We start from the raw sequence: 72,089 nt of genomic DNA, 5'->3' as shown, positions 1-72,089 counted from the left end.
CCAGTAGTAAAAATTGTGGGTGCACATAACCCCCATATATTCTTTGAATTCCCAGTCAGACAATGGCACTATATACCAGTAGTAAAAATTGTGGGTGCACATAACCCCAATATATTCTTTGAATTCCCAGTCAGACAATGGCACTGTATACCAGTATTAAAAATTGTGGGTGCACATAACCCCCATATATTCTTTGAATTCCCAGTCAGACAATGGCACTGTATACCAGTATTAAAAATTGTGGGTGCACATAACCCCCATATATTCTTTGAATTCCCAGTCAGACAATGGCACTGTATACCAGTATTAAAAATTGTGGGTGCACATAACCCCCATATATTCTTTGAATTCCCAGTGAGACAAAGGAACTGTATAGCAGTATTAAAAATTGTGGGTGCACGTAACCCCCATATATTCTTTGAATTCCCAGTCAGACAATGGCACTGTATACCAGTAGTAAAAATTGTGGGTGCACATAACCCCCATATATTCTTTGAATTCCCAGTCAGACAATGGCACTATATACCAGTAGTAAAAATTGTGGGTGCACATAACCCCAATATATTCTTTGAATTCCCAGTCAGACAATGGCACTGTATACCAGTAGTAAAAATTGTGGGTGCACATAAGCCCCATATATTCTTTGAATTCCCAGTGAGACAAAGGAACTGTATAGCAGTATTAAAAATTGTGGGTGCACGTAACCCCCATATATTCTTTGAATTCCCAGTCAGACAATGGCACTGTATACCAGTAGTAAAAATTGTGGGTGCACATAACCCCAATATATTCTTTGAATTCCCAGTCAGACAATGGCACTGTATACCAGTAGTAAAAATTGTGGGTGCACATAACCCCAATATATTCTTTGAATTCCCAGTCAGACAATGGCACTGTATACCAGTATTAAAAATTGTGGGTGCACATAACCCCCATATATTCTTTGAATTCCCAGTCAGACAATGGCACTATATACCAGTAGTAAAAATTGTGGGTGCACATAACCCCAATATATTCTTTGAATTCCCAGTCAGACAATGGCACTGTATACCAGTATTAAAAATTGTGGGTGCACATAACCCCCATATATTCTTTGAATTCCCAGTCAGACAATGGCACTATATACCAGTAGTAAAAATTGTGGGTGCACATAACCCCAATATATTCTTTGAATTCCCAGTCAGACAATGGCACTGTATACCAGTATTAAAAATTGTGGGTGCACATAACCCCCATATATTCTTTGAATTCCCAGTCAGACAATGGCACTGTATACCAGTATTAAAAATTGTGGGTGCACATAACCCCCATATATTCTTTGAATTCCCAGTCAGACAATGGCACTGTATACCAGTATTAAAAATTGTGGGTGCACATAACCCCCATATATTCTTTGAATTCCCAGTGAGACAAAGGAACTGTATAGCAGTATTAAAAATTGTGGGTGCACGTAACCCCCATATATTCTTTGAATTCCCAGTCAGACAATGGCACTGTATACCAGTAGTAAAAATTGTGGGTGCACATAACCCCCATATATTCTTTGAATTCCCAGTCAGACAATGGCACTATATACCAGTAGTAAAAATTGTGGGTGCACATAACCCCAATATATTCTTTGAATTCCCAGTCAGACAATGGCACTGTATACCAGTATTAAAAATTGTGGGTGCACATAACCCCCATATATTCTTTGAATTCCCAGTCAGACAATGGCACTGTATACCAGTATTAAAAATTGTGGGTGCACATAACCCCCATATATTCTTTGAATTCCCAGTCAGACAATGGCACTATATACCAGTAGTAAAAATTGTGGGTGCACATAACCCCAATATATTCTTTGAATTCCCAGTCAGACAATGGCACTGTATACCAGTAGTAAAAATTGTGGGTGCACATAACCCCCATATATTCTTTGAATTCCCAGTGAGACAAAGGAACTGTATAGCAGTATTAAAAATTGTGGGTGCACGTAACCCCCATATATTCTTTGAATTCCCAGTCAGACAATGGCACTGTATACCAGTATTAAAAATTGTGGGTGCACATAACCCCCATATATTCTTTGAATTCCCAGTCAGACAATGGCACTATATACCAGTAGTAAAAATTGTGGGTGCACATAACCCCAATATATTCTTTGAATTCCCAGTCAGACAATGGCACTGTATACCAGTATTAAAAATTGTGGGTGCACATAACCCCCATATATTCTTTGAATTCCCAGTCAGACAATGGCACTATATACCAGTAGTAAAAATTGTGGGTGCACATAACCCCAATATATTCTTTGAATTCCCAGTCAGACAATGGCACTATATACCAGTAGTAAAAATTGTGGGTGCACATAACCCCAATATATTCTTTGAATTCCCAGTCAGACAATGGCACTGTATACCAGTAGTAAAAATTGTGGGTGCACATAACCCCAATATATTCTTTGAATTCCCAGTCAGACAATGGCACTGTATACCAGTAGTAAAAATTGTGGGTGCACATAACCCCCATATATTCTTTGAATTCCCAGTGAGACAAAGGAACTGTATAGCAGTATTAAAAATTGTGGGTGCACGTAACCCCCATATATTCTTTGAATTCCCAGTCAGACAATGGCACTGTATACCAGTATTAAAAATTGTGGGTGCACATAACCCCCATATATTCTTTGAATTCCCAGTCAGACAATGGCACTATATACCAGTAGTAAAAATTGTGGGTGCACATAACCCCAATATATTCTTTGAATTCCCAGTCAGACAATGGCACTGTATACCAGTATTAAAAATTGTGGGTGCACATAACCCCCATATATTCTTTGAATTCCCAGTCAGACAATGGCACTATATACCAGTAGTAAAAATTGTGGGTGCACATAACCCCAATATATTCTTTGAATTCCCAGTCAGACAATGGCACTGTATACCAGTATTAAAAATTGTGGGTGCACATAACCCCCATATATTCTTTGAATTCCCAGTCAGACAATGGCACTGTATACCAGTATTAAAAATTGTGGGTGCACATAACCCCCATATATTCTTTGAATTCCCAGTCAGACAATGGCACTGTATACCAGTATTAAAAATTGTGGGTGCACATAACCCCCATATATTCTTTGAATTCCCAGTGAGACAAAGGAACTGTATAGCAGTATTAAAAATTGTGGGTGCACGTAACCCCCATATATTCTTTGAATTCCCAGTCAGACAATGGCACTGTATACCAGTAGTAAAAATTGTGGGTGCACATAACCCCCATATATTCTTTGAATTCCCAGTCAGACAATGGCACTATATACCAGTAGTAAAAATTGTGGGTGCACATAACCCCAATATATTCTTTGAATTCCCAGTCAGACAATGGCACTGTATACCAGTAGTAAAAATTGTGGGTGCACATAAGCCCCATATATTCTTTGAATTCCCAGTGAGACAAAGGAACTGTATAGCAGTATTAAAAATTGTGGGTGCACGTAACCCCCATATATTCTTTGAATTCCCAGTCAGACAATGGCACTGTATACCAGTAGTAAAAATTGTGGGTGCACATAACCCCAATATATTCTTTGAATTCCCAGTCAGACAATGGCACTGTATACCAGTAGTAAAAATTGTGGGTGCACATAACCCCAATATATTCTTTGAATTCCCAGTCAGACAATGGCACTGTATACCAGTATTAAAAATTGTGGGTGCACATAACCCCCATATATTCTTTGAATTCCCAGTCAGACAATGGCACTATATACCAGTAGTAAAAATTGTGGGTGCACATAACCCCAATATATTCTTTGAATTCCCAGTCAGACAATGGCACTGTATACCAGTATTAAAAATTGTGGGTGCACATAACCCCCATATATTCTTTGAATTCCCAGTCAGACAATGGCACTATATACCAGTAGTAAAAATTGTGGGTGCACATAACCCCAATATATTCTTTGAATTCCCAGTCAGACAATGGCACTGTATACCAGTATTAAAAATTGTGGGTGCACATAACCCCCATATATTCTTTGAATTCCCAGTCAGACAATGGCACTGTATACCAGTATTAAAAATTGTGGGTGCACATAACCCCCATATATTCTTTGAATTCCCAGTCAGACAATGGCACTGTATACCAGTATTAAAAATTGTGGGTGCACATAACCCCCATATATTCTTTGAATTCCCAGTGAGACAAAGGAACTGTATAGCAGTATTAAAAATTGTGGGTGCACGTAACCCCCATATATTCTTTGAATTCCCAGTCAGACAATGGCACTGTATACCAGTAGTAAAAATTGTGGGTGCACATAACCCCCATATATTCTTTGAATTCCCAGTCAGACAATGGCACTATATACCAGTAGTAAAAATTGTGGGTGCACATAACCCCAATATATTCTTTGAATTCCCAGTCAGACAATGGCACTGTATACCAGTATTAAAAATTGTGGGTGCACATAACCCCCATATATTCTTTGAATTCCCAGTCAGACAATGGCACTGTATACCAGTATTAAAAATTGTGGGTGCACATAACCCCCATATATTCTTTGAATTCCCAGTCAGACAATGGCACTATATACCAGTAGTAAAAATTGTGGGTGCACATAACCCCAATATATTCTTTGAATTCCCAGTCAGACAATGGCACTGTATACCAGTAGTAAAAATTGTGGGTGCACATAACCCCCATATATTCTTTGAATTCCCAGTGAGACAAAGGAACTGTATAGCAGTATTAAAAATTGTGGGTGCACGTAACCCCCATATATTCTTTGAATTCCCAGTCAGACAATGGCACTGTATACCAGTATTAAAAATTGTGGGTGCACATAACCCCCATATATTCTTTGAATTCCCAGTCAGACAATGGCACTATATACCAGTAGTAAAAATTGTGGGTGCACATAACCCCAATATATTCTTTGAATTCCCAGTCAGACAATGGCACTGTATACCAGTATTAAAAATTGTGGGTGCACATAACCCCCATATATTCTTTGAATTCCCAGTCAGACAATGGCACTATATACCAGTAGTAAAAATTGTGGGTGCACATAACCCCAATATATTCTTTGAATTCCCAGTCAGACAATGGCACTATATACCAGTAGTAAAAATTGTGGGTGCACATAACCCCAATATATTCTTTGAATTCCCAGTCAGACAATGGCACTGTATACCAGTAGTAAAAATTGTGGGTGCACATAACCCCAATATATTCTTTGAATTCCCAGTCAGACAATGGCACTGTATACCAGTAGTAAAAATTGTGGGTGCACATAACCCCCATATATTCTTTGAATTCCCAGTGAGACAAAGGAACTGTATAGCAGTATTAAAAATTGTGGGTGCACGTAACCCCCATATATTCTTTGAATTCCCAGTCAGACAATGGCACTGTATACCAGTATTAAAAATTGTGGGTGCACATAACCCCCATATATTCTTTGAATTCCCAGTCAGACAATGGCACTATATACCAGTAGTAAAAATTGTGGGTGCACATAACCCCAATATATTCTTTGAATTCCCAGTCAGACAATGGCACTGTATACCAGTATTAAAAATTGTGGGTGCACATAACCCCCATATATTCTTTGAATTCCCAGTCAGACAATGGCACTATATACCAGTAGTAAAAATTGTGGGTGCACATAACCCCAATATATTCTTTGAATTCCCAGTCAGACAATGGCACTGTATACCAGTATTAAAAATTGTGGGTGCACATAACCCCCATATATTCTTTGAATTCCCAGTCAGACAATGGCACTGTATACCAGTATTAAAAATTGTGGGTGCACATAACCCCCATATATTCTTTGAATTCCCAGTCAGACAATGGCACTGTATACCAGTATTAAAAATTGTGGGTGCACATAACCCCCATATATTCTTTGAATTCCCAGTGAGACAAAGGAACTGTATAGCAGTATTAAAAATTGTGGGTGCACGTAACCCCCATATATTCTTTGAATTCCCAGTCAGACAATGGCACTGTATACCAGTATTAAAAATTGTGGGTGCACGTAACCCCCATATATTCTTTGAATTCCCAGTGAGACAATGGAACTGTATAGCAGTAGCAAAAATTGTGGGTGCACGTAACCCCCATATATTCTTTGAATTCCCAGTCAGACAATGGCACTATATACCAGTATTAAAAATTGTGGGTGCACATAACCCCAATATATTCTTTGAATTCCCAGTCAGACAATGGCACTGTATACCAGTATTAAAAATTGTGGGTGCACGTCACCCCAATATATTCTTTGAATTCCCAGTCAGACAATGGCACTGTATACCAGTAGTAAAAATTGTGGGTGCACATAACCCCCATATATTCTTTGAATTCCCAGTCAGACAATGGCACTGTATACCAGTATTAAAAATTGTGGGTGCACATAACCCCCATATATTCTTTGAATTCCCAGTCAGACAATGGCACTGTATACCAGTAGTAAAAATTGTGGGTGCACATAACCCCCATATATTCTTTGAATTCCCAGTCAGACAATGGCACTGTATACCAGTATTAAAAATTGTGGGTGCACATAACCCCCATATATTCTTTGAATTCCCAGTGAGACAAAGGAACTGTATAGCAGTATTAAAAATTGTGGGTGCACGTAACCCCCATATATTCTTTGAATTCCCAGTCAGACAATGGCACTGTATAGCAGTATTAAAAATTGTGGGTGCACGTAACCCCCATATATTCTTTGAATTCCCAGTCAGACAATGGCACTGTATACCAGTATTAAAAATTGTGGGTGCACATAACCCCCATATATTCTTTGAATTCCCAGTGAGACAATGGCACTGTATACCAGTATTAAAAATTGTGGGTGCACGTCACCCCAATATATTCTTTGAATTCCCAGTCAGACAATGGCACTGTATACCAGTATTAAAAATTGTGGGTGCACATAACCCCCATATATTCTTTGAATTCCCAGTGAGACAAAGGAACTGTATAGCAGTATTAAAAATTGTGGGTGCACGTAACCCCCATATATTCTTTGAATTCCCAGTCAGACAATGGCACTGTATACCAGTATTAAAAATTGTGGGTGCACGTCACCCCAATATATTCTTTGAATTCCCAGTCAGACAATGGCACTGTATACCAGTAGTAAAAATTGTGGGTGCACATAACCCCCATATATTCTTTGAATTCCCAGTCAGACAATGGCACTGTATACCAGTATTAAAAATTGTGGGTGCACATAACCCCAATATATTCTTTGAATTCCCAGTCAGACAATGGCACTGTATACCAGTAGTAAAAATTGTGGGTGCACATAACCCCCATATATTCTTTGAATTCCCAGTCAGACAATGGCACTGTATACCAGTAGTAAAAATTGTGGGTGCACATAACCCCCATATATTCTTTGAATTCCCAGTGAGACAAAGGAACTGTATAGCAGTATTAAAAATTGTGGGTGCACGTAACCCCCATATATTCTTTGAATTCCCAGTCAGACAATGGCACTGTATAGCAGTATTAAAAATTGTGGGTGCACGTAACCCCCATATATTCTTTGAATTCCCAGTCAGACAATGGCACTGTATACCAGTATTAAAAATTGTGGGTGCACATAACCCCCATATATTCTTTGAATTCCCAGTGAGACAATGGCACTGTATACCAGTATTAAAAATTGTGGGTGCACGTCACCCCAATATATTCTTTGAATTCCCAGTCAGACAATGGCACTATATACCAGTAGCAAAAATTGTGGGTGTATATAGCCCCAATTCTATTGCTAGGGGACTTGCAGGGTATTTCTGAGGTGAAGGTGGGGGGGCACACCGTTGGAACGGGGATTTGGGGTGTATATATGGGGTATACGGGAATACACTGTCAGTGTGTTCCATTCAGGATCCTGGGAAAGCTGGGTTGCGGCGATTGAGCCCGTCAGTGCCACGTTACACTGACAAGCTTCTCCCTGGAATTGAAGTTATATGTAAGCCCAATATATTCTTTGAATTCCCAGTGAGACAATGGCACTATATGGCAGTAGCAAAAATAGTGGGTGTATATAGCCCCAATCCTATTGCTAGGGGACTTGCAGGGTATTTCTGGGGTGAAGGTGGGGGGCACACCGTTGGAACGGGTATCGGGGGTATATATCGGGTATACGGGAATACACTGACAGTGTATTCCATTCAGGATCCTGGGAAAGCTGGGTTGCGGCGATTGAGCCCGTCAGTGCCACGTTACACTGACAAGCTTCTCCCTGGAATTTAGCTCTTATAAGAGCTGTTGGTTGTCTTCTCCTTCCTATCCTAGCCTGTCCCTGCCTACCCAGAATCTAACCCCTAGCTAACTGGACGGAAACCTCCGTCCTCGGTGAATTGCAAGCTCAGAATGACGCGAAGCTGGGCGGCGCTGTTCTTTTAAATTAGAGGTCACATGTTTTCGGCAGCCAATGGGTTTTGCCTACTTTTTTCAACGTCACCGGTGTCGTAGTTCCTGTCCCACCTACCCTGTGCTGTTATTGGAGCAAAAAAGGCGCCAGGGAAGGTGGGAGGGGAATCGAGTAATGGCGCACTTTACCACGCGGTGTTCGATTCGATTCGAACATGCCGAACAGCCTAATATCCGATCGAACATGAGTTCGATAGAACACTGTTCGCTCATCTCTAATTATCACCCGTCTGTGACCTACTGTCCTTCTTGCTTCAGCTGGCTGGAATTCAGCGAATAATAAGAATGTTTCCATACTCAGACAACAAGATGGTGAGATATTGCAAGAAATAGTATATTTTACTTTTGCAAATATTTCCATAGGACCTGTCTACACAGAATTTAGACATATTATGTTTTCTGCAGTGGAAAACCTGCAGTAATAAAAATCACACCGAATGGTTTTGGTGTGGAATTAATTTGCCACAATGTCCTATACATTGCAAAGGGAAAAAGACATAGTGAAAGCCTGCAGCATAAATTGGCATTGTGTGGTTAACTGAAGCTACATTCACACAACACTCATTAATGGTCATGTGATGTCTGTTTTTTTTTCATGGACGTCACGTGGCAGCATTACATTCAATGACACATTACTGTTATATTGAGGGTCCGTGGTAACAGACCATCAAAATATAGGTCCTGTCCTATTTTTGCCTGTTTACATGGATTTCTCCATACACTGCAATGTATGGGGCACCCATGAAAACCGCTGCCCCTTGGGAGCTAAATGGCCATGAAAAATGAAATCTTTTCACTCCCGTTTTGCACTTCTGTTTGTTAATCTAGCCCTAGGCCGGGGGCCCACATTGTGACTATGCTGTGGCAAAAAACACTGCATAGAACAGTAAAAAGTAGACAAGACATTAAGGCAAAGTATGAATCTAAACTCATCCCATCCACCCGTAACAAGAACCAGATTACATAATCCAATGGCGTATATGTAAGCGGACAAAGATGAATAGGTGCAAGCATTGCAGTCTGTTAACAGCAAATGATATCTCTGAGTACTCCACCAACAGGACAACCAAACACAGAGGGGCTACCTGGTAGTGGCATAGGGTCTCTAATGGGATTGGTAAACATTTTCCATTCAGGGGATAAGACTCTAGGTGTGAAGTAATGCTACAAGGCCTTGGGGGACACTATCTAATGACAGCTGCAAAGGGAAGCCTCAGAAATCTAGCCAAGCCCCCCGCCCCCAAATTGCCTCATATTTATGTAATACTTTTCTCTTCATATACAATAGATACCACATTCTAGCTAAATTATGTTATTCCTTTTGACTGGATGATAAGTCTGACATATCTTTAGACTGCTTTATCAGAGTAAATGTCACCTATCAGTTGGCTTTCTTTGAGTCAGAACCTTATTCCAGAATTTTGTTGAAGTTAGGGTGCACACTATTGCATCTTAAACCACACCCCTTTTCAAGCTTGTATTAAAGGGATCCTATCATACAAACTTTTTTTTTCTGAGTGACATGTCGGAATAGCCTTAAGAAAGGCTATTCTTCTCCTACCTTTCGTTGTCTTCTTCGCGCCGCCATTCCATAGAAATCCCGGTCTTTAACGGTATGCAAATGAGTTCTCTCGCAGCATTGGGGATGGGCCCCAGAGCTCAAACAGCCCTGGGGGCATTCCCAATGCTGTATGAGAACTCTCTCCAGTGCTGCCTCCATCTTCGTCAGCAACGTCCTCTTTATCCTCTTCTTCCGGTGCAGGTTTCAAACTTCTAGGTCTTGGGCAGAACAGACTGCGCATGCCCACAGGCCACGAGAAAATGGCCGCTTACACAGTATTGTAAGCAGCCATTTTCTCGTGGCCTGTGGGCATGCGCAGTCTGTTCTGCCCAAGACCTAGAAGTTTGAAACCTGCATCGGAAGAAGAGGATGAAGAAGATGTTGCTGACGAAGATGGAGGCGGCGCTGGAGAAGAATAGCCTTTCTTAAGGCTATTCCGACGTATTACTCAGAAAAAAATTTGTTTGAAAGATAGGATCCCTTTAAAAATGGGCTTAAAGCAAAATGTAGTACATTGCATCTATTTCAGACAAAAAATCAAGAGAATGGTAAATTCCCTCAGTGTGTTTCCCAGAAAAAAAAGCCTTTACAAAGCCTTTGTTTCTATTGAAGTTCTATCAGTATCTTTTGGTGTCATTGTTGGGCTACACAACCAGTCTGTGGGATACGCACAAAAGAAACTTCAATTTTCAAATAATATTTTTAGAATTTTAGAATTTCCATCCCATTTCAGATATTCTATAGGGTCAAAGATTATGGAGCCTAATTGGGATAAAGATTTTGAGTTCCAAGTATGTTATCTACAATGTAGGCTCTTGAAGCATGGATATCCTTTTTTCATAGAGTCATTGATACATAAGTGGGTTGTGAAGAACAAGAAAAAAATAATTTTCCTCATGTAAAATTAAGGATAAATGATAATGACGTTTAATTTTACATTGGAGTATTCCTTGTGACCAACATCCTGAAGAGGGTGATTAACAGTAATGGCCTCATCTGATTTCCTTCAAAAAGGAAAAATTGGGTTCAAGTCTCTTATTACCTTCAAGACATGGAAATCAGTAACCAATCTTATTAATGAGCGTGCTTTTATGTGACCTTTCTTACATTCATCTTTGAACATTTGTTCTCATTATTTGCAAAGGTCCCATATATACTATAGGTTATCTCTGTGTTTTACTTATGAGGTATATAAATATTACAATAGGGAATTATATATAACCTTAAATCCCAATATTTGGACTGATCCTTTTACCTCTACTATCATGCTTTGCCCTTTACAGCAGTAGAGAAAGGGACTTGAGCAAAGATGAAACTGGGCCTCCTTTTTTGGTGTAAATTTTTTGCCACCAAGGACAGAAGGATGTAATGGTTGTTTGTCACTCTCTATTCTTTTCATGACCCTTGGAGAAATTATCCTATTGCCTTGCTGGCTTGGAGAGTGGAGTCATGCACAGGTAAATAGCAAAGGCAATCTATCTAACATGGGCCAAGTCAGCTCTTTTTCAGTGCCCCATAGAGCAGCCTTTGTGGTACATACACCTCTATTTTTCAATATGATGAATAGAGATCCTAAAATAGCTTGAAAACTTTTTGTACTAAGCTATGTGTAAGGGAATTGCAATAGGAGCTGCACACGCCTCCTGCGCCACAGTATGCGAGCAGAGGGTGCCGCAGTGACCCAAACAGGCAGAGACGTTACACTATGGCTAAAATAAAATTTTGCTTTCCAGGCTTCAGAAATGTCTGGGAGCTTTTTTTTGGATATTCCCACTTCTGTGCTATATGCTATAGTGCGACACCTTGTATACTAATTCTAATAGGCTCAGTTATATACAAGTAAGGCAAACTTGTCAGAAATGGAGAGAGCATTGTCTGAGCAGGTTAACCAGGTGACCAAGTCTCCATTACTTCTGAACTAGCTGACTATGGTTGCAACTTCCTGTTACCAGTTGCAGTGAAAAGAGAAGGGTTTCTTTAACAAATCCTATTAATATTATAATGGTGAAAGTTTGTGAGTTTGGATGTTTGTGGGTTCGTGTGTTTGGATGTTTGTTCCTCAATCACAGCCAAACGGCTGAATGGATTTTGGGGAAATTTCACACACACCTACATATTTCTCAGGAAAAGGTAATAGGCTACTTTAATTGTGGGTCACTCACCCCAAATCGCCACCGTGACCCTCCAAAGATTCCTCCGGCATGGGCTGTAGAAGCTGGCATTCTGCCAGCGCTGGTCTGTCCATGCACCTCCTATTGGTGCATGGTAGGCAGTGGGCGTGCTCTGGAGCCAGGGCTGCAGCTCCATAGGTTGGGGGCTGAATGTGGGTGTGCCGATTCAGCAGGGAAAGACAGAGGAAGATGGCCACATGCTCTCGGCACTGCAGCTACACCAGGCCCCCTACACAGCTCGCGTACGGAGGAGGCTGCTGCACCCAACACACCGCAGGTCAGTGCAGCGGGTACAGTGGGTTGGGGAGGGGGTGTTCCGGAGGGGGGACGGTCACCACATGCCCCAGCTTCATGCCCCAGCTTCGTTGGACTCACCTTGCCGCGCTCCCCCGATGCTCTCTCCCCATGCTCGCTGCACGTAGGTGTCGGGCGGCTGGCTGCGTATGGCAGGTACACTGCAGTACAGGTGCCGGGATTCGCCAATGGTGGGGGGGGAATGAAGCTGGGAGCAGAGATGGGGGACAAGAAACTGGGGGCAGAGATGGGGGTCCATGAATCTGGGGGCAGAGATGGGGGTCCATGAATCTGGGGGCAGAGATGGGGGACATGAATCTGGGGGCAGATGAATGGGGGAACAAAAACCTGGTGGCAGATGAAGGCGGGGACAAGCACCTAGAGGCAGAGATGTGGGGGGGACAACAAACTGGGGGCAGAGATACAGGGAGACAAGAAACTGGGGCCAGAAATGGTGAGAAAAAAAACTGCATGCAGGAATGGGGGGACAAGAAACTGGGGGCCGATAAAAGGGGGGACAAGAAACTGGGGGCAGAGACAGGGGGACAAGAAACGGGGCAGATGCAGGGAGGGACAAGAAACTGGGGGCAGATGCAGGGAGGGACAAGAAACTGGGGGAAGAGATGGGGGCACAAGAAACGGGGCAGAGATAGGGGGACAAGAAACTGGGGGCAGAGATGGGGGGACAAGAAACTGGAGGCAGAGATGGGGGGCCAAGAAACTAAAGGCAGACATGGGAGGACAAGAAATATAAGCGGTTCAGCGCCACCGCCAACCCGCAGACGAAGTCGCGGGTAACTGCTAGTTAAAACTAAGGCACATAATCATTTCTTTTATTTTTGACACATACCCCCCCCCTCTAATGCATTCATTTTGTAAAAGGGTTTTCCAACAATCAACCTTTGTCACCAACTCACAAGGTCCTTGGTGCTCCAACCTCCAAATTTGCTTCCAATCATTAACAGGGAGGTCAACAAGTTTCCCAGTTCATCTTTACCAGTGCAACAAAAGGTTTTTGTATGCAAGCGATGGTCAAGTTATAAAAATAGTGTTTTATTTTATGGACAAATGATAATAGTTTAGTTCTACAGTAACAGAAGAGTGAATGTTTGTGATGAGTTTGTAATTTTTATTTTTTATTTGCCTTATTGTTAATGTATTTCCGAAGAATGAAGAAGAAATAAACTATTTTTACTTACCAGAGAAGTGGTGTCTACAGAATTTCTCAAAATAGGCTTGTAATAACTGAATTCTATTCTCAGCTAAAGTGGTTTTCCCATGAACATAACCATATTTGCCTATGTAGACAATGAAAAGTGAAACATTTTTGCGAATATAAACAGTTAAAAAATTGGCAGAGTTTTAAAGATTTTCTGTAACCATCTTAATGGTGACAGTCTGTTGTCTTGATCAGTTAACACTGGATATGACCATGAATACAGGAACATTCTGTGTTCTGGAGATCCAGCCATGATTTCCTTATTGTGGACAGTTTATTGGCAGGGACACTACATGCATGAGAAGATAATACAGCGACAATAATGAAATCATGGCTGTCACCACTAAGATGGTTAATAAAATCTTTAAAACTGTACAAATTTGTCAAATATTTATATTCACAAAAATGTTTAACTTTCAATTGTCTCCAAATTTAAATATGGTTGTATTTGTGGGAAAACCACTTTAGGCCAGGGCCCACGGGTCATAAACACCACGATTTGCCCATAGTGGAGACGCTGCAGGAAAAATTGTGGCTTTTTACAGTGCAAGCAAAGGGGATGGGATTCATGTGAATCCCATGCCCACTTTGCGGAAAAAAAATGCAGCGCAGACATGCTGCAATTTGCAAAGCCGTTGCGGCTTTGCAAATCGCAGCATGTCAATTATATCTACGGAAACGCCGGCGGCTTTCCCGTAGATATAATGTTAAGAGAAAGTCCGCAGAGGAAAACTCTGAACTTTCTCTTAAATCGCTGCGGAAAGAAACGCAGTGCGTTACAGCCCGTGGGGCCTTAGCCTTAGGTTAAAGCCCCTTGTTGAGGAAACACAGCTTTTTTTTGTGCCAGATTTTGTTGCAGTTTTTTGAGCCAAAGCCAGGAGTGGATTGATCAGAAGATAGTAGTATAAGAACTTCCTATATGTTGCTCATTCCTTTAGAAGCCATTCTTGGCTTTGGCTCAAAAAACCACAACAAAATCTGCAACAAAAAAAGCTGCGTTTCCGCAACGTGTGTCCTTAGCTTCAAGACTAATATATTCAGCAGATGATTGTGAACATTGGCTGTAAGGAGTCACACAGAGTCCTTACACCTTTCTACTGTGGAATCATAGAAGGAGATTTAGGAAGACTGACATTTTCAGTGCCAGTCCTCCTGCCCCAGTAGAGGATGTACCTCATTTATGATGAGGCTCACGCTCACTAATAGATCACAGACACCCTCAGCAGGGCTGTCATTGATTTCAGGCATCATTTGCACCACATCTCCTTTCGAGAAAGTGGCAAGGCAGTGTAAAAGAGACAAAAATCGTAAAACCTGACTTGCATTTTCATTCTTTGAGAGCCAGAAACCTCTCATACAAGATATAACAAATCACCCTCATAGACTGTGGTATGTTGTCTTGTTATGTGATCCATTGGAGCATGCCACAAAATTTTGTGGAGGAGGTAAATTTGTCATTGTTCCTCCGCATGAAACATTTAAAAATTGATAATGGAATCATTCTTTCATTCATTGGTCCATTCAGTCACTCTAGAAGTTTTGAAACAACATGTGACACATGAGATGTTCCATGAGTCTCTTGGGGCTCAATACAAAATCTGTACCCCCAACTATAATATTTTGTTTATATTACTGGTCTCCTCATACTGGGAAGAGATACCTTATGGGCCCACCTAGCCTCCTGGGCCTGGAGACGATTGCACCCTCTACACCCCCTCCAGTTACACCCCTGGACACAATGTACTTTGTAATATTTTATATATTTAAGAATTATGTCTAGAATGAATGCACAGTCTTAAGCACTTGAGTCAATTGCTTGAAGTAAAGGTCACGCCACTCAGCATACACACCGAATAGCGCACTTTATTCCCCTCTATGTGTAAGTATACGTATATGTCTCTGTTGTATCCTGTACATTATGCTATAGTTAGGTCTGTATACAGCAGCAGGTATTGTCGCACATGGTTGAATGTCACATAATGGTTAAAATAGATTCATCTGTTGTTGAACTTACTGTAGCACATTGATGAAGATCATGTCAACCTTCTAAATATGGAGAACTTAAAACCTCTTCAGATAACTTCAGTGCACAGTAGACTCTAATTCCCTCGCTCTTCTGACAGCAGTGACCTTTACACAGAGCTCAGTGATTCACTCTCTGTAATAATGCAGCCTTGTAATGGGATGAAGAAACATCCTTCAGTCTTGAAATCCCTATAAACAGCAACAAATCCATACAACTTCACAATAGGTAATCTAATAGAAAGAAATCCTATATACAGTCCAGGGACTCGAACTACTTCACAGTGATGTCAAGGTCAAACTGGCATTTATCTAGACTTTTATTAGTTTTATTTCCCCTATCGTCAGTACGGGCACCTCACTTATTATATATGACCATTGAGGTGGACAGTGCTTTGTATGACTGACTAACAGAAGAGAAGGGACAGACAAGTAGACAGACGAGCATATAGTATGTGTATACAGGCAAACCCCAGCATAATAAGTTGCCAATATATCAGTCAAAGGAAGCATTCAAACTCCAGGGATCCTGTAACACAAATAATTCATATAGTGAATGAACTCAAGGACATCACTGACTTCAGTGTAAGAGTATTATATGCATGCTCTGTAACCAGTGTAGAAGATCACTGTACAAAGTGGTGTAACTAGGAATGGCGGGGCCCTGTGGCGCCCCCCCCGACCTCCTCCCCCCCCCCTTCCCACCGAAGACCCTGACTGACGACATCCCCTGTATTCCTACATGCACTGTTATGCCGCTTAGTGGCCTCTGCACACAGTATTATGCCCCATTAGTGGCCTCTGTACACAGCATTATGCCCCATTAGTGGCCCCTGTACACAGTATTATGCCCCATAGCGGCCCCTGTACACAGCATTATGCCCCATAGTAGCCCCTGCACACAGTATTATGCCCCATTCTGAACCACCCATGAACAATTATTATACTCTGGGGTCTTTTCATAATAATAATCGGAGACTCAGAGGATGATAAAAACATTAAAAAAAACCTGTTACTTACCTCTCCCTGGCTGCGGCACACTCCCCGCAGATGTCGGCCATCTTCAATGATGGAAGAGACGTCACTTGAGCCAGTGCTTGCGTCTCGATGCATAAGCCCCAGCACATGTGACTCTGTGATGTCACCAAGTAGGCATGAAGCATTCCAGAGCCAAGATAGGTAAATAACAATGTTTCTTATGTTAACCTCACCTCCCCTGGGCCTCCGATCATTATACTCGGCGGGTCTGAAATTACCCCCTATTATAATGATAGTGTTTGTCGGGTTCATGGGCCCGCGTCCTAACTTACTGATCCCAGCTCCTGCTCACAGCCACCTCTGCAGAAGGGAAAATGCCAGCAGCCATGAGCAGGAGCCGGGATCGGTAAGTAAATAGGGCCCTTTACCTGCAGGAGTAATGGCCTATTTTAACAAAAAATCTGCAGTGGTAGCAGCTGCCACCAGGCCCCCTAATGTCCTGGGCCCTGTGGCAGCCACTACTGCTGCTACCCCGATAGTTAGGCCCCTGACTATACAGGGGAAAACTGTGGCTATCACCTATTGCCAAAGATGGATCCTTATCTGTGTATTGTATAGGTGCTACCTTTTATTGCAATCTTGCCAGTGATGATTGTGAGGTAACTTTTTAGAAGTGATCTCTACAGAACAGGAACTGTTAGTCTAGTGTTAAAAATCGGATTCCAGTTTCTCAGTTTTCAGATGTTCCTGCATTGCTATAGTCAACTGATCCAATTTTCTTGTGCATTAGTTTTGTTAAATTCTTCCCCAAGTCCCTGTTAAATCCTTCCCCATACACCCTGAAAAAATTATTTATAACGCATAATTTTATGTGTTTGTATGAACTGATTTTATCACTTTCGACACTAGCTCCATGTTAACACAGAAGCAATGTTATAACATATATTTAATGTCCAGGAAAGTAAATTATCCTCTTAAAAAAAGAGGATTTAAAATTCCAAAAAATAAAATCATTTTAGATTTAAGGTGAAATTTTTTTAATTTTTATTTTTGTTTAAATTTTAGATTATTTTAAATATACTTTAAGAAACTCCACCAAATTTTTTTTAACGTGTTTCAAATAACTGGAACAGCAGGACATTGTCTGATGATACAGTCTTGGGAATGAAATAATAAAGTATACTTGAAGTAAACAAATACATGTCTTCACAAATACCCTCTCGTAGTTGGGGAAGAGCCGTAATCAAGTGGTATCTGTAGAGAAATATCTTCTGTTTTCTTCATCAAAGCGATTATTGATTGGCTTAAGGAAAATCTGGTGACCGACCATATGGGGATGTCTCTTATCCGATTGGATTAGCTCTAGAATCCAACTATCCTTTATCTGAAGGACTTTAGAATCAATACTTTAACAAGGAGATGAGTGCCAGGTCAGAATTATTAGCCTGGAAGATTTGTTTGCCATTCTTCCTGTTGCTGTGGGATAACTGTTGCTGAGGAATAAAGGCAAACCCAGCATTTGTCCGCATGGAAAGAACTGGGACAGAATTATTATATTACATTTTAGGGAAGTAAATTTATTTATTTTTCTTTCTAATTGTAACCATAATTGTTTAATTTAGAGTTTAATTTTTTTTTTCAAATTTTCTTTTAATTAGAATTTTAATGAAGATGCCTCCACGAAGAGAATGTAAATGTTCTTTGTTTTGCCTGTTGCTTGTATGTAAACATATGTTGCTATAGGCGGGCCAGAATAGCGGGAACGAATTTCTGATGTGAGAAAAACAGTCTGGGATTACTAATCCCTATTACACAGAGCAGATGCTGATTGTCCTATTAATCAAAGCAAATCATTAGACATTTAATTACACTTTTGGAGCTGTCAGTAACTGTTTAATTGCTTGGTTTATCTCAACCCCTGTTAAGATTGATGCTGGATGGTGCGGCGGTACAGGTTACTGAGAATGCCAAAAGTAGCAGTTAATTTATTCCGACTCTTAGAAATGTCGACTATTTCATACATTCCCGCACACTACAGATTTCTTAGGATTTGACCTTGAAACAAATGCATTTTTTTAATGATTGTATTTCCGTGTCCTTATTGAAATTTTTTTAGAGTAATGTGGTATTTTTATATATTATTTTAGATAATTGAGTCCACATTGATGTGCCAGGAGCACCTATAAGAATATAGATATAATAATATGCTTACATACACTGGATTCGCTGAATTCTAGAAATACTTTAAAGACTTGGCAGAACTATTGCAAGAGAAAAGTGGATCATTTGCACATAGTAACCATGAATGTTATAACTTTTACTTGATAAGTGTGCTTGAAAACTAGAAAGCTAGATTCTTTTTGTTGCTATGGGCAGCTGTTTCACTCTTCCTTCCACCATTTTAATAAACTCTCCATGTTATCTCGTACAACAGCAGTATAAATGGATTTCCATCTTTGCCTACTTTTATCCCACTTTTATCCCACTCCCAGCCTCACGCACAGGGACATATTTGGGATCCAAATCACAATGATCAGGAATATAGTACCTATAGATACATCCTGTTTCATGCAGGTATTCTTACTAAGAAGCATTGTTCCACTGGAGAAAATTATGCCTCATGGAGTCATGAGAAGACCGTATTGACTTCTGTAGGATGGCTTTCTACGCATGCTCTGTGACCTGTGCAAACCTCCTTGCTCATTTGATTTTGCAATCATTTAAACTACTTTTGTGCACGGTGGTTCTGAACCCACAACATGTCAATTATTGCTGTAGGTTGCAGTACAAAGGTTAACTCTTGAAGGGATTGCTGGGCAAATTCACCAAATTTCATTTGGTCACTTCTACAAGAACATACTACCACCGCATGAATTGTGCCACAACATGGCCCGCTGAGGCTCTGTCGCCCAATGAAACACACACGCCTAATGCTAGGCCTACTGATGAGTAAATCATGTACAGAATAGGAAATAGAAATCACCTACAGAACAGGAAATATAAGCACAGAATTTTGGCTTAGTGACTAATCTCACCATTGCAGGATTTATAGTATGTTTGTTTAAATATAGGAAAATGGAAAATAAAAAAATACCTAAAATGTCTTCAACATATAAACAATACATAATTTTCTGGTGATACATTCCCTTTAAAAGGTGTAAAGATGCATATACACATATATATATTGAGATAACTCCCATACGTGTAAAATATATGAGAATTACAGCCTGATATGTTTTAGTTTGTTTGGTGGTTATTGTTATATTCATGAATTCCATATATTTACATAAAATTATTTGGAAATCTCACACAATGTTCAAAATTTACAATTTACAATTTTAGTCATGACTATGGACTGACCAGAAGCTGTCACTCCTCATATAACATTATGAGCAATCCCTATAACTAGTTTTGATGTCCTGCATGTATTTACTATGCTACCAGCAATCTCTTGTCAAAATCATCACAGTGACTGACAAACTAGGTAACACATGGACGACAGATAACTCAAAGTTCTCACAATATGTCAATAGATAATGCATTGAGATTAATACCACCTACATACATACAAATGCAACACCATTCATATGACTACGTTGCTGCATTGTTTGCCCACAGAAATTCAGGATAGAAAGGTTACCATTTCACCTCTTCTAACATGTCTGTTTTAGTAAATACTTGTGTTTTCTGTGATATAACATTCTGGAGCAACTTTTCTCAGAACTCAAAATGATTAAATGATGCCATTCCTCTGCTATTCCTCCTGAAAGTGAATGAATGACTTGGCAACTGTTACCTTGTGCCTTATTTACCATTAGTTAGCCAGTGCAAATTTAAAGAGGCAGTCTGAAAATAGCCAGATTTATCACAGTGTCTACTGCTGGATGATCAGTCTTACATATCTTTATACCACCTTTAAAGGGGCTTTCCAAAAATGTCCTAAAATATATATATATTTTTTAATTGAGACTAGATAAAAATGTCGTACCTTTTGTAGAATTTTGTGAGCAACATAGTCTCTGTTGCATTCACTTCCTTCAAGGTCCTCATCATTGCCTTCAGGTGTTAGTCACACGCACTGTAACGTCTCTGCCTGTTCAGGTGTCTGTGTCACCTTCTGCTCGCAAACTATGGTGCAGGAGGCATATTCAGTTTGATTCTTTACTTAGTTTATTGTTGCTCTGTGTGAACACTGCTCTATTACCCCTCCTCTGTAATTGAATTTCCTCCACACCCATCTCCTGCACCTTGTTTCCCTATGTTCATCAAATAGTTAATCATAGCCTTGCCTGTGTGATTGACAGCCTGTCTACCTGTCAAGTCTGGGGCAGGTCCTGGACTTCCTATATATAGATCATCAGCCCACACAGGTTTGCTGGCTATTTTGACTCTGTCCTGTGACTTTGTCCTCATTAGCTTCCTACTTGATCTTACTATTTTATTACTGACCTCTGACCTTTGGCTTCCCTTGTGACTTCTCTTTTGGATTACGATTTTGTACTGCTTTGTTTCTCTGGCTTTGACCCTTGCTTGCTGACTTTGCTTCTCTGTTGTTTGTCCTGTGTGCCACTTATTTCTAGGAAGGGTTTTGCCACCATGTTGTACCTGACATTAGGACAGTTGTGGCAATTAGGTAGGGACAGGGGCTTGGTCGAGTTGCGGACTCACTGTCTGTCTTTCCCTTCCTCTCTGGTTTCAGCAACAGCACTAGGGAATTGCACAACTAGTAATTTCATTACACCCACAATGAACAGTGATCTCATTACTGATGAAAGAGCTCCAGGCTGCGCTGCACGGAGGCTGCAGGCCCACTCTGTCTTCTGTGCCGGGTCGTCATTTCCAGTCCCTAGTGGAGGAGGGACAGAACCTCCGCAATAGTTTTCAGGGAATTCCGGTCTTGTTCTGGGACCAGAACATTGTTTCCGGGGTCGGTGGGGGTCAGCAGCGCGCCGGAGGCTATTTAGGCCTTGTTTTGGCTCTGGTCCACGGCTGGTTATCCAGTTCTTCTGGTTACAGCTTTCCATACACTCCTGACCCCATTCCTCCTGCTCCTCCTTCTGTGTTCCCGTTTTTTGGTCTACTGTGTTTTCTTGCCTTCAAGACTACCTCTCCTTGACCTTCTGATTTGGATACCTTCTAACCTCCTGTGGATGACCTCAGCTTGCCTCCAGACTACTCCTATTTGACCTTTGCTTGGCTGCTGCGTAACCTCTTGTGTATGACTCGGCTCTCTTGACTACTCATTTGCTTTGCCCTCCTGCTACCTTGTAACCTCCTGTGTACTGACCCAGCTTGTGGACTTCGTCTTGACTTTCCCTGGAACCTGCGAGACCTCCTGTGTACCGACTTGGCCTGTACGACCTTCCTGCTGTGATTCCGCTATTTCCTGGCATTCTTCTGAACATCGGCTGAGGTTAGTGTTGTCGGGTTTTCTGAGTCCTCTGCTACTTGGGGTGCGCTGAGTGTGCAATTGCAGTTCTGCGTCCCATAATTTACCAAGTCCAACTCCACCATCAGGAGTTCTGGTGAAGACCTCTGGGGCCTAATTCTGCTCTGGTTAGGAGAGCGTTGTACCCTCGGTGCTGTTTGGCCTCGGTGTGTGGGGATTCTGGTTGCCTAGCACTAACTATCCATTGTTTTTGCGTCAGGTTCCTAACAGAAAGCAGTATTTGTGTAAAATTTATTGACTCCAGGAGTAGCCAGGAGGAGGTGGAGGTTTGACCTGATCAACAGACAAGCCAGCACCAGCTTCACACATCTAAATTATCACAGTAGAGACTAGCAACAGCAAGGACAAGTAGACAAATACATTTTTCATTTGTTTTTTAAATCTTCAAGCCTCTCCCCTGCCTCCATTGGATAGGCATTTTTCCATGAGTGGTTGAAGGGTTTTATGGAGACTGACGGCATATTGACATCATGGTAGATGCATAGAGAGAATGATGGAGATCATCAGCATCATACCAGTATTCTGCTCAAGCTGTTTTCATATGATGCGTTTTTTCCCAAATATCAAAAAACAACATGCGTTTTTGAACAATGTACATTGTTTTTAAAAAGATGTTGTTAGGGAATTGCCCATTAAACAATTCTCCAGTAGCTGCTGGAACTTGGGAGGAAGAGGGAAGAAGGAGACAATGAGCTCTGATGCTTGGCCTACTCTGTGTCCCTACCTCCTTGCCACGACTACCCTAGCGGCAGTGGAGAACTGGATGATGGTCCCGTCCTATGATAAGTGAAACACAAAATGCAGTCAAGACAAACAACAAGATCAAGAGGTCAAACTAGCCAAGGGGACAGAATCAAACAGGCAACTAGGTACAAAATTGGAATCCAGAAGAATAGTCAAGAGCTCAAAGCAAAGGTTTGAATATCAGAGAAACAGTAATAATCTAAAGAGGCTAATAGTAAGCCCCTATGTATGGACTAATGGGTTGTATATGGGAAGCCTGGAACTCGCCCCTGATGTGATTGGAAGGTAAGATGTCAATCATAGAGCAACTAATGTTAACTCTTAGCGAACCAGAGTGAACTCAGAGTACTGACTGAACTGATAAACTGAAACAAATTCTCAGCTGTGCGAAAACAGAATACAAGAGGCCCAGATGTGTTTGTTTTTTTTTTTATAAAAACACTTGCATCTTTTGAGCAAATGCACCATGTGAACACTTCCTTACTGGGGAGTGATGCATCAAGAGAACACACTGTGTGATTGTGCTTTACAAACATTCTAATTCAATATATAAAGATACACATGTATATTCTTACATACCATATATACACATACATTTGCATACATGTAGGTAAAGCAGCGCCGCACCTCTAATGAGGCGAGGTGAGGCGCCCGCCTTGGGCGGCACATGGGGGGGGGTGACATCCCGAGCAGGTTCAGACGTCTACGTATCAGCGTAGGCGGCGTCATCACACCGCCTACGCTGATACGTAGACGTCTGACTGCCAAGAGAAGAGGATCTTGGAGGCAGTGGGAGCAGCCAGGGCCGGCGTCAGCGCACGGCATAGTCGGGCAAGTGCCGGGGCCCTCAGAGCCTCTGGCGGCCCCCAGGCACTTGCCCGCCCCAGCATTTGCCTGTCCCGATGGACGTCGATGAGCTGAATACATAGGCGATTAAAGCAGGAGCTGTGAGCTCAGCTCCTGCTTTAAAGCTGCGGCCCGGCTTGCGTGTGTAGGCGTGATGACGTCATCACATCGCGTATACACAACTGAATATAGGGCAAAAATTGGCAAAGCAATATAAATAGAACACTATGCTAAAAAAGCGCACTGCCACAGAAAATGTTTAGCAAAAAAATATATAAAGCTTTATTTAAATACATTTTAAAACATATATAAGACAGAAATAATGAATGGGGTGATACAACCAAACAGAACAATGAAGGCCCAAGATGGAATACTAATGGTTGATGATGAATAAATGACACTTACATTACATATATATAAGGATATGTGAAACATCCATAGTTTCTAAAGTGCATATATAACATACATAGTTTTTTAAAGTGCAAATATTCTGTGAAATAACATGATACCAAGTAGTAAATTACCTATGGGTGGACCTTCATGTAGTGAACGCGCCCCGACGTCGGGGCGCGTTCACTACATGAAGGTCCACCCATAGGTAATTTACTACTTGGTATCATGTTATTTCACAGAATATTTGCACTTTAAAAAACTATGTATGTTATATATGCACTTTAGAAACTATGGATATGTCATCACATCGCGCCTACACACGCAAGCCGGCCACAGCTTTAAAGCAGGAGCTGAGCTCACAGCTCCTGCTTTAATCGCCTATGTGAATGGAGTGAGAGCGGAGAGAGTAGCGTCGGGGGAGCGATGGAAGGTGAGTTTAAGTGTTTGCTTTGTATTAAATATTAAGGTGGAACATAATGAAGGGGAGGGGGGGAACGGCATGACACTGGGGACAGAGATGGAGGGGGCCCAATGAAACTGGGGGGGGGGGGGGAACGGCATGACACTGCGCGTATTTTTCTGCAATGTGTGGATGTGCCAGAAATTCACCTTGTTTATACTAGTGTCTAGTTGTATCCACAATAGCAATTCTGGCTCACTGTGTCCAAACATGGTGTGACCAAACAGTGCTGTCAGTTTCAGACTATGGCTGTATGAAAGAAATCAGATAGTTCTAAAATCTTGTCCTATATAATTAATTATGTCTTCAATATAGTTTTCATGCTTAAAGAGAGATATTTATCTGTATAAAGAAGTATTGTGCTGTGTACATAAGAATGTTGTTGGCCTTGGCTCAGACAAGAAGATGCAGCCTTGAGTATACCAACATGTCAAAGAAAGCACCTGAAAATGTCACCTGGAATTTCTCCCATGAGAAAAAAGCAATCTCCATTACCCATGTGCCCGCTTCTGGATTGACTCCAAGTTATAGTAATTCATTACAGTATTCAATCTTTTTCTCCATAAAACCCCTGCGTATCTGTATAAAGAGGGGCTCAGTATATGCTACTTGTACATGACACACCTCATGTCACTGTCTTGTAACCCTGTGCTTAAGCTGTAAATAATTATATAATATTATTTTGGACAATGGCTATTTAGTCATACATTTCCAGGGGAAATGGAAAAGGAACGACAGTGCGGAGTGCTAAGAAAAGATGCTCCAAAATTAATTACATTGAGAAAACAGGTATGTACTACAGATGGGCGAACTGATTTGTCAAGAACCGCGATCGAGCCAAATATTCCAAATAGGATTTAAAAAAACAAACAAATAAATGGTGATTTGTCTCAGTTTATCTAAAATGGCTCCATGTATTGCACACTAAAAATACATAAGAGACACATCCCTTGTGGGACACTGTGATGTCCTGGTGCCACCTGACAGCCAATGGCAGGTGGGCACCTTACAGTACTGATGTCATATACAGTATTTTAGGTTGTGTGGGCTGGATAAGGAAGCATATCATTGATAGTAGAGAATGGATATGTTATTTGTGTGGGCATGCAGTGTGCGACGAGTACACGGAGCCCATTATAGTCTATGTGGTCCGTGTTTTTTTTTTTAAAATGTAGATTGTGAACCCACAATGTACATTTTTTTCCCTATCAGTATGTCTTTTTGGAATATGGGATAAGGGAGAGAAAATATCTGTGCTGTATGTGCCTGACTGCTGCAGTAATACAGACAGACAAAGGACAGTTAACTCTTTCATTTCTAATAATCTATTTTTGTCTAAGTCTGTTTTGGAATAGAACAGTTCGATCTGTCCACAGATTGTTTGACAGTTTTTACTCAAAATGGGCTAATTTTTGTATAAAACCATCGCTTTTTGCAACATAACCACCATCTGTATCTAAAAAACCATCGGCAAGCATCTTTCTCCAAAAAAAAGTGTAATTTTAAAGTGTTTTAAATGTTAAAATGCGTATAAGCGTGTGGCAGTGCAGTTTATGGTTAAGCTAGGAGTTTGTATCCACTGCTTGTCAACTGTTTTTCCATAGACATACAGTACATGTAAGGGCTCGTTCACATCTGTGCCCGTACTCCGTTCTGCAGGTTTCCGTTTCCTGCACAAAACAGGGGCAGTAGACGGAAACCTGCCGGCATGTTTGAATCCCATTCATTTGAATGGGCCTGAAAAGTCTCCGGCCATGTGCGCCGCTGAGCGTTTTATGCAGGACCCCACTCCTATTGTTTGTCATTTTTGTTACTGTGAAATATAATATTTTTAGAGCACCTTTATTTCCATGGTGCTATCCAGTACATTTGAAGTAGGGGCTTGCATATGTAGTACACGTTCAATAAATACTAAAAAGAAGCTAACTAGAAGACTCAACTGCTATAGTTGGAAAGAGGACTCTGCTTGTGAGGACCGTAAGCCGATGGCTGGTCAGGTAATGGAGGGGGTGTACATCTCACCCAGACTACTCAGGTGGGTGAGATGAGAAAACTCCAGGAATGTTTGTTCTCAGCAGACAACTTTCGTCTGCTGAGCATTTTGGTAAATGCTCAGTACTGGGCTGGATTTTTAGGAATGAAAGGTAGGATTGGTAGTGGGACCTATCATTCCACCCCCCTCCAGCCCACACTTTGGGGATGTTCCGGCAGCGACTCAGCTGCAGAGAGTCTCCTCGTCAAGGAGGCTTAAGAAGCCAACTCCAGCAGCAACACTTTGGCAGAGCTTGGCTGGAGAGCTGACAGAGAGGTCATATTTTTTTGGAGCTGTGTCCTGAATGACTCAACTGGCTTTTGGATTTCTGTTCTTCTAGGTGAGGTAACCTATTCTATGTTTAGTTAGAGCCTAGCCAGGCAGGTATTTATTTTTGTATTGTTTCCTTTTGTTGCTGCACTGCCTTTTTTTTTTTTTTTGGAGTGAAAATAAACTCTACTTTTGTTTTGGACTAAAGAAACTGGACTTGTGTGTCTGTCACCCCACCTAGCAACCCCAGACCCTGACAGGACTTATAATCAGGGAAGAGGGATGGAGACAATAAGGGAGGGTATAAGGCTACCATGGGCCCTGGGCATCTGACACATAAAAAACCCCTCAGAAGCAGAAGTTTTTTTCATCTTTACTTTAACATTGAAATCAATTATGATGTATACAAAAGGAAAGTCTTCTGTTTGTATCCCCGCGCCTGGCATTTTTATGTCCCTTGTTCTGATTCTCTGACGGATCAGAACAATGACCTAAGAAAGGTGTTGTGAAACCACTTTAGCAGAAATGGTACTGTTCATCAGGGCATGGCACTCTGCAGAACCATATATACATGGTAGTATGTAGTGCCTATATACAGTATGTAGGAGTGGTACGGTTCTTTACCCATATATGCAGGTTTAGAGAAGTGATACTGTGTAGTGCCCTGCTATGCAGGAAAAAGAGTGGTCATACTGTGCCCATCATTGAAGGATAAGAGAGGAAACATTCAGGAATGCCCATATATGAAATATAAAAGTATTGGTACTGGGCAATGCCCATATATGTGGGATAAGAATAGTGCATGGTAAAAGAAATGATACTTTGCAGTAACTATGTATGCGGGGTAAAAGAAGTGCTATTGTGCAGTGTTTTTTGTAAGCAGAGTAAAAGAAGCAGTACTGTGCAGTGGCTAGTTCTATAGTGTACAAAAGTGGTACTTTGCAGGGGATATTAAGGTAGTGTAAAAGAAGTGGTACAGTGCTGTGGCCACTTATGCAGGCTAAAGAAATGGCATGGTGCAAGGTAAAGAAGTGGTACTGTGCGGTGTCCATATATAGGATAAGAGCTTTATTAGTCATTGATAGAAAACCACACATCTACCTTTACACAATCCTTATCTTCTTTCTTGCTGAGTCCTACAGAGGCTTGAAGACTTTTGAACTTTGAGGTCCTTGAACAAATCCTGCATACATCAGTGTCAGGAAGTGGCATACGCCTTGCTAAATCAATGTTGGTAGGTGTATGGGCAGCCATGGATCCCCACCAGCCTTGGATCCCAGGTGGCCACAAAACCTCTTATATTATAATTAGAGATGAGCGAACACTAAAATGTTCGAGGTTCGAAATTCGATTCGAACAGCCGCTCACTGTTCGAGTGTTCGAATGGGTTTCGAACCCCATTATAGTCTATGGGGAACATAAACTCGTTAAGGGGGAAACCCAAATTCGTGTCTGGAGGGTCACCAAGTCCACTATGACACCCCAGGAAATGATACCAACACCCTGGAATGACACTGGGACAGCAGGGGAAGCATGTCTGGGGGCATAAAAGTCACTTTATTTCATGGAAATCCCTGTCAGTTTGCGATTTTCGCAAGCTAACTTTTCCCCATAGAAATGCATTGGCCAGTGCTGATTGGCCAGAGTACGGAACTCGACCAATCAGCGCTGGCTCTGCTGGAGGAGGCGGAGTCTAAGATCGCTCCACACCAGTCTCCATTCAGGTCCGACCTTAGACTCCGCCTCCTCCGGCAGAGCCAGCGCTGATTGGCCGAAGGCTGGCCAATGCATTCCTATGCGAATGCAGAGACTTAGCAGTGCTGAGTCAGTTTTGCTCAACTACACATCTGATGCACACTCGGCACTGCTACATCAGATGTAGCAATCTGATGTAGCAGAGCCGAGGGTGCACTAGAACCCCTGTGCAAACTCAGTTCACGCTAATAGAATGCATTGGCCAGCGCTGATTGGCCAATGCATTCTATTAGCCCGATGAAATAGAGCTGAATGTGTGTGTTAAGCACACACATTCAGCACTGCTTCATCACGCCAATACAATGCATTAGCCAGTGCTGATTGGCCAGAGTACGGAATTCGGCCAATCAGCGCTGGCTCTGCTGGAGGAGGCGGAGTCTAAGGTCGGACCTGAATGGAGACTGGTGTGGAGCGATCTTAGACTCCGCCTCCTCCAGCAGAGCCAGCGCTGATTGGCTGAATTCCGTACTCTGGCCAATCAGCGCTGGCCAATGCATTCTATTAGCTTGATGAAGCAGAGTGTGCACAAGGGTTCAAGCGCACCCTCGGCTCTGATGTAGCAGAGCCGAGGGTGCACAAGGGTTCAAGTGCACCCTCGGCTCTCCTACATCAGAGCCGAGGGTGCGCTTGAACCCTTGTGCAGCCTCAGCTCTGCTACATCAGAGCCGAGGGTGCGCTTGAACCCTTGTGCACACTCTGCTTCATCAAGCTAATAGAATGCATTGGCCAGCACTGATTGGCCAGAGTACGGAATTCGGCCAATCAGCGCTGGCCAATGCATCCCTATGGGAAAAAGTTTATCTCACAAAAATCACAATTACACACCCGATAGAGCCCCAAAAAGTTATTTTTAATAACATTCCCCCCTAAATAAAGGTTATCCCTAGCTATCCCTGCCTGTACAGCTATCCCTGTCTCATAGTCACAAAGTTCACATTCTCATATGACCCGGATTTGAAATCCACTATTCGTCTAAAATGGAGGTCACCTGATTTCGGCAGCCAATGACTTTTTCCAATTTTTTTCAATGCCCCCAGTGTCGTAGTTCCTGTCCCACCTCCCCTGCGCTGTTATTGGTGCAAAAAAGGCGCCAGGGAAGGTGGGAGGGGAATCGAATTTTGGCGCACTTTACCACGTGGTGTTCGATTCGATTCGAACATGGCGAACACCCTGATATCCGATCGAACATGTGTTCGATAGAACACTGTTCGCTCATCTCTAATTATAATTTATTATTGGCATTGGCAGTATGACTACTGTGGGTTGTAGACAGGGGTTTCAGGTTTCATTTGAATTGTGGATTGTAAGTTGCAGAGTATGTGAAAGCATGGGAGAAAACATACAGTTGTGGTCTGTGAAATATGTTGGTGGTATGTAATAAGGATTTGTTATTATTAATATAAGTGACTGAATTGGATAGGCCATGGCCCCATGGGACAGAAACACCGCGATTTGCCCGTGGTGGAAATGCCGAAGAAAAAATCAGAGTGTTTTATAGTAAGGGCAAAGTGGATGGGATTCAAGCGAATCCCATGACTACTTTGCGGTAAAAACTGCAGTGCGGACACACCATGACTTCAGCCTGAGTCAGAATTAACAGGTTACGGTTCGAAGTCCAAGAAAATATACTTGATAAGTTGTGATTAGAGATGAGCGAGTAGTGTTCGATCGAGTAGGTGTTCGATCGAATACTACGGTATTCGAAATATTCGTACTCGATCAAACACTGTTCGAAGTTTAAGGTTCGATGCAGAACCAGCGTTGATTGGCAGAATGCTATACATTCTGCCAGTCAACGCTGGTTCTTCTCTTACCTTTAGAAGTCTTTTCTGTGCAGCTTCCCCACAGCGTCTTCCAGCTGGAATTCACTCTGCCTAGGCATCCGGCCAGGCAGAGCCGACTGCACATGCGCGGGCATGAACTCGCATTCGCATTCGCAGTCGGCTCTGCTCAGGTGTCAGGCCGGGCAGAGCCGACTGCGCATGTCCGCGCATGACCGTGCATGCGCAGTCGGCTCTGCCTAGGCCCCGATGCCTAGGCAGAGTGAATTCCAGCCAGAAGAAGATGCGGGGACGCTGCGCCGGGAGAAGACTTCAAGGAGAATCCAGCCCGACCGTCACTCGTGGACTTGGTAAGTATAATTTTATCGAATTTTGCGTACCCTTGAAACGAGCATTTCCCCCCCATAGACTATAATGGGGTTCGAACAGTCGAACAGTGTGCGGCTGTTCGAATCGGATTTCGAACCTCGGATATTTTAGTGTTCGCTCATCTCTAGTTGTGAAAGGTTTCTTTCTTAAGAATTGAAATCAAGTTATAAATTCTAGATCAAAGGTTTATACATGAGCAGTTCAGCCCCTGATTCATGCAGTCTAGATATACATATACATTATATCTGACATTCAATATGTTTAGGTTTAGTTACTCTTGGTGAAAAGAAATAAAAATCATGATCATGTAGCAGTTAATCCAATAAATAAAGATGGAGTTTTCCCAGTTGTATCTTGTTGGTGTAAGAAGGAACCAAATCACCTGTTCAGACTCATTAGTGTCTATGTGGTTTTAATGACCTACTCAGTAGCAGTAAATGAAAAACTAATCCTTATTTTATTTCATTGGCCGAAGAGGATTAACTAACTCATACTACCCGTGCAATCAACCATGTAGAAGGGAGATTACAATTTCTAATACAGTAAATCTACACATTTCAATCTGCTGCAATAAGTAGCATTTAAGATTTATTTCCCTAGAATGCTTAAGCACATTAAAACAGTAGTTGTTTCACTATTGTTATAGACAAAGGAGAGATTATAGCACTATAGATGGACTATAGACTCTACAAGTAGTAGAAGGTAAAACATAGAATACAGAAGCACTTTAGGTCAAGCTTTCTTTTAGCAACAGACACTAAACTGTCAAATGTAGTATTGTAGTAAATGTATTGTTGTGTACTAAGGAGTTGCAGGCACTTTGTGCCGCTATATTGTGCCTTCAAATGGCACTGTAGGGCACCACAGTGCTTCTAGGAGAATATACCTCTGTAATATTGCATCCAATGGAGCATGCCACAATTGTAATTTAAATATTACATAGGTACAGTAGGACCCCATAGACAAATTGCAGCTTATATAGAGATGTAATACTGTGGCATGCATGTTCCCTTAAAGGGCTTTTCCATTTTCACCAATCCCTTTTTTGTCAACAGAGCAAAGGTGTCCCTTTAGTGCCACTGTCTTCAGACAGATTGTTTCTGCTTCTCTAGATCCCTCAGTTATATGTGTTTCCTCCCATGGCCTCCATCTCTGACTACAAACCTATAAAGCAATGCAGAGATAATCATCTTTTCATGGATATGCAAATCAGCTTGCAAGTGAACTTCCAGACTAAACTGCATATAAAAAGATGATTATCTCTGCATTGTGTCATAGGTTTCTGGCCACCAAAGTATAGTTCTACTCCTACTAAAGGCCCTAACATGGCACTATTATTAGATTGGGTGGTATTTTGGGCCTGACAGACTCCCTTTTAGATTGGTGCAGGTTCAACTCATGTCAACACCTACCAATAAGCTGTCAGGACAATGCTACAATTTTCAAAAAGGTCACTGTGAAAAAAGCAGAAGTTCTAAGAGTCAGGCCAGACCCAAATTAAAATTGATGGCCTATAAAGCTCCATTCTCACGGAGTAATGCGCCGCTCATTTAGACACATATACACGTGTCAGAGCGCGGCACTTCAAAACAGGTCCCATTGATTTCAATGGGTGCCGGCTTATGCGCGCTACACATTGAAATCAATGGGAGGCTTTTTAACCCATTGATTTCAATGTGCTACATGCGTAAGCCGGCACCCATTGAAATCAATGGGATCTGTTGTGAAGCGCCGCGCTCTGACACGTGTATAGGTGTCTAAATGAGCGGCGCGTTACTCCGTGAAAACAGAATCTAATAGGGTTTTTAAAAGCTGGATAACCCCTTGGGCCCCTTCACATGGACTAAACGCGCGTGTATTTTGGCAAAATACACATGTAAAAATAAGATTCCCATTGACTTCAATCGCATTTTTTTTTTACACATGTCAAAATACACGTGTAAAATGTCATTGAAGTCAATGGGAGTCTTATTTTTACACGTGTATTTTGCCAAAATACACGCGAGTTTACTCCGTGTGAAGGGGCCCTGAGGGAAGCAATGAATGATTGGATATTTCATCTCTGAAATGTATAGACTTTTTTTTTAAAACTCTGGCTTATATGGCGTAAATCAGGACTAGTTCAAGTTACATAATATAATATACTTATACAGACACTCAACTTGTTATGTAGATATGCATTGACTATAAAATGGTGTTCAAAGTTGTGTTTATGACTTAATAACAGTAACTTGAAGTGCATAATATCTGTCATCAAAAACATAACAGGCCTAATACAGATAATTGTAAATTATATCAAAGAAATGGCCATTAAATCATTTTTGTCTCATAGATGGCGTTGAGAAATATGGGCCTAAAAAAATGAAAATTGTGTGTTGCTTTGATCACATTCAAATTCCATGGAGTTTCTTTCTTCTTGTCCAAATGGTAACATGAAGTTAAAGTCATCTTTGTCTTCATCTGAAGATTGTGAAGACTTTGAAGCAAATAAAAATGCAAAATCATTGTCCGTCTCCATTTTCTGGAACATATTTCCTGAAAAGTAATCACAGATACTTCATTGAAAGTTGTACAACATAATTGAAAGAATACAATTAATGTAGATATTCTATTTGCGTTTTAAGTGTCCCATCCAAAATCACCAGGCAGATCTTTTAATTTTTAGATATTTGGAAGGTAAACCAGTGTAAAAACATTAATTGAAGCAAGTGGACCCATAAAACAGTCCTCCAATGGAAGAAGGGAGTGAAAGACTGTTCTAACTATACAATGACGAGCAAAAGGGTAACAATGTTTTGAACTTTTGACTTACAGGCTCCGTATCTCACAGCTTTGGATATGAGACTACCATCATTTTATAAATCTTGGCTATTTCATACATAAATTTTGCTTGCAACTATTTAGCATATGTTTAGTTATGCAGATTATTATCATGTAACTGAATTCTTTCTATTTTACTCCTAAAAATCTAAATTCTTCCCATTGTTGCTGCATACTGGCCGACTCACTTGGTTATAATTACAGCTTTTTTTCAAATCTACCCACAAGTGTTCGATTGGGTTGAGGTCTGGTGACTGTGGGGGCCAATCCAGCACCTCTACTCACTAATCTTTGGGTCGTTGTCCTGCTGGAACACTATGTTGCCTTTTCATGCCTATAGTAGTTGAGTGTCTTATACAACTTGTCTTGTAGGATACTCACATATAGCTCAGCATTGAGACCACTATTGATCCTAGTCAAGTATCCAACCCCATATCATCAGGCTTCCTCCACCAAACTTGACAGTTCCTTCAATTTCTCGATCCATTATGACTTTTTTCCCTTGTTTCATTTGTAGCCATCAGAGCCCTGTCTACTGACATTTGTCTCATTACTCCAAATCACTCATTTTCATTGTCCACTTTTCATACTTCTTTTGCAAACTCAAGTCAACACTTCTTAAGACAATATTGAAGTCGAGGTTTCTTCACCTTTTTTTGGGCCACCATTCTAGACCTGTGTAACTCGCTTTTTAAGGTGCTTGCATAGACATCTGGAATCTCACTATTTTGAAGCATATGAGCCACCTCCACTGCCACATTTACCACACCAGAACTGATAGACCTTGTAATAAGCGAATTTGTTGACTCTGATATTTTGCTTGGGTGTCCTTCTCTTGAATAGATTGACAGGCTTAATTTCATATTCTTCCAACTGTCATGGCACTCACATGAAGCAGTTTGGCAATTTTCTTGGCTGAGAGATCGTTATCGATGATCTGGATAATGCTGTTTCTCTTTTCTTGGGAAATTTTCTTCCTGGTTGATCCTCAATTAGAACCATTGACTTTTCACTTGGGAATCAACCTAATAACACATTGAGCTATTAGGAAATGTGAGAACAGGCTGTAATTTGTAGATTACAAGAATAAAAAGATTTTTCTACCACCAGGAGCAAAACAGTAACAATGCAGTTACATGAGAAGAATCTGCATAACTAATCATATGCTAAATAACTGCAAGTTAAATTTATGTATGAAATGGCCAAGATGATTGTCTATAAAAAGATGGTAGTCTGAAGTTCAAAGCTGTAGTGAATGGTGAGATATGGAGCCTACTCTTTTGCTCATCAGTGTATGTACATCCATACCTAATGGTTAATGTCTGTTGCATGTTCTTTATGAATGTATTGCTTTTTTGGTGCATATGTCATCAGAGTTGTAGTGTAAAGTCCTTTAAAAACAAAACATTAAAGCTTGTCCTAATCTGATACATGCAGTTCATGCAGTTTGAGGTTTCCTTGGACTGCACAATGAAAGACACATGGACCAGCATACATTTCTTTTTTATGTAGCACAAAAGATGAAAAATTCAACACGTCTCTAGGTTGTACATCTGTAAAAAAATAACTTTTAATCAAACATTAAAAATCCAAAAAAGAAAACAAAAAATATAGAAAACCTCCCATATAAAAATGCAACGAGCTTACGCATTTCAGGGCATACAAGCCATGACTAAGGCTCCTTGCATTTTTATATGGGGGGTTTTCTCTATTTTTTATTTGTTTCTTTTTTGGATTTTAATGTTTGATTAAAAGTTATTTTACATATATAGATATATATACACAATCTTGGAGATGTGCTGGATTTTTTTTTCTTTTGTGCTACATTATCTACATGCTCCAGAAGTCCTAGGAGTTTCTCCTTGCATCCCGGTTGTATTAAGGACTGTATTCCATACAAGATGGTGAGTTGATACATACTTTTTTACTTTTTGGTTTCTATTTCTTTTTTATCCACAGTGGAAGTACCACAGAATTATTCACAAAATCCCTTAAGAGATGTATGTCTAATATGATGTAAATAGTACTTATGCATGTAATGATACTAACCAATGTCTTTTACAGGAGATGTTGGACTGGTATCTTGCGCAGGAAAGCCTTCTTGCTAAAATGAAAACACATATATTATAAAACTACATTAAGGGCTAGTTCACACGGGGACAAGGAGGCTGATTTTGACAGCTGATTTCACTTCAAAATCAGCCTCCATAAAATGTAGCCCTATGTGAATCACTCGCTTTTTATTTTTTTCTGCTAGCTTGCTAGCTGCTAAACGCTTGCGCTTTTTGGTTGCTTATTTTTGCAGCTGTTTTGGCAAAAACAGCGACCGAAACTGCTAGCATTTTTTTTATCATGTACTAATAACTTTATTTAATTTTTTTTTGTAGTGCAAAAAAAAGCTTAAAAAAAACAGCAACTGAAAAAGCGTCAAAAACAGCGTGCAATGCAAAAAACAGCGTCCAAAAAAAGCGACACTGAAAAATCAGTACCAAAATCAGCGAGGCTTTTTTCACGTGTGAACTAAGCCTAAATAATATTTAGCATTAAATTACAGTCCTATGAAAACGTTTGGGCACCCCTATTAATCTTAATCATTTTTAGTTCTAAATATTTTGGTGTTTGCAGCAGCCATTTCAGTTTGATATATCTAATAACTAATGGACACAGTAATATTTCAGGATTGAAATGAGGTTTATTGTACTAACAGAAAATGTGCAATATGCATTAAACCAAAATTTGACCGGTGCAAAAGTATGGGCACCCTTATCATTTTATTGATTTGAATACTCCTAACTACTTTTTACTGACTTACTGAAGCACAAAATTGTTTTTGTAACCTCACTGAGCTTTGAACTTCATAGCCAGATCTATCCAATCATGAGAAAAGGTATTTAAGGTGGCCAATTGCAAGTTGTTCTCCTATTTGAATCTCCTCTGAAGAGTGGCATCATGGGCTACTTAAAACAACTCTCAAATGATCTGAAAACAAAGATTGTTCAACATAGTTGTTCAGGGGAAGGATACAAAAAGTTGTCTCAGAGATTGAACCTGTCAGTTTCCACTGTGAGGAACATAGTAAGGAAATGGAAGACCACAGGGACAGTTCTTGTTAAGCCAAGAAGTGGCAGGCCAAGAAAAATATCAGAAAGGCAGAGAAGAAGAATGGTGAGAACAGTCAAGGACAATCCACAGACCACCTCCAAAGAGCTGCAGCATCATCTTGCTGCAGATGGTGTCACTGTGCATCAGTCAACTATACAGCGCACTTTGCACAAGGATAAGCTGTATGGGAGAGTGATGAGAAAGAAGCCGTTTCTGCACGTACGCCACAAATAGAGTTGCCTGAGGTATGCAAAAGCACATTTGGAGAAGCCAACTTCATTTTGGAAACAAAGATTGAGTTGTTTGGTTATAAAAAAAGGCGTTATGCATGGCGTCCAAAAAGAAACAGCATTCCAAGAAAAACACTTGCTACCCACTGTAAAATTTGGTGGAGGTTCCATCATGCTTTGGGGCTGTGTGGCCAATGCCGGCACCGGGAATCTTGTTTGAGGGTCACATGGATTCCACTCAGTATCAGCAGATTCTTGAGAATAATGTTCAAGAATCAGTGACGAAGTTGAAGTTACGCCGGAGATGGATATGTCAGCAAGACAATAATCCAAAACAACACTCCAAATCGACTCAGGCATTCATGCAGAGGAACAATTACAATGTTCTGGAATGGCCATCCCAGTCCCCAGACCTGAATATCATTGAACATCTGTCGGATGATTTGAAGCGGGCTGTCCATGCTCGGCCACCATCAAACTTAACTGAACTTGAATTGTTTTGTAAAGAAGAATGGTCTAAAATACCTTTATCCAGGATCCAGGAACTGATTAAAAGCTACAGGAAGCGACTGGAGGCTGTTATCTTTGCAAAAGGAGGATCTACTAAATATTAATGTCACTTTTCTGTTGAGGTGCCCATACTTTTGCACTGGTCAAATTTTGGTTTATTGCATAGTGCACATTTTCTGTTAGTACAATAAACCTCATTTCAATCCTGAAATAGTACTGTGTCCATCAGTTATTAGATATATCAAACTGAAATGGCTGCTGCAAACACCAAAATATTTAGAACTAAAAATGATTAAGATTAATAGGGGTGCCCAAACTTTTTCATAGGACTGTATATCTTATTCTTCCTTACTAAACATAGTGAGTCTCGTGCAAAACAATTGGAGGTAAACATTGTCAATGTTAACCATATATACCAGTGTTTAGTTTACTATGGACAGCACTGACTTGTCTGCATTAGTTTTTATGTATAGTGTTCATTGCTTTATGCAATTCCTAACTATCCTTTCACTTAAAGAATAGTTCTCTAGTTAAAGACAAATGTTATTTGCCTTGTTTAATAGTTTTTATTTAATGTGAATTTGATCTTGCTACTTTGCTACAAGTTTAAGGGTTAAAGACATAGGCCCACATGAATGAAGATGTCAATGATCACAAAAATTGCAGATCATTTTTGTTCTGGATTTCTGGCATGAATTGCACTTTCTTTTTAGTGTAAATCTGGTTAGATATAGTCTTCATTGCGTCAAAAATAGCAGATGCTTACCCTCATTTGACAGTTTTCAAAAATGTCTAGACAATGTGGTGTGGGTTTTTGGAGTCTTAAAATACAGCAAATGTGCTACTGGCATACGCCAGTTTTCTGGCACAATGGAATGGTCTAAACCAAGACAGCTAAAAATTGGCTTAAAAAGAGGAAAAAGTCTAACTTCAAGCAAAATGTGCCAGATCTATCATATAACGTGTCACTGTAGGGTCTAGATTTTTCTTGCCTAGCTTAAACTTTACCAGGACTATGAATTATAATTACTGGTATCTTCTAATTGCTTGCTGCACATTGATAACTTGTTGCACTGTGATAACTCACAGGAAAAGCAATGGAAAAAAGTTAAAGTGACTAGCAACTATTTACTTAAAGGGGTTATGACATGAAATGTCATGTCATAACATGAGGTGCACATTCAGCTTTACTGAAGCTAGGCTGGACGCAGGCGTCACTGGTGAGAGCACCAATATAGCCATGTGCTGTACTTCAGCTATCTTCGGAACTCCTATTGAAATGAATTAGAGTGTTGGAGATAACCATATGCTTTACCTCAGATGCTATTGTGCCATATAAACATCACAGAGTGGATTCCTTAGCTCTGGCTGCTCACCCTATCTATTAGACCAAGTAGAGAGTTACTCCAAGTTTCTCTAAAGAATGTGCACTGTCTCCCAATTCCCTAGTACTGCAAGCAGCATTCCTTTTAGCAACTGGGCCCCCCAAATCACTGTGGGACAATTCCTATAAACAGGTATTATTTTTTATGTTCTCTCAAGATAAGTAGCACCTGTCCCATACAGATATATACTAATTTTACCTGGTCTGCAAATCCCACTGTTGCAAAAGATTCAAAGCTACTAAGATTTGGGGTTTTAGGTGTGGAAGTCTTAAACAGATTTAAAGACTGAGATGCTTCTATTTGTTCTTTGCTTGTGGAGAATCTGAAAAGAAATATAACATGACAATTAATTAAAATTAACATGACAATGTTGTATTATTTCAGTGGAGTTAAAAGATTTTTGGAAAAAAAATGATCATCTTACAATGAGCTTCTACCCCTACATAATACTGATGTGTATTTATGAGCATCTCAAATGTTCACTTGTCCACATACATATGGCCATTTCGTGTATGAAAGGATATAGGATAATTAAGGATTATGGGAGGGAAACATAAGACCGAAGATTAAATTAACCACAGCAAACTGCTCCCCCACCTTTAAGAGTGCTTGCCTGAGGGGGTCTGACAAAATTAGGTCATTGGTGGATTCAAACTAAAATATCAGCATGGACTAAAGGAATTTAATGTGTTGGAAAATAAGAGCTTTAATATGATCCACACACAGATGTATTATCTTCTCAGAATTACTATAACGCCGGGCCCCACATTGAGAAAATAAAGCGTTTTAGCAGCAGAGGAAACTCTGTGGCAAAAAACGCAGCATTTTACATTACCTACAAAGTAGAATGGATTCTGACTAATCCTATCCACACATTGCAGAAAAAAAATTGCAGAAAAAATGCTGCTTTTTCAAAACTGCATGCGTTTTTTTAAAGTCACAGCATGTCAATTATACCTATGGAAATGCTGGTATTTTCTGTATAGATATCTGTATAGGTACAATAGGGGCAGAAAGTCTGCGGGGGAAAACTCTACAGACTTTCTGTGAAAAACGTTGTGTGAAAAAAGTGGAAAATACCAGCGTTTCTGTAGGTATAATTGATGTGCTGCGATTTTCAAAAACGCGGATGATTTTGAAGACACAGCTTTTCAGCTGTGGATTTTTTTTCTGCAACATGTGAATGAGATGAGCCAGAATCCCAATCAGTTTGCATGAAATTTTATAGCTAAATATGGCATGATGTTAAAAATTGGAGATTCACTTTAAGACTAGTGTAGCTTATACCAAATATCACGAATGCTTCATTCAACATCTTTCCAATTGTGTATGTGTATCTAAAAGTATGTTTTAGCTAAAATGAATACATTTTGAAATTGTAAAACAAAATTCTTAGTATGTATTTGTATTAACATCTTCTGAAAAGCTAAACACTGTACATACAAATCCAATGGAGATGTTGTGATGTTCTGGCTTTTCTTTCCCTTCTTCCGTCCACATTTCCTATTGGATAAACTTGTTGAAATAGAAGGAGGGTCAGGTATGGTGAATGGTGATGGGATAGTTGGCATTGCAAATACTTCTTTTGGTGATGTTACTTCATCAGTGTTGCATTCCATATCTTCATAACTTACAGAGTTTCCCTGTAAAATTGAAATAGACAATCCTTGTAGTCAGATGTTTCGTGCTAAACAAACATGTGAAATCCTTTTTAGCCTGTTACTTTCATAAGATTTTTATGCAACAAATATTTTTATAGGCTTATGCCACTAAAAGTACATATACTGTCTCCATAAAATGAAGGGTAAATCCATGATCAGTGGGGATCTGACTGCTGAGACCCCTACCGATCCTGAGAACAGGAGGTGTGCATTCTGCCTAACCACAGTCAGTGAATATAGGTGTGTCAGGTGGTAGACAGTGCTCCCATTTACTTCAATGGGAGCGCCAGAGATAATCAAAGTACAGCACATAGCTATCTCCAGCTCTTCCATTGAAGTGAAGAGGAGCGCTGTCCACCACCTGAAATGGATGTGTGTGTATGTGTGTGTGGAGGGGACAATACCTACTTTCAGGATCACTGGGGGTCTTAGTGGCCAGCCCCTCAATCAGGTATTTATTCTGTATCCTATGGATAAAGCTCTTCTCTATTGTATTGGAGCTCTTGTGTTACAGAAAGACTGTGTGTAGTTCTTCTGTGCATATAGGCTTGCTCAATCCTTCTGTCTCTTCATGCCATATAAGACAGACTGGATAATGTTGAGATCAGTGCGTTGTGAGGGAAAGATCATCACTTCTAGGACTGCTCTTCCAAAGGGTGGTTGCACTAGATATTTATGTGATTTACATCTCTCTTTTGTTCATTCACTTTGTGTAGTTAATTGACAAAAATAAACTATTAACCATTCTATTTTTGAAAGCATTTTTACTTTGTAGCATTTTTTTATTAAAACGTCTGCACATTGCTACATGGCGCTAGCATTTTCTGCAGTGCTTTATAGATGTTGGCCCCAGTAGGACTGACAATCTAAATTCCCCATCCGTATATCTGTGGACATTTCCACTTTACCTACTTAATAAATATAATCTACTAGTAGAATACCTGCAGCTTTGCTCGTGGAAAATATATTAAATTGTTAGTTATACTAGCTAAAGTAAAATTTTCAGTGTCACACTTAAATTGACATTTTCAGAGCTACAGTAAATCTTTTGGTACTTTTCCGTTATCGGGCCAGCATCGTAGTTCAGCACCAGCATCGGGACAGCAGTCCAGCATCGGGAATTACATCCGAGGACTGCTGGCCCGATGCTTGTGCCCTGTCTCTAGTACCCAGTACAGCGATGCCCCCATCCTCCCAGTGCTACCCCCCAGCTCTCCTCACATCTGCTCCGTACCCTCCCCGCCACACGACTAGGCCTCACCTCGGCGCTCTCAATCTGTCCATTCACGTTCAGGAGGAAGATGCTCGCACTGGAAGCCATGGCCAGTACCGAGACCGGAGACCAGAAGGAAACACACTGGGGCTCAATACAGGCCCTGAAAGGGATGCACTGACCATAGTAACGGGGCGCTACGGCGAGCCGGAGGGACAAACTTCTTGCACCGTCCGGCGACTAACTAGTAGTGTTGGTCAGTATTTATGGTGAGGCCTAGTCGTGTAGCGGGAGGGTATAGGGCAGATGTAAGGAGAGCTGGGTACAAGGATCAGGCCAGCAGTCCTCGGCTGTAATTCACGATGCTGAACTGCTGACTGCTATCCCGATGCTGGTGCTGAACTGCGATGCTGGCCCGATAACGGAAAAGTACCAATCTTTTTTTCCCACTTTAAATTTTTATTATTTTGGCATTTTACTAATTTGTCATAACATTGATGTGAACAGCAACTTTTTAAAAAAATGTCAACATTTTTATAGATTTTACATATTCAATACATATTATGTAGTATAAACTATTACAACTATTTTTTGAACTATTTTTTAATCAAAAATTAAAATGTATTCACCTTACACAAACATATAAAATGCAAGTCACATTGTTCACTTCTCTCAGCTCTTTGACACAATTTTGCTTTCTTAGCTCTTGGATGAACTTGTCCAATAGATGGTCGTTTTTTGGGCGGCATTTTAAAAAACAGTCCTTAGTGTTATGACTGTTTAGTATTCACCTGACACTGATAAGAGATGTACTAGGAAGAAGAGTAAATACAGAGCAGCCCTCACAAAGTATTACTATGACCTGAAGGAGCTGACATCTTAGTAATGAAAACCGCCTCACAGGCAGACTTGTGGCGTTGCCCATAGCAACCAATCAGAGCTCAGCTTTCACTATACCTCAGCAGCTTCAGTGATGAAAGCTCCTGTATAGTCAGCAATAATGACAATCTTACTATCAGTTGTCTCCTGACCCATATTGCTGCTCAGTAAGGTTGCTTGCACACTACAGGATTTTTCACGGGTCTCCGGGCAGTGGATTCTACAGCTCCATAGACTTCTATGGAGCCGCCAAATCCATGGCCCGGAGGCCTGTGAAAAATACTGCAGTGTGCAAGCAGCCACTAAGGATATCAGATTTGTTTTGTCAGTGCCTGCTTGTATGCGTGTGTGTGTACGTGTGATCCTTGTGTAATAATGTGTGTGTACATGCACGTGTGTGGTCTGTGTATATGTATGTGTGTGTGTGCACATGTGATCCATGTGTTTGTGTGTGCGCAGTGCAAATGTTCATGTGTGCGGTAGTTGTGTGTGAGTATGCATGTGCTCTGTTCATCCGTGTGCGTAGTGTGCATCCGTCTGAGTGTGTTTGTGCACGTGTGTGGTCCTTGTGTGTGTGCGTGGTGTGCATGTAGTATTTATGGGGTGGTGTTTGGGTTGTGTGTGTCCAGAGTGGTCTGGTGTTTGTGTGGTGTGTTGTGGCATTTGTGTTGGTTGGTGTATTTGTGCTGTCTGTGTGATGTTTATATGGTGTTTGTGAAATCTTTGTGTGTAGTGTGTGGTGGTGCAGCCCCTTTAGCAGAGATTCTTTGGCGCCATCGCTATAATCCATCCCTGTCAGTCACAACAGTTTTTTTCCCCTCAGCACTTTCACCTTCACATTTCCCCATTATATGTATAGGGCCTAACTTCGGAGCCCCAATCTCATGACGAGGGGACGCTAGCGAGATGTAACATGCGCAGTATTCTACTCCTGTGGGTGGAGAGGGAGCATGCCAAATTTTACCCAAATCGGGTGAGAACTGTGGATTTGTATAGAGCGAGCTACTACAGATTTTGAGTTTTATATATATAGATTAAAGAGGACCTTTCATGTCCTCAGGCACATGCGTTGAGGTATGAACTATCACACATAAACACTATACCTGAGAAACATAACCTGAATCTTTGGATGTATCTGGAATTTCAGTAAACTGTTTTCTTCTGACATCTGCATATGAATCAAAACAAAAGTTATATCAGCTTAAAGAGGACCTTTCACCACCTCCATCAAGTCCAACTCTTTGTACCATTTATGCTGGGTTCACACTAGCGTTTGGTCTCCGCTCTGAGCTTTCCGTGTTCTGCATGCAGAAGACGGAAACCTGTGAGACCGAGTCTGGCCGTGAGCGGTGGTGAGCGTTTTATGCTCTCCACGGCAAAACAGTTTTTTTTAAACCGGACACAGAATACTGCATGTCCGACTCTGTGTCCGGTTAAAAAAAAACAGTTTTGCCGCAGAGAGCATAAAACGCCCACCGGCGCTCACGGCCAAACACTTCTCAAACTCATTCAAATGAATGGGTTTGAAAAATGCCTGCAGGTTTCCGTCACCTGTCCAGTTTCGTACAGGATGCGGAAACCTGCAGAACGGAGGCCAGGACGCAGATGTCAACCCAGCCTTAATAGGAGCTGCTAAACCAAGTGCTACCAAACCAAGGAATTAATGAGTACAATAGACATAGAAAACAATAGCTTTCAGATCATAAATTTCAGGTCATAAATTAAACAATATAACAAAAGTCTTACATAGAAAACAAGAATTTGTCCTATTTTTTTTACTAGGCTCTTGCATCTTTGACTGTGAAGTAAAGTGGAGGCAAGAATTAAAGGTTTATTTTTGGTTACAAAACATTACCCCACCAATTACAGGAATGCGGGTCCTGTTCTTCCAACTAAATAGGATGTTAGCTTGAGCATGCATACTGCTGCTCCATTCTCTATGGGACTGCCAGACATAGCTGAGTGCTGTACTTCTGGCTACAACCTGGTGATTCACTTCCAGCAAATTTCACATTTCTGTTTGGAGGTTAAAAGTGGAAAAGCAGGGAATCCCTTAGACTCTGCACCCTAGCCAGCATAAAATTGGTTGTAACCCTAAGGGTCCTCATTCTAGTTATGATGCATTGCTGTATGTTGAAACCTGATCATTTGCTGATTTATTGCATTTTCTGGCTGTATTAAAGACTAAGCGTCTCCATGGTGACAGACAGCAAACAAGTTCTGTGTAGCGTAATCCTGCAAGTTTATGGTTTCATACTATATTATATTTTCAACTACTTTTTGCTACCAAACATTTGGTAGGTTAGCCAGAAGGGGGGCTAGAAGGTGATATGACTGCAGGATCAGACTACACAGCAATCGTATACTGTCTGTTACCATGGAGATAGACAATTTTCATTTAAGACCTATTGTAAGGTTACTTCATCTTTCATTTTATATGCGCTGAAATAATAAATAAAACATTAGGAAATATAGAAATAGACTTTAAGTTAGCCACTTAAAGGATATATACTCTATCACAAACCTTTTTGTGCTTAAGGGCATCTAAAAGGTTAGTAATAAGAGATGGTGAACGGGGATTAATATATTACTGTTGTATGAGCAGTGTTTTTAATAAGTAACCATAGGCACATATAGGACTGCATTAGAGCTGTACATACCGTAGATATTTTTGATCAAAACTATATGTCATATTGATTATGTGACCTAGACCTTCCAACCTCCTATCTCCAACCTAGTCGTCTGATGTGAAGGAGTAGACTAGTCAAGGAATTTTATTTTGCTTATGCTGTCTGTCCTATCAGTTGTAAATAGTTAAGGGCTTGTTAATTAATAAATGCTACATCAACCTCCTTGCAAATACATCTCCTTTTGTATAGAGGAATAATTTCCATAATACTTTTTCCAAAAGATGTATTCAGAATTAATAATATGATATTAAGATATTAATATACTTTCTGTATCAATTCCTCATGGTTTTGTCGATCTCTGCTTGCTGTCATTCATTCTGCTTACTACCAGTGGATAAAAATCAGTCCATGGTCATGTGATGGACACACAGGCGCACAGCTCATTATAGTCACAGCACAGTAATCAGACATCTGTCTGGTAACGAGCTGCGCACCTGTGTGTCCATCACATGACTGTCAACTGAATATCACATGACCATGAACTGATTATATCTACTGGAAGTAAGCAGAATAAGGGCGGGTTCACACCTGCACCCAAACTCCGTTATGCAGGTTTCAGTTCTTTGCCGGCAGAAGACGGAAACCTGCATTCACTGCCAGCCGGTGAGCGCCCGTGAGCGTTTTGTGCTCTCCGCTGTGACACCGTTTTTTTTTTTTTTTTATTGGACACAAAGTCCTGCATGTCCGACTTTGTGTCTGGTTAAAAAAAAAAAAACGGTTTCGCCGCGGAGAGCAGAAGACGCTCATAGCCGGACACTTTTCAAACCCAGTCAAATGAATGGGTTTGAAAAGTGTCTGCCGTTTCCGTCTCCTGCCCAGTTTCTCGGGCAGAAAACGGAAACCTCGATAACTGAGTTCGGGCGCAGGTGTGAACCCGCCCTCAGTGACAACAAGCAGATATATTGAAAGCTGAAAGCTTGATATAGAAAGTATATTAAAAAATTGTACAGCTTTTCCTTATACAAAATTTGCCTCTAAATATTGGTTTGAAACTGGAAAACCCCTTTAAATTTGTAGAGAAGTAAAAGTTAATCATTTTTTAAAATATAAGTAATTAATAAATTGTGCAGAGTTTTAACAATTTTCTTTAACCATGTTAAGGGTCTTTTGTCTTAATTGGTTGTCACTGGATATGACCATGAAAGCAGGAACTTTCTATGGTCTGGTACTTGTCAGAAACACAACCATATTTTTCTTGTTGTCAACCGGTTATGAGGTAGGGACACTACATGTATGGGAAGATCAAGGCAAAAGACGTCCACCACTAAGATGGTTAGAGAAAACCTTTAAAATTGTATTTTTGCCTGAATTTTTTTTTTGGTCACCATAGGATTTAGGAAATGTCCTGGCTCTACATGAACAGGATACAACATGAGATAACTTTACAAATATAGTTAATTGTTTAATTACCTGCTTCTTTTACATCTAGTTTTGGATAAATTTGCTTTTGAATGGGATCCAACCTGTCAAATAGCAGCATTTGCATCAGTGTACTGGAATTTTCATGTGGGTTGTAAAATACAGTTCATGCATGTTATATAAGTGAAATAAATCATACATTTCTCCAAAATATCCTGTAAGCACAGACTTTATGTCTGGTCCTTTGGTCATTTTATATCTGTGATGTGGTTCAAAAAAGTAAATGGGATAACAAAGCTGATCTAATTGTTCCTTATTGGAGCAGCTGTATTCTCTGGCAATATCACTTGTGATGCTGGATATTTCTGTGAAATGGACAGAAGAATGTTGCTTGCAATCTCTAGCTATGGAAAACACACAACTGTTGTGTCCAGCTCAGGTATACAGTAAATCTTTCTTGCCTCCCCAGCCTTTCCAAGTGATAATTGATGGCTTGTTGCTGTGTATCTGCATACAGAGCAGCCCACCAATCACTCAGGAATATACCAGACTCATAAGTATGGCCCATTTCACATCTGGGTTCGGGTCATTATGTTCCTCTCTCTGCGTGAAAAAAGCAGAGAAAAAAGCTCTGCAAGCATTATTCATGCAGAAACCAAGCGGAAACCACACGGACCCCATTATAGTTTATGGGGTCGCATGTTTCCTAAGGTATTTGCTTTTTTATGCAGATTAGGTTTCCATTTGGGGGTTCCCAAGAGGACTCCCCGAAAGGAAACCCATGCGCAAATGTGAACTGGGTCTATGAGTCCAGTGTATTTTTCCGATTGCTCCTACAAGCCAAACAGCTCAATATTTATTGTGTCATTTTAACTAAAAAAATAGTCCCTATAATAGGTTGCTCTTACATAGAGCAGCATAGTTTCATGACAGATCTGCTATGTTATATACATGCATAAATAATATAATTAAAACTTATCCAGTATTTACTATTTTTACCTTAGCTGACCTTGATGTTGAAAATTTGTTGTTGGTGGCATAAACCCTTTACTTCCAATATTAATGACTGGCTCCTAATTAGGAAGGAACATACATAACTTTACACTTTATAACTTTAAATAATGTATGCATGGCCAGATTTCAAATTTCTCCTTGAGTAATAGGCAGATTTTGGTGTTGATTTGCCACAGTTTAAGGCTAATGCCCCTTATTGCGGAAACACAGCTTTTTTTTTTGAGCCAAGGCCAAGATTGGATACTAAAGGAATGGAAAATATATAGGAAGTGCCTATACTTCTAGCTTCCGTTCAATGGACTCCTGGCTTTGGCTCAAAAACCACTGCAAAATCTGAAACAAAAAAAAGTTGCATTTCCACAATGTGGGGCCTCAGCCTTAAAGGGGCTCTATCAGCAAATTTTTGCTGTATGAGCCATACAAATGCCTGAATAGCCTTTTCAAAGGCACCGCTAATCTTATTTTAAACCCCCGTCCCGTTTTAAAACAAAACTATAAAAACATATATGTAAATCATACCTTTGCATGCACAGGGGGCGGTTGTGCACAATCTGACATCATCTTCAGTCCCGCCTTCCTCTTCTTTCTTCTTCCAGCGACGTCCTCCTGTCCTGGCTCTTCTCCGCCTTCATCTTCTGTTCTTCCGGACTGAAGATGTTCGCGAGCGTACTGCGCATGCTTGCGTAGTTCTAAGGGATACTTAAGGGATACTTAGAACTACAACAAAAATGGCGCCAGCACGTGAGCAGTAGCGCAACGGAGGGAGCGCTACTGCGCACACACAGGATATGAATGCAACCCGCCGGAAGAACAGAAGATGAAGGCGGAGAAGAGCCAGGACAGGAGGACGTCGCTGGAAGAAGAAAGAAGAGGAAGGCGGGACTGAAGATGACGTCGGATCGTGCACAACCGCCCAACATGCATGCTCAGGTGTGATTTACATATATGTTTTTATAGTTTTATTTTAAAACAGGACAGGGGTTTAAAATAAGATTAGCGGGGCCTGAATAGCCTTTTTAAAGTCTATTAATGCATATGTGGGGCTCATTCAGCAAAATTTTGCTGATAGAGCCTCTTTAAAGGGGAAATCTGCTGTGAGAACCCACAGCATTTCTGCAATACAAGAGACATGCTACAGGTCTGAAATGTCACAGTATCAATCAAGCTAGGTGGACTGAGATTGGTTTAAGCTGATAAACACACTGGACCCATCAGCTCTCCTAATCTCTTGTTGTACAGGATAAAATTCTCATATTAATATCAAGTGGAAACAATTTTGACATGTATTATATAGCCAAACTGTCAGAGATTTTCAAATTGAGTACATTAGCCTCATCAGGTCTAAGACACCTATATAAAGAGAACCTTTCATCCCCCCCTCCCCATCGACTCCAGTTGTTTGCATCCTTTAATAGCTACCTCTCCACTGATTCTGGGGCAGCTGGATTTTTTCCCTAGCCTTACTGTTCTTGAGTAACCAGTGCAGTTTTGGTGCTTGGTACGCCCTGTAGGCTCTTTACTGTCAGGTGGGTCATCTCAGACAGAGACAGCCAAGCAAGCAATGCAAATGCACTTTTTCTTCAAATCCACCCCATTCTGAATTTTTTCCAGCTTCTCAGTATATTGTACAGAGTAATTAATAGTATTATCACAAAGAACGATTTGTCCCGCAAACATTACGTTATGGGCTTTGGAAGGGGGGAAGTCAAAACTAGGAAACGAAAATCGAAAAATGCCCGCAGTGGGAAGGGGTTAAAGGATGAAAAAAACTGAAGTTGGTAGAAGTTCCTCTTTAATTCATGTAATTTGCAAAGTGATTTCTGATGACAAATTGTCTTTAAATATGACCTGCAAAAACTGTAATAATAATAATAATAATAGCAATTATACAGTGCTGAATGTAACCAGCAAAGAAATAACTACAAAACAGCTTTATGACATTCAAATGTGAAAAAAAGGAGGACCTGAATATCCTTTTCCACACAAGGGTCTTGGTTTGAAACAGAGGCATTGATGTTTTGGGGATTGCCATTATTTTCTCTGCAGTCTGTTTCTGCGTGGAAACATTGCAAGAATCAGAAATAATCAGGATACATATGGCATATGTTAACCAAGACTGTTTTATCCAGCTGTCAGAATATAAGAACATTAATTATAATAAAAAATATACCTGTGTCACTGAAGTACAAAGGTAATGTAGTCTCTCTAGATGGTCGAATGAACTTTTGCAGCAAGTCTGGGAGGTGCAGCATGTGTGATCGCTTTTCTTTTGATTGGTTCAGTCTTGTTCCTTCTTCACTAAAATTATTATTATTATTTTTTTTTGTAAGAAGTAACAGTCTTTGTTAAAAAAAAAAAAAAAACTACAAACGATCATCAAACCTTGTTTATACAATTTTTTTTTTCCTGCAGAGTAGCCTTGAAAACGCTGCATGTAATTTTGATTTAGATGACGATTTTAATGTGAATTTCACTTACCGCAATAAAGTGATTGACATCCACATTAAACTCCAGAAGAATTCTTCTTTCAGGTTGAGGCCGCTCATTGCAGGCACAGCTTTTTTTGTTACAGATTTTGCTGTATATTTTGAGCCAGAGCCAAGAATGGCTACAAAACTAATGGTAAGTATTAGAGATGAGCGAACACTGTTCGATCGAATATCAGGCCGTTCGAGGTATTTGATTCCAATCAAATACCATGAGGCAAACGCACTAAAAATTCGTATCCCCTTCCACCTTCCCTGGTGCTTTTTTTTGCACCAATAACTGCACAGAGGAGGTGGGACAGGAACTACGACAACGGAGGCATTGAAAAAAATCTGAAAAAGTAATTGGCTGGCTAAAACAGGTGACCTCCAATTTATACGAATGGTGGATTTAACATTCGGTTAATTTGAGACTGTGAACTATGTGACTGTGAGACAGGGATAGAGTTACAGGCAGGGTTAGCTAGGGATTACCTTTATTTAGGTGGGAATGTCACTCACCCAGCTCTTTGGGGCTCTATCTGGTCGGGATCCCTGTCAGCTTGCGATATGCGCAAGCTGACTTTTTCCCATAGGAATGCATTGACCAGGGTTGATGTACAGAGTACAGCATTCGGGCAATCAACGCTCTGGTTCAGCTGGAGGCTCGTCTGTGAGGAGGCGGAGTCTAAGATCGGACCAGAATGGAGACTGCTGTGGACCAATCTTAGACTCTGCCTCCTCCGGCAGAACCAGCGTTGATTGCCCGAATGCTGTACTCTGCTGTACTCTGTATGGCATCAGGGATCCCGACGTAATACAGTGACTTGGGCAAGTTAGATGCTACAGACATGCTTTCCCTGCTGTCCCAGTTGCATTCCAGGGTGTTGGCATCATTTCCTGGGTTGTCATAGTGGACTTGGTGACTCTCCTGAGTCGAAGAGTGGGATCCCCTGAAACGAGCATTTTTTCCCCATAGACTATAATGGGGTTCGATATATTCATTCGAATAATCGAATATTGAGGGGCTATTCGAAACGAATATCAAATATTGAATATTTTACTGTTCGCTCATCTTTAGTAAGTATGTAGGAAGTATCCCTGCTTCACCCTTCTGCTCAATCCACTCCTGGCTTTGGATAAAAAAAAAAAACTAAGCAAAATCTGCAACAAAAAAAGCTGTTTCCATAACATTTGGCTTCAGCCTTAGTTTGATTTTCTGTAGGGTTAGAGCGGGATCTTGTAAATCTTGTATGTGACTCTTTCGAAACAGATGACTGCACTGAATTTGATAGCCAATGATGGGTAATTATCATCTCATAAAACTACTATGTAATAGGTAAATGCTGAGACTCCCATTATTTACTAGATCAAAGGGTCAGAAGAGTTTAGCTAAGCACTGTGCCTGTTTTGGCTTCCCAGAGAGAGGTGGAGTAAATTGTCTATGGAACCTGTCAGCTTCACTGCTACCAATGGCTTGGAAACTCAGTTGAATATTGAATAAATGTGCTTTTTTCATCAGATGGTGGTACTGGACCAGTATTATGGGATAACTAGTTTTTGTGGGTTTTTTGGTGGGGGAAGGAGGGGTGAAATGAACTGCCCTGTTCTCCAAAGAGTCTTTTTTTTACTTGCTTCCTCCCAGAGATTCTGTAACTAGGGGTTCCAGACTGGTTACAATCCTGGATCACCCTGCTATTTCCCCCACACAGACAACTTACTTATAAAACAAGAGAGGAGAGAAGAGGTGGAGCGACTTTGGAGCCAGGCGCTGGTTTGATTTGCCTGGAGTCAGAGCTTACAACATTTTAAACCCCCTGGAAATGGTAAGTAAAAAAGACTCCCAAGAGAACCCTTTAAGTAGGAGTAGAAATTGCTCTTTAGTGCATGAAGGAGTCGCACCAGTAAAATTGTGAGGCCACTGGACAGTTATAGACATTGTGGTAAATTTGTTTCCATAAAGTTATTGATATTATTGCAGTTACAATTGCACAAAGGAAGAAGTGTACAGAATATCAAACATTTTTATTTTAGAAAGAAAATAAATAAAAAAATGTAAAAAGCAAAATGCAATGATTGTGCAACTAAGCAAGAGATGCAACCAATTAGATTATATGAGTGCAAGGAAGCTATAGCATGCTGAGAGATGTTAACTGTACTATCCTATTATAAATGACAACCAATATCTAAAAGAAACATTATGTTCTACCAATCTGCTATACCTGACCTTTTAACGTTGAATGTACAAGCACAGAACATTCCGCCCCGTATGATATGGGATTTCAGGTCTTGATAGAAAGTGAATTTATACACTGCCTGAACAAGATGAACCTGTAGCAATTCTTTCTAGTACAAAATATCTGAAGTCATATTGCTAAGTATTCTCCAGATATAGAAAGCACAAAAAGCACTCAACAAGATCTAATAAGAAGGCTGCTGAAGTGATCCAATACAAAACAAACCATTATTTTCTTCTGTGTCAGATGAATGACATTTCAGCAATCCACCGACTACATACTACAGTGTGATTAACAATATATTTATGGCATGCAGGCAGTAAAGTCAATTTATACTGTATCTATTATTAGGAAATTAGACTCTGGAGCTAGTGTCCATTTTTTCAGCTGATAATACATATTTTACACTAGATTCCCACCTGTGTCTGGGTTTCCATTTGGGGGGTCCACTTGGGGACCCTTCAAATGGAAACCTAATCCGCTTAAAAAAGTGGTTACCCGCAGACCCTATAGACTATAATAGAGTCCGCCGGGTTTCCGCCACGTTTCTGCCCAAAAAGGGCATAGATGTACATTTTATTAAATGTGTTCAGGGACGGAAACCCCAAACGGAGTTCAAGCGCTAGTATGAACCTAGCTTTATCAATACTTTTATATGTATGTTTACGTAGCATTTTTATTTCTATATCTTTTCTCCTTTTTAAGAGTCAGCCTTTGTATACATTATTTGAGAACTCTGCAACACATGTTACTTTCCTAAGTACAGTATACAGTGATGTTGATGATTTTTGTGGTTTTACATATTTATTGCGCCTTGTCCAGAGGTTTTCCTCATATACTTGTATGTTTATGGCATATTGATTGGATCTCTTCTGATCAGGTGAATAGGTGTGCCTTGTCCTCTCTATCCCTGATGGTGATTGTGCATATACATGTATGGCTACTCTTCATTATAATGAATGGTGCATATAAAAATAACTAAGTCTGTGTTTTAGGGAAGACCCATTCATTATACCTAAGGGTAAGTTCACACTGGGTTTTTTGGTGAGGATTTTGAGGCCATATTGAAATCAATGGGAGCCGGTCAGTACTTTTTTCTGTGAGCCGTTTGTTCTGGCTCCCAGAAGAAGAAGCGACATGCTCATTCTTTCAGGCAGATTCACCTCGCAACATCCGCCTGAAGACACTCCCTCCAGACTAGGCCCATTCATTTGAGCTTAATCTGGAGCAGAGTGCATGACTGGATGCCGATGCACTGCACCACAGCTATCCGTATTTTGGACCGGAACCTGAGACGGAGGCCAGTCCAAAAATCCCTGTGTGAACTTACCCTAACAGTAACGAGGAATGCTTACCAACCTCTCTGTCACTTTTTTTTGTCCGGATCCCACTGGATCCACCCTTATTTATCAGACATTTATGGCAAAATCAACAAATAAGCAATAACAGAATAACTAATCCATAACATACACATTGTAGTCAATGATGATGAATGTTTGTGTCCATTAGGCTAAGGCCCCACAGGCCGTATCCGCAGCACTAAAGTGCTGTGGGAAGAACCGCTGCGTGAACGCATCGCGGCTCTTTCCACAGCGCTTTTAAGAGAAAGTTCACAGAGTTTTCCTCTGCGGACTTTCTCTTAACATTATATCTACGGGAAAGACGTAGATATAATTGGCATGCTGCTATTTGCAAAGCCGCAACGGCGTGTCCATGCTACGATTTTTTCAATCCCATCCACTTTGCCTGCATTGTACAATGCCGCGATTTTTCCCGCAGCGTCTCCACTGCGGGTAAATCACGGCGTTTACGTCTCGTGGGGCCCCGACCTTAATTAAATTTTAATGCCCAATATTATGATATTGTCACGGTTGTCACATAGTAGCATTAATTACAATGTCACTGATTGGGGATATTCACATGACCCTAATTTTGACTGACTGTCAAATTATTGGTTGTTTTGCCCATTTTCACAGATCCCTCTATAGGCTAAGGGCCCCTTCACACGGCGTAAGCGCTCGGGTCATTCCGAGCCATACACGCGAGCGCTTCTAAACACTTCCCATTCACTTCAATGGGAGCGCTCGTAAAGCCGGCTTTATGCGCGCTCCCATTGAAGTGAATGCGAAGTGTTTAGAAGCGCTCGTGTGTACGGCTCGGAATGAGACGAGCGCTTACGCCGTGTGAAGGAGCCCTAAAATGTATGGGGGATCCATAAAAATTGGTGCACCTCGGGTACAAAACAGTCGTGAAAAATTGATTTTTGTTGTGGTCGTTTTGCACCTCTTGCTATATTCAAACAACTCAGATTTCACAGATCTATTTTTTCAAGGACCCATTTTCACAAGAAACTCAGTTGTGTGAATAGGCCATTACTGTGTTGTTTTTCCTGAGGTTTTTGGAAAAATTACCATTTCCTTTTCAATTTTTAAAATCCAAAACTTATGGAACAGCACACAAATGCTTCAAATCCTTATATATAATGAACAGATGTAAGTAATAAAGAAATTTAAGCCTCACTCTTGTTGAAATTCAGCTGGGTATTTTTCAGTGTTATCTTTTTGTCCTATTTCAATTATCTGTTCAGATATGTGTTTGGTATGCTGGAAAACAAGTTTAATATTGAGTGATATGATTTATTTTTCCCAACAGATTTTGAATACTGACATTTTCAGAATTTCACAAGTATTCAGATAGATTACATGGACTGATCTTGTAGAATCTGGCAGAGAAAATCCTGCAATGCACAAAGGTTATGTTACTCCAAACTAAGGAGCTGCATTGATTTACATGCTCTGCCCTAGAGATTCCGTGCAATGTTTAGGCCTTATACACAAGATAGTGAAAAACGGACATGTGACAGGCATTTTTGCAGGGTATGTCACATGTCTGTTTTGACATGAATTCACTATGTCTATACACATCTCGTTTTTTTTTTTTACATTCTTTTCACATATTGTCAAATATTTCACATCCGTCAAAAATAGATCAGTGGGTTGAGCCAAAAAAATAGACCAAATTTATCAGTTCTTTTCACTGATGCAAAACTGGTGACACTCTCCCATCAAAAACTGATGCAAAACATTAATGTCCTTTTTTAAGAGGGATATTAGCTTCATCAAAAAAGTCACTGTAATGTGAAAGAGGCTTTAGACCTCATTCGCGTATCCAAATCTGTGTTTGTGAAAAGCAGATCAACCTTTTTTTTTCATTTTCTATACTTTGCATGTCTCTGGGTCTATGAAAAAAGGATGGCATGAAGATTTAATTTGTTTTATTTCACAGACTTATAGACTTTCATTGGTGTGAAGCTTCCATTCTTTTCTTTGCGGACATATGTTCTGCAAACAAACCACAGCTGTCTGAACAAAATGGGTATATATGGTGTCCGTGGAAAATGCGGACGTCACACATACGTGATATGTGGACATGTAAATATTTTACTGCTGAAAAGTCAAGTTAAAAGCTTTTAAAATTTGCATGTATAAAGTTACCCAAACTAGTTAACAGGCGTCGGGAAGCGACTTCATCTAGTTATGCAGTCATAACGCTAAGGCCGGGGCATCTCATTCCCGTAATGCTGAAATGTTTCCGCTACCTGCAAATTGGATGGGATTTTGGCTAACCCCATATACAGATTGCAGAAAAATATCTGCAGAGAACATGCTGCGATTTCAAAAAATGTTGCGCAGCTGTCAATTATACCTACGGAAATGCTGGCGGTTTATAGTTATGTTGGAAGCAGAAAGTCTGCAGAGGAAAACTCAGTGCACAATGCATTTCCACCGCAGGTTTTTTCCCACTGCGCTTTTTTGGCTTGCCCGCTACATGGGGCCTTAGCCTAAATCACATCCTGTAAGGCCAACAGTTAGTTAGGACATTAGTCTGACATCAGACAGTAAGGGACATGTTAGTCACATTGTACAGGGTGGAATTTTGCACAATGACAACATGACTAGATGACAAGTTACAGTAAATTTTTATATGCCAATTTAAGGTTTTAAAAGCTTATAACTTGATTTCTCTACAACAGAAAGCATAGTGAGGGGAATCTTAAGAAAGACCATTACTTAATGCTACACATGTTGGAACCAGTTTAGGGTGGAAAAACACCCAGCAGGTTCCTTTATAAAATGGTGCAGCTCCCTTAATCATTACTGTATAGGACAACTATGTTAAATCATAATGTTACCTCATCAATATACTTTATCTTCTGTTCAAGTTCATCAATTTTCTGCATTGTATCAGATGTTGCATGTAAAGTTTGAGAAATATGATAAATGCTTTCATTGGTGTTTTTCCTTAGAGTTGCACTTACAGGGTAAGTTAAGTACACAAAGTGATATTCTAATTTATAACACAAAATACATCCAAATGATCTGATCCATATTAAACTCAATTTTTTTAATAAAAGGGAACCTGCCAAGTTGCACAAGCAGTCCAATCTGCAGGCATCCTATTAATATTATAAATGTGAAAGTTTGTGAGTTTGGATGTTTGTGGGTTTGTGTGTTTGGATGTTTGTTCCACAATCACTCAAAACCCGCTCCACCGATTTGGCTGAAATTTTCCACAAACATAGTTACTACACAGGATTGTGCAATAGGCTACTTTTCGTCACAATAGCGCACATACGTTTTTCCCAGGACCCCCACAAAAGCCAAACTCACATCACCATCTCCGCAATCTCACACACTTTGGACCATAGCAAGCCACAAAATTCATATTATCCTCTACAGCCTCGCCCCTAACCCCACACAATGACATTTACATATACTTTACCACTTTCACCCTCACCTTAACGATACTCCAGGAGGCTACCTCTTCAACGCTCCGGAGCAGTCATCTTTGCCGACCCCCACTGCTCTGATGATCCGCGACACCGCCCACCCAGCCACTCCACTGTGTTGCCAGGAGCATGCGCATCTTAGCCACCTACAGAACGTGTTTCCAGCACGCCACCATTTTGCGCCTCCACCGTAGGCCGCAGCACCCGAACTACTCTCTCCAGCCCGACACACTCCCCAACGGCACTCTCACATCAGTGCTGTTTCGTCTTCACGATCCATCCACCTTCCCTAGCTCTCCACGCTAACGACACTGGTAAGTTGCGATTGCATGCTTGCATTAGGACTACTTCTGGCCTGTATACTCCAATGTACCCTTCAACACACCACGGACACGTTACAGTCGATAATAATGTCACCAATTTCCCTTACTGCCCTCTCCATCTATTTATCCTCCGAAAAACACCTCACAGTCACTTCAACCTCACTTCACCCTTTGCCCACATACGCTGTAGTACTACGGCCAATGCCGCCGGTGTTGCTATGGCAAGCGCCCGCCATAGCCGCCGGCTATTTCGCTGCTAGCGCTCAGGTAACTGTTTCACTCAATGTAGTCCTTGCCGACATACGCCATTGCACTTCGGCGCATGGCGGCGGTTTCGCTATGGCACACAATCACTGCAGACGAAGTCGCGGGTACCAGCTAGTAATATTATAAAGCAGAACAAGTTTTATGCAGTTTTATGGGGAAATATTTGTGTACCTTGTATTTTATTTCTCTGCTCATTCTGGGTGTAGTAGTGTGTATGCATTCTTGACGCTTGATTGACAGTTTTCTACACATCAGTGCGCATATACAGTTAGTTGTTAGTTACTGCTGATAGTGACAGCTAACAGGACATCATTGCTTTAGGTGTTGGTTTATTTTCTTTTTATATGCAAAATCTTCTGGGGCAGTTTATTTTGATATGAGTCGGATAAACTCTTTAACATATTTGTTAAAGGGGTTGTATAATGTTGGACACACTCTGCTTATATTTCATGATCATTTGCCGTTTTCCTGAAATGGCATCAATTGTTTTTTATAGAGAGTAAATAAAGCATTGTATTTGGACATTTTTTAGCTGAAGAGGAGACCTCAGAGTATAATAATAATAATAATAATAATAATAATAATAATAATAATAATAATATTAATAATAAAGTGGAGGGCCAAACCTCACAAATATTTGTCAAATTTCATGGGGTTCATCTGAAGCTGCTCTAGGGTGGCTCTTGGTAGAATTTTATACTGTGTGGGGCCACTGTGGGGTACATATTATACTGTGTGGAGCTAGCTACTGTGGAGCGTATTATACTGTTTGGGTAACATTGTGGAGCATATTATACTGTGTGTGGCCACTGTGTAGTATATTATACTATGTGTAGGCCACTGTGGAGCATATTATACTGTGTGTGGACTATTGTGGAGCACAATATACTTTATGTGGGCCACTGTGGAGAATATATACTGTGTTAAGGGCACTGTGGAACATATTATACTGTGTGATGGACACGTGAATAATTCTGGTACTGTAGCTCAGCCAATTCAAGTGAATAGGGACAGGTTGCAGCACCATGCACAGCCCAATGCTATGCCGAGTGCTGTACCCAAATAAATAATAAACTGAGAGATACAGCCCCTTCATTCTTCTGAATAATAGGGGTTCAGAAAGTTGGCTGGGAATTGTAGATAACATTACAGGCTGAATTTCTCATCCTGAGCATTTTACTAAGAATTTGAAGCATGTAGAATTCAGCAGACTGGATACAGCCTCAAACTCCAATCAATATAGGATCCAAATGATGCAGGCTCTAGCAAAGAAGAAAGAAGCAAATGTAATTAGATGTTCAAATATTTTAATTGCTGTAATAAAGAAATAAAATTAGATTATATCATGTACCCATAATATCTACAATGATCTTTTCCTTCTTTTTCTGCTGCTCGTCATATTTGAGGATCACTTTCATAATATTATCAAGCTCTTCTTTTATTGCAAGGTATTTTTTAGCAAATGTAAATTCCATATACTTTTTTTCGTGTTCCTTTAATACCCCTTTACATTTCTTTATGGAGTCTTGATAGGTTTTTCTTCAGAATAAAGCAAGTTAGAAATATTTAGAAGGGTTATCCATTCAAACAGAGCTTTTTGACTTATACATCAAATATCAACATAAAAAATTGTCTACACTGGAGTCCTATTGTTGGGAAAAATGAGGCATCTTGCCCTATCTTGTTGTGATTTCAGAGCTGGAAACCATGTTGAAGCACAGCAGGTAGCCACACAATGAATAGCCCCATTTAATATGTTTAATTCATTATGCCAACCCACTGCAAAATCAGCTCAGCTTTGAATTTCTGCCGCAGGCTCATTGCCAAAAACATGTGTATTTCCAAACTGTATTATTGTTGTGTAAACATCCCCTCATAGTCCAACCGGTCTTTTTTTTTTAATAAGTAGCAAGCATGTGACCTATGCATTCAGGAGTGTACACAGAGAAAATGGGGCCCCAAATGTGAAACAAAATAAAAGACAGGTTAAAGAAGAGCAGTGGTTGTGAAATAATGTATTTTATCTTGATATGTTTAAGCAAATGCATTTATAGAATAGAAAAGAATAAAACTTCCAACAATTGTGCCTAGTGTATATAGTCCACTAGTCCAATTGACAGGTTGTATCCCTTTCAGTTACATTTTTCTCCACAGTCTTTCTTATTTGACTATATTCTTACTTACCACTGCTTTTTAATTAAAGGGTTAATGATCTTCTGACAGGGTAAGGGCTCATGTCTAACTATGAATCTTAATAAACAGAGCAGGGGGAAGAAGATATCACACAGTTGTGCTAAAAAGTTGACATACCCCTGCAGATTTTTTGGTTTTGGAGGCTTTTTTCAGATAATATGAATAACATTAAAAAAAAAATTTCCACTCATGGTTAGTTGTTGGCTGAATGCATTTATTGCCGGGGTATATAAACTTTTTTGCACAACTGTACTTGGATTGCCAAAATTCAAAAGAGATCACAATGGGTGAGATGAACCTCGGGGGCCCTTCCCTCCATGGGCACCATTGCAATTGGCTACCCTGCCTCCATAATACATATGCCATTGCATGCAGCCATTTAGTGGCCATACTTTATTGCTATCACTGCACCATGGTGTCAGTAATACACAAACATGACTGCAGCAGCCATGTGCTGTCCACTTGAAAACAAAAACTGAGAAGTTCACATGAGGCTCTATTGCTGGGGAAAGAAGTAGTGTTTCTATTTTGTAATTATAAGGTTGGTAGCTGTTTTAATATTATAACACATGGCCCCTTCCTGCCACGGCCATTTTTTGTAATTAAAATTTTTGATTATTTTCTTCCAATAGCCGTAACTTTTTTATTTTTCAGTTCACAAAACTGTATGAGGGCTTAATTTTTGTGGAACAAATTGTACTTTGTAATGGTACCATTTAATATTCTGGGTTAGTATGATTATGGCAATACCAAATTTATATAGTTTTTTTTAAAAAAAAAATAAAAAATGTTTTAACCCTTAAAAAAGCCAAAACGCAAAAATAAAAATTTCTTGTAGTTTCCATATTCTGACACCTGTAAGACTTTTATATTTCTGTGTATTGGGATGCATAAGGCACCTCTTTTTTGCGGGACCAGATGTACTTTTTATTCATAACATTTAGGTGAATGTCTGTCACTTTGATCACTTTTTATTTAATTTTTATAGGACGCAAAATGGCAAAAAAAGGTCAGTTTTGTCATTTTGATTGCTTTCCCACTGCCATATGGGCAAAATATTTTTATATGTTTGTAGACCAAGAATTTTCATATATGGGGATGCATAACTTGTTATATTTATGTTTGAACTTTTAGATTTTTTCTACCCCCTCCCCCCATAAGGATCTAGAACCTACAATCTTTAGCCTGCAAAAGAAAATCATTGCAGACAGCCCGGGGAGCCTTCACAAGGCCCCCCGCTGTCATGCCAATGTGACGTTGGCCCCAGGTGCCGGCAATCACTGGCAAAATGGCGCCTTGGTTAGCTTTGACCAAGGTGCCAGAAGGGTTAATGCCCGTGATCAGTGCGGGCACCAACTGCAGGTATTAGAGCATGGTGTCTGCTGTATAAAACAGCAGACACAAGGTGGCCATGGTGCCCTCCCAGCTCCCAGGCAGCTACTGTAGTTAAACACCTGGCATCTGCCGTACTAGATGTCGGAAAGGGGTTAAATAACCAACTTCCACTGTAATAGTACGATGGATATCAGAAATAGGTTAATAAACAAAAATAATGAGGTACACAGGCCCAGTACACAAAAGAAATCAAAGAATAAAATAAGTTGAGTTGTGTTTGACAATCATACACATAAAGAACTCCTCCCCTGCACAAAACAGGGGAGGAGATGGAAACCTGCCGGCATCTTTCAAACCCATTCATTTGAATGGGTTTGAAAAGTGTCTGGCCGTGAGCTGAGCGTTTTATACTCTCCACGGCGAAACCGTTTTTTTTTAAACTGGACACAGAGTCGGACATGCAGTACTCTGTGTCCGGTTTAACAAAAAACGGTTTTGCCGCGGAGAGCATAAAAGGCTCACGGCTGGACTCGGCATGACAGGTTTTCGTCTTCTGCATGCAGAAGACGGAAACCTGATAACGAAGTCCAGACACTGGTGTGAACCCAGCATAAGTGGTTTTTATTATCCCCAGAAGGTTCAAACTATTGTTGAAGCAAGAATCAATTTGCCATATAAGAGATATATGAGTGGTTAAAAAGGGATTCCCCAATAGGAACACACTTCTCTACATTCCTGCATCCTATGCTATAGGTCATTTTTAGGCTCTCAACATTTTGGGTAATAAGTGAGTCTCTCTGGATGGTTTAATGTGGGTGCAGGATTGAAGGTAAACATTGCCCAGTGCATAACAGAGAAATGCGTGTCTCTCCAGATTTCACTCAGCACCACTCTTCACAAATGTCCACCAGCCTTGTACTATCTTCTTGCCCACCAATCCAAAAAGTAAATTTTGTTTTTAGATGTTGTTGAATAACCCCTTTAAGTACAGAATTAATCTGAAACAAGGTGTACATGTAGTTTCATCAACTTATAAGCACACATCATATTTTACAATATAGTTGGAAAAAAATACCTCCAGCTTTTGCATTATGTAATACAAAAAGTGTGCTAAAGTAATTAATGAGAGTTTCAGATGTGCAACCACCTCTCTATTCACTGCAGCCATAGCACCTTCTGGATCAGGGGTTAGGGGACCCCCATTATAGAAGTAGTTGTTGATCTAGCATCTATCAAACAGCTATGGTGTATCTTGAGGATATGCCATGTATATCTGTGATGAGAAACCCCTTCAAGGCCTTGTGTACATGGCAGAACCAAATGTATGTGTAACTTCTCTGCCTGTTCGGATCACTGTGCCACCGTCTGCTTGCATGCTGCGGTGCAGGAGGTGTGTGCAGTTTAATTCCTTGGTTAGAGTTTTTGGTTGTACTGTGTGAACACGGCTCTAGTTCTCTAATTGAATTTCCTCCACACCCGCCTTCTGTCCTTGTTTGCCTCTGTTCATGAAGTGGTTAATTCTAGGCTTGCCGTGTGATTGACGGCCTGTCCACCTATCACCTCCAGGGTGGGTTCTTCCTCCCTATGTATTCTTGGCTCTCATTCACATTGGTGCTTGATATTGCCTTGTGCGTTCTGGCTTTTTTCTCGCTGTTATACTTGTATTCTGATTCTTGACCTCTGTTTTTCCCACCTGACTATTCTTTGGACTCCGATTTGACACTGCATTTTATTGTTTGACACCTCCGTTTGTTGTTTTTTGTCTTGTCTGCGTTTTGTGCTTCACGTATATAGGAAGGGATCATCTCCAAGTTGCTGCCTATTACGTAGGATAGGACCAGGCAAGCAGGAAGGGACAGTGGGGGGCTTCAGCTTAGGTCTCACTGTCTCCTATGCCCCTTCCCAGGGTTTCCAGCAGCTCTCTGGGGAATTGCTGTCCTAGCAATTCCCTAGCAGTATGGCAGAACATCTGATTCTGGTTAATCTCATTCAAACATCGTGGGAAAAAAACAAGCGTTTTCCTAATGTATTGAATAAAGAAAGGGAAAAAGAGAGAAAAGCAGTGAAAATTTAACGAAAAATGCTGTGAAAAAACACTGTTTTTCACTGCATTTTTCTGCAGTGTTTTCTAGCTGCGATTTCCTACATGGGGCCTTAGCTTTGTAATGCATTGCTTCTAAGGGAGGATACATCTAATATGATACATCTGACATCTGATGGAGCTTACCATTATTTTTAATGAATATTTAATCCAACAGAAATCCGACATATGTATCTACAGTATATAAAATATGTTTGCTATAAAGCACTTTTCATTAACATTTTGTTTGGTTTTTTTTCAAAAGTTTAAAAAAAGTTTTCAAAAAGTCTTTTAAAACTTACTTTCCAAATCAATGTTTTATCATTATTTGCAGAAATCTGACCGAGCCTAGTACAGAATTGAACACTGTGTGGTTATTATTTTTAGGATCAATCGCTGTTTTGCAAAAGTTGATTGCAAATGTTAAGAGTTCAATAATGTTGTAGCCCACTCAAAGAAAAAAATACATTTTCCATAATAAATCCAGCCTCTCTTGGGATTCAATTTCCCTTTCACTTGAAAAGGTATGTACCATACTGAAGAGGCTCCTGAGTGGTTTGCATCAATTCCTCTACCACAATCAACCTCCTGAGACTCACCCAGCCCATGCCAAAAAAGATAGTTTTAAATTGCTCAGTGTTATACATTTTATAGAGTGCAATGGCATATATCTGAAATTGATGAAAACATGAAAAACATTTGTTCAGTAGTTTGTATTATATGTACTGCATTTGGAAAATAATTTCAGAAGTTATTCTGCAAAATTTATATATTAATATTTAAAAAAAAATGTTATACTCATTTGTTTAAAGATGTTCAAATGTGAAACAGTGTTCACTAGGATTGGTTCATTCACACCACATTTGTGGATTATATTCATTATATTTCCTGTTCTATGTATCTAGCATGCCCATAAAGTTTCATTCAAAAACATGTCCCATAAATGTACTTATGCCATACCTTTGAGCAGTACATGTCAATACAGTACATGCCAAACATAATCCACAAAAGTGGTATGAACCTGCCCTTATATATATATACGCTTCATACTTATCGGTCTCGGTCGTATTTATTGCATTTTCCAACTGGATTTTCAGAAATTCTTCTTCTCTTTCTAACATTGCAGATGTTGATATACACCTGAAACAATAAGAAACAAAAAGTGTAATTTACAAAATGACTTCAATAAGAATTTTCCCCAGTGGTGAGTTAATGATTGTTGTCCTGCACAGAGTTCCTAGAATAACATCATGGAGTCCATAAGCTTGTATGCTTTTGTAGATTTTCTCTGGGTATTCTTGTTTCTTCTAAAACTGAAAAAATATAACAGGTTAAAGGGATTGTCTTATTTAGAAAAGACATTTATATATACCCTGTTAGGGTATAATTTCCCATAGAGCACACATTATAGTGTCCCATAGTAGCCCCTCCACATAATATAATCTCCCATTGTGACCCCTTTGCATAGTATAATGTCCCAGAGGGATCCCCATGCTAATAAAATGAGAAAGAAAAACAAAAATATATACGCACTAGGGATGACCAAACAACTTCGTAATGAGCCGGGCACCTGACCAGAGAGCAGGGCAATAAAATATGGTTTCTCTAACTCTGGTTGATCTGTCCAGTCCTCAGGGATTGGAGGTAGTATGGGCCCTGGTCTGTTCAGAAAGTTATTGACTGATCATTCCCACTACTGAATTTAATAAAAAACCATTAGAAAAGTTGTTTTTTCAGATGGCTCTTATGGTGATTTTTGGCTGTCATGTAGGCACACCATCCTCAATGTACGAGTGCATGTTAAGTGATCAGAAGCAACTTGAAGGAGTTATCGAGCTTATAAAATTATTTTTTATACACTATTAAGGAACTGTGATTTAACAGAGGTGGTCTTATGTTCAAGATATTCATCTCTTGACTACAGTGGAGAGGAATTACAAAGACCAGTCCTGTATTACAAACACAACCCATTGATGTAATTGGAAACTGTACCGTGTTTAATTTTTCCTGTGGTGGAACTAAGACTAGGTTCACACTAGCGTTCGAAAGACAGCTCTGTCCACTTACAAAGACAATGTCCACTTACATAGACTATAATGGGGTCCACCAGGTTTCCGCCTGGTTTAAGCATAAAAGTGTCTCTTAAGGAGACTCCAACACAGACATGAGTCCAGCCTAACTGAACACCTCTGCCAGGGTTTCCCATATATTTGATCACTGGGGGTTTCAGAAGCGGGGCTAGTTTATCAGTAGTTGTTATGTTTATTAGGGACTCTAAGTAGGAATCACAACGGAGAATCTTTTAAGAAAATTAGTGACTCTTCTTCATCAGCTACAGTAAAACACACAGCACTGATGCAGAAATTGCTTATGTATAGCAAAAACCATGAAGACTAAAGTGGTGTTCACACTGCCGCTGCTGTCCGCCCCAGGGTGTCCATGGTAAACCCCGGGGAAACTGGACAGCAGACGGATTATGAGCAGTCGGCTTGAAAACCCATTCATTTGAATGGGTTTTCAAAGGTGACCGCCTGTGAGCATTTTCAGCCTCTCTGCCTGGTGTCCGTTTTTTTTTCCGTGGACACAAAATCCTACATGAAGGACTTTGTGTCCACCATGGACACCCTGGGGTGGACATCAACAGCAGTGTGAACACCCCCTAAGAAACCAGAACATTCATTATAACATAAAAGTAAGTTTTTATATTTGAAACATCCCCATGTAATATTGCTCATACTTACGTAACAAGCCTATCATTCTTGTTTTCATTATATTTTTGTAAATCCAAAATAATTTCATCACTTAAGCTTATATCTTTTTTTATGGTCTGGATTTGTTTTTTCTCATGTAATAGCTTATCTGCATAACCTGCAAGTAAAAAATTACCAGAATCATTCGCCAGTCTTAAACCAAAGTACTTTGGAGCAAAGTGCACTAAAGGAAGATTTTTCTTTCTTTGTCTGTCTATGCACCAAAATTTAAAGTCTATGCCTGTTATGAGCTTATAGGAAGAAACAATACATGGACGTCTGTGACAATGGACCTCTGTGACATGCATGTATATGCTGAATCTAATCTTAACGGCCATATAAATATTGGGGCAGATTTACTAATAAAATGTGCTTGAATTATGTTGTAATTTGTGGGGGGAAAAACTGACATAAATGAACTACGCCACATTTACTATTTGTTTTTGAAACTTTTTGCAACTTTTCTGACAAGGGGGTGTAGTCTACTGAAGACATGGAATGGTGAAACAGGAAAGGGTGTGGTCTATGAAGTGATATGATCTCTGAACTACAGAGAATAAGCTTTCCAATGCATTTAGAGACATGTTTTTTAGTTTATTACTTAACTTGCCTTGTCAGATCATTTTCTAACGCCTTTATGAAGTCCTACCTACTTCCTCTCTGCTCTGACGGGCAAGTGCTTATGTCACAGCAAGCCCCAGAGCAAAGCATGGAGTGATAATAAATGCAACTCATCACTTGAAACATCTCTTGGTGTGAGCCATTATACTGAGTGTGGGGGTCATTATACAACATGTGGGGACACTAACTGCTGACACTGGTGTAATATATAGCAAGCAGTCCTGTCTTTTTAAGAGCAGGGACTCATGGGACAGGAAGGAGATGCGGGTTGCTTGCACATGGCTGAGGGGAAGCTGCAGCTCTATGTATGGAGATGTAAATAAACTAAGTTGCTGTTGGATTTCATCCCTGACTCCTATTACTTTTTGAAGACATTACAACTGGCTCCATACAAAGCTTTATTTTATTAACATTTCTAAATTATCATTACTTTGGGGATATTCTTTTGGGACTTTTTCCTCACTAAGGGGAACTTTGCATGAAAAGGTTGAGAAACAGTAGTTTAGAAATTGCACTAATATTGAATATGTTATTGTTTTATAGTTATTTTTATTTATACTTACGTTGGATGAGTTCTTTGGTATTTCTCTTATTCTGAGATTCTTGCTCATTCTGAAAGACTAAAGATTGGATTAATATAGTGTGCTGGATTAACGGGATATGTCCCCCAGATTTCTGACATTTGTGTGGCTCAGTGTGGGTCTGGAATAGGTTCCACCACTGGGTGTGGGTCCTAAGGCTCATTAATGGGCCATAAAAGGCTGCAGAGCCTGCTCTTCAGGGCAGATCCTGGGAGTGAGTGGAAGTGCCTGGGTCTGTCCTGGAGAGCTGAGTTTTATTTGATCGTGTGGCCATAAGCAAGCTACACGTACAGTTAGCCTTATTCTGTATTACTGTAATTAGAGCTCAGACGAGCAGGGGTTTTGTTTGGCCTTTTGCTTGAAGTTAAGGCTATATTTTATTTTGCTTATTTTTGTACCTGATGTGAAGGTTTATTTATTTTGCCATTTTTTCTAAATAAACTTGTTTGCACCAGATTTGTGCCCCTGTCTGTGACTAGTTGGATCTGCACCATTGCTGCTACCGAGCTACCCTCCCCAAAATTTTTACAGATCATACAAGGAAACAAAGATGTGCACAGGCTTTAACAATACATACCTATTTCTAACAGAAGCTTGTCAAAGTGGCTGAAGTCCATTTCATTCATTTTCAATACTGAGTGAACAATATCAAACATTAAATGAAATCAAGAAACCTGTAAAGAATATGAAAATTAAGCATGGAAAGGACAACTAGTAACAGAACAAAACAGTGTGAAATATAATTCTCATGATATTCAATTGAAGAGTGAAATACAATCATATGCATATTCATCTAAATTATATCAGAGCTTTGAGCAACTCATTGTTTGCAGCGCTAAGGTTAAATGCAACAAAGAGGTAGTTCCCGAAGCCTCTAGTGATTAATGCCTACCATAACAGTTAGTATCAACATTCACCTTGTTCAGAGTAACTGAGGCATTAAATAACATCAACTGCTGATTCATAAAAGAATTGTCCATGCTGTGGACAAGTCCCTTAGCAATGTGCTTAAAGGAAAAATCTTACAGCTTACCCAATGAACCAAAATAATTGGTCTAAAATCTCAAATTTAGAGGAGAATTTCCAAACCAGTACATCAGACAAACCTGGGTAGTGCAAAAGTCTATGGCAGAGATGCACTAGTCAAAACGCTCCAATTTTCTGGAGCAATTTGATTCCCAAAACTGCAGTACATGTGGTGGATGCATTTATTGAGTGTTTTAGAATCTTTTATTGCTTTGTAGGAGGTTTGTAAGCAGGGACGTAACTTGAAGCTCCTGGGACTGGAATTGGCGGTCCCCAAAAAAAGCTCAAGGTGGAGGCTGTGCCCATCCCCATGCTATTCGGTTTATGTCAGGAATCCCAATATACTAGTTCCTATTTGCAGTTATAGTCAATGGGATCTACTGGGCTCCGTATATAACTGTTATTTTTTATGTCTACCTGTCCGTTGTTCTGGTCCTGCAATGCACCAAAACAATGGGCTGGTGAACAACGCTCTGGCAACACTAGTATGAACCTAGTTTCAGTCTAAAGGATTGGCAATGCAATAGAAAACTAGCCAGCCTGACAATACAAGCGTACACTGTGCTGATGATCCCTGCCATTTACACAGATTACAGACAGCTCCATCCACTGACTCCTCTGAGGTAATAAAAAGGCGGGAAATGTGGGAGGCTGTAATAAGAACAATAGGAATGGCCCAGTCCACTGGACCAGAAGAGCTCCCTCTAGTGTCCATCATTACAAGTACAGTAACAAGCAAAGTACAACTAGACTGAACTTCAGCTACGCAGGAGAACCCAACCACACTGTATAATACATGGCAGCCATCTTATATCTGACAAAATGGAGAATTAAACTAAACAGTGGGAGAACCCCACACACATTTGGCCAGAATGCTATATTCTGTAATCTATTTCTGCCAAAAAAATGACATTACATTAATATATCTGTCCCACTGGTAGCAGGCAGCCATTAGACATAAAATAGGGCTTACGTATTAAAAATGGGGCAGAAAAAGACAACCTACCAAAGGTGCTTTTATCTATGGACTAAGCTGGAATCTGATTGGTTGCCACTGGCAACACTACAGTTCTCAGTTACAATAATTTTACACCTAAGGCCTGAAGTATCTTGCCTATCACAAAATGGCTGCCTGCTTCCTGTCTCAAAATGGCTGCCAGTTCCCTAAAGTCAGGAGGCCTCTGCTAGGACTTGCAGTTCTTCTGAATACATCAGAAACTGGTTTTATATGCATCTTTTCCATGACCATGACATTTAGAGGTTCTGGCCTACCTCTTCTTCCTTTCCAGCTATGGAGCCCAATAAGCAGCTAGGCCTTCTCCTCACCACAGCTAGCTACAGGACTGGGACAAGAATAACTATCCCTGAGTTTCTAGTTTTGTTGGCTATTATTTGACTGGAGGACAACCATGATTCTCTTACAGTCTTAGAAATGATCCCAAGACATTCATTGTGCAGGCAGTACATATAGGTTAACAGAACAATCCTTCTGGAAAGATCATGATCCTACATACTGGCGACTCAGGCCAACACGCACGACTACAACAAGTGGATGGTGACATGAGAAGGTAAGTACACTAAAGATATTTCATAGTAGGATATTACTTTCTGAAATACTTATGATGACAACAGGTCCCTGTGACCCAGCAAGTCCAGCTAATCGCTCTGTCAGGGGTACCTCAGACTATAATCCTGTCACACAGAATGGTTCCTTTTCATATATCATGTCCAGTTTTACACATACTTGCCAATTCTCCCAAAATGTCTGTGACCTTCTATTGTCCTGGGAGAGTGGGCACAACCCCTTGGAGCATTCTGCCAGGCTTTTTGTCATATCATATCTGACATATTTGTCAGTTCTGTTGTGAAAAAAACGTCCTGACTCCTGACCAGTACATTGCATGTACACATCACAAATGGTGGTGGGTGGCAGACGTGTGGAGCTGAAAAGGGTAATGCTCACACTAAAATGTATTATAGGACACAATATTCAGCAAGAGGATAACCTTCTAGCAATACAATAATTCACTGACTTAGTCATGTATACTCTCTCTCTCTCTCTCTCTCTCTCTCTCTCTCTGTATATATATATATATATATATATATATATATATATACATGCAGTGAAACCCCCTTTAACCCGACCACCCAGATTTGCACAGAAGAATGGTATTTTGTAGGAGCGGTCCTTTCAAAGAAAAAACTATGCAAAATCCAAGTTAAAATGTCAAATGGAGTCAGCAAGTATGTACAGTCACCCAAACCTCCCAATAATGATGAAAAATCTGAAAGTCTTGTATTTTAAGCTTCAGCATATTACACAAAACCAGGTGTTACATCAGAATATTACCTAGAACCAGGTATTACATATAGGACAGTTTTAATAATTTGGTTGGCCCAGTGTAAAGGTTTCATAAGTGGCCCCACTCCATCACCACCATTTAGGAACTCAGCATAATGTTCCCATCCATCTGTCCCCAAAGCATAATGTACCCCTCCAGGTTTATGTCCCCCTGCAGTTGTCCACAAAGTTTAAGGTCCTCCTCCAGCTGCCCCCAGTTTAACCCTTTCACTGCCAGCTGTTTTCCAATTATTATTATTTTTTCTCCCCTGGCTGCCAGGTAAGTTTTCACAATTTTGAGATGAATATAGAGAATATAGCTTGAATTTCAACATCAAAAAAATCATACTAACCCTCCGTACCTTCATTATATACTGAAAGTAGACAACAGCAGCTTTGTCAAAATGCCACTTGGTACTGTATGCAAACAGGCACCTTCATGCAATTTTAATTTAAAGTGTATATTTTATATAGAAAAAATATATTATATTAGTTGCAAAAAGGGGAAACCAAAAAAAAAAAGTTATGCACCACACTTTATAAAAATCTCACTAAGGCCTACACCTACATGCACATATCTTTATAAAATCACCAGAATTGGAAGGAACAAAAACCTGCTTTCAAGCTGGAAATGTTAAAAAGCATCATTCTATAAAATGTAGAGATTACACACTTTGCAATGCAAGTGCACCCCTAAGCCCTATATATTTTTTGAAAGTAGGCAACCTGAAGATTGTGGCAAACACAAACAATTTTTTGAGAAAATGCAATAAAGCATACATTTACACCTAAAGCTCCCAGTTAGTCATACATTCACACTAAAAACACATATAAAATAATAGATCAAGATGTACACAATTTATATACTGCAAGCAACAACTACAACAAGAGCTCATACTCTCAAAAATACTGATACAGAAGTCAAGCAAAATGTTATTCACTAATATGTTAAAAACCTATCCTGCACATAGCAAATGGTGACTGTGATCCCAAAATCTAACTTTTTTGAGAGTGCACAACATACCGTATAAAAACCCCAACTTAATATTTCATATACACAACCACCTTCATGCAACTTTGCAGCAAACAGAGATTACAAGCAAAAAATGCACAAAAATTCAAATTACCACTAAAGCGCTTGCTCAAGCAATCCCTTTCTGCAAACAAAATGTACTTTCTAAAAAACTTCAAAATGTGAGGAGTTCATACATACCACATATATATATATATATATATATATATATATATATATATATATATATATATTTACAGGGGCGGGTGTTAAAGAAATGCTAAAATCGCAGAAATGCACCAGCTAATCTTGTGCATGCAAATTAAATAGGGAGTTACTTAACCACCGCAGTACCAGGCCAATTTTTGGTTCAGGACTTGACTTATTTTCTTTTTTTTTTTTGTATGTGCGGTTTTGAGAGCTTTAGGC

General features: G+C 40.2%; 1 protein-coding gene across 1 annotated transcript; it reads right to left on the bottom strand.

Annotated features, from left to right (window-relative positions):
• Nucleotides 1-33,130: 33,130 nt before the first annotated feature.
• Nucleotides 33,131-67,907, bottom strand: C7H14orf39 (chromosome 7 C14orf39 homolog). The gene is made up of 17 exons (XM_075283424.1): nucleotides 67,859-67,907; nucleotides 67,264-67,320; nucleotides 66,071-66,197; nucleotides 64,380-64,469; nucleotides 59,073-59,260; nucleotides 58,941-58,983; nucleotides 56,535-56,655; nucleotides 54,863-54,945; nucleotides 49,811-49,938; nucleotides 49,605-49,693; nucleotides 47,626-47,699; nucleotides 46,678-46,730; nucleotides 43,681-43,745; nucleotides 40,268-40,467; nucleotides 39,023-39,146; nucleotides 35,647-35,701; nucleotides 33,131-33,312 (listed from the first exon to the last, which is right to left on the bottom strand). The coding sequence occupies exons 1-17, from the start codon at nucleotides 67,905-67,907 to the stop codon at nucleotides 33,131-33,133; spliced, it is 1,728 nt and encodes a 575-aa protein (XP_075139525.1).
• Between the last annotated feature and the right edge of the window lie 4,182 nt (nucleotides 67,908-72,089).

The sequence above is a fragment of the Leptodactylus fuscus genome, chromosome 7 (genome assembly GCF_031893055.1).
Source record: "Leptodactylus fuscus isolate aLepFus1 chromosome 7, aLepFus1.hap2, whole genome shotgun sequence".
NCBI classification, from domain to species: domain Eukaryota; kingdom Metazoa; phylum Chordata; class Amphibia; order Anura; family Leptodactylidae; genus Leptodactylus; species Leptodactylus fuscus.
Note: the sequence above shows the minus strand (reverse complement) of the source record. Positions and strands in the feature narration are given on the sequence as shown.

Bases quoted from the DNA above. Each gene is read 5' to 3' on its own strand.
- C7H14orf39 (XM_075283424.1), bottom strand. From the start codon at position 67,907: ATGAATGAAATGGACTTCAGCCACTTTGACAAGCTTCTGTTAGAAATA. The intron at 49,694-49,810 runs GTATATTTTTTA...GTTTCCACGCAG, and splicing joins TTTGTACTTCAGTGACACAG to AAACAGACTGCAGAGAAAAT. The intron at 47,700-49,604 runs GTCCTCCTTTTT...CTTCCTAATTAG, and splicing joins GTGTGGAAAAGGATATTCAG to GAGCCAGTCATTAATATTGG.